The sequence below is a fragment of the Lycium barbarum genome, chromosome 2 (genome assembly GCF_019175385.1).
Source record: "Lycium barbarum isolate Lr01 chromosome 2, ASM1917538v2, whole genome shotgun sequence".
Taxonomy (NCBI): Eukaryota; Viridiplantae; Streptophyta; class Magnoliopsida; order Solanales; family Solanaceae; genus Lycium; species Lycium barbarum.
In genome coordinates, this window is record NC_083338.1 from 19776670 (window position 1) to 19834036 (window position 57367).

Sequence of the window (57367 nt, forward strand, 5' to 3'; positions counted from 1 at the left end):
AACATACTTGAAATAAGAAGAAAGTCTTCTTCTCTTCTCTAAATCTTTGTCTACATTTCTTGTCTTATATTATTCTTATTAGACAACACGTTATCAGCACGAGACTCTACCGTCTAAAGAAATTTTCGAAGGCTAAGGTACTGTTTTTCTTTTCTCTATTTTATGGCTAACCTCACGAAACTTGAGTTTGTTGCCCTTGATATTTCAGGCAAGAACTACCTATCATGTGTGCTAGATGCTGAAATCCATCTGGATGTTATAGGTCTTGGAGACACCATTAAAAAAAATAAAGCATCCAACCAAGAAAATGCCAAGGCTATGATATTCTTGGGTCATCACCTTGATAAGGCCCTGAAGATTGAATATCTTACTATTAAGGATCCACTCGTTTTATGGAAAAACAAAAAAGAAAGGTATGACCACCTGAAGCTGGTCTTCCTCCTGTCGTACCCCATTTTAACCGGGTTATAATTAGAGTACAACATATTGGTGATTCCTATTTGTTTTATTTTTAAGGAGTCGCCACCTAATTAATTTAACGGTGAATTAGGACACCTCGATGTTAACTAAGGTAAAGTTAAAACTAAACCTCCGTTAATAGTCTGCTTAACCAATGTGATTCTAGGTAAGGGCTCTATATTATCCTAAAGGGAAAGGGTTAGGCATCATTTAGAATCCGCTAACTACGGTTATCCGACCAAACTTAGGTTAATTAATTTAGATTAAATATAATGCTTAAATCTTAAGAAAAATAGGTTGTAAATGTTATTGAGGTTTTAAAAGGAAAACATAATGATGCTATTTAAACTAACTTGAAGAAATACATAGTAGTCCACTTAAAAAGAAAACTTATAAATGTTGTTAAGCTTAAAATAATAATTTTATTTTAAAAATGAGACTTGCAAAATATAATGTTTTGTATATAAATAGAAGCTTTTAAAAGAAAGCCTAGCCAATTTGACTTGGAATAAAAATGACATTATATGAGTATAGTGATGTAGGAAATCTAGACTTGTTATGAATAGAATACAAAAGGTTTAAAATAATGTAAATGAGGCTTTAAAATTCAATTAGTTAGATATGCTTACTTAATCTAAACTATTTTATAAATAGAATGCAAAAGGTGATGGGTTTTCTTTCTCTTTCTTATTAACTTTATTTAACTATGTTCGACTCAAAATATGTATAATCAAATTAATCTAAACTGTTTATAAAATATACTCGGATTAATATTTGTATATTAGTGACGTTTAATTTTCTAATATAGTAATAAATAAAACATAACTCCTTTGATTCAAAATATTCTATTTTAAAAATCAATTGTTCTGAAAGTAAATATTAAGATACTATAAATAACTTTAATGTAAAGAGAAGAAAACGAAACTTATGGTATTAATTGAGTTTCTCTCTTAAATTTACTACCCATTATACTAAAGCCAGCCCACTAAATTTGCTAAGGTTCGCCTAAATTAAGAAAATAAAAACAAAATAAAAAGTTAGTCACATAATACAAGTTAAAGGCACAAAAAAAAAAAAGAGGCCAACTAATATCAAATGGGCCTGCCCGTTTTGGGCCACTGTGATCCGTAGCTGCAGTTGGGGAGAATGGGCTCAACCCATTTGTAAACTGCTGCGCACTGTTCATGCCTATTGAGCATTAGCCCAGAATTTCCGTTTCTTTTTGTTTTGCTGCAGACTGGGCTGATTTGGGGATGACTCGAGAATATTATGTTGGGCTTTTGGCCCAACACCGAATGCGGGAGAGGAATGAGTCCCTCGGATTCGTATGCGAGGTTCATGCAAGAAAATGAAAAGAAAAGGATTAATACATGATCAATAAGTAAGCTTAAAACATATAAAATGCAAACTTGAAACAAATCGGTAAATTATGCATACATACTATGTATGTCTATGATGTGAAAGCATACGAAATTTCGAACAAGTATAGAAAACACAACGTACTTCCGTTATATCTAACGATGAAATAAGAATCACGATTATTGCTAATCGGAGAAACTTGTACTCTTTGTTAAAAGATCATATGATAAAAATCTGTTTTAAACTTGGAGGTACATTTTAAAACCTTTTATGTAAGAGGGATGTTCTTTTAATTTAGATAATACACTGCTAAAGAATATCAAAATGGGTCAGCAACTTTGTCTTTTAATAACACCCAACTGGCATGTAATTTCCTCACCAATGCTTACAAAATAGATTCGGAAAACACAAAAATACCAACAAACAGATTCAGAAAAAAAACCATAAGCATGCTTATTTAGAGTCGCTGTCCAGTTCGAGCTAATTAGGAACCACATCCAACAACAGTCTAAATTAAATGATGTGTCCAGATGACAATAAAAGAGAAATTAGGACTAAGTAGACCAAATCATACCGAGAAAATCAAACAACAAAACATTTTTGAACTTAACCCTTTTCCTAGTCTCATCCTTTACTTTGAAACTCGTTTTTTACAGGAAAACAATCAAGTGTAATGCAAGCAAGTTAACTGAACATAAGGTAATCCAAACAGTTTCCAAGAACCATGTTGACCCTTTTTTGAAAAGAAGAGAATCCATTACTTAGCCATCTACTAGTGAAATCTTATTCAATAAACTATCACAAAGTGATTCGAAGTCCTAGTTCAGACAGGTCCCAAACAAACCTGTATACATTTTTAACTTTAAAGTCTACCAATGGTGAGATGCAAGCAGTTTTAATTCATGTAAAGCAGTAGACATGTGTCATGCTCAATAAACAAATACTGTTAATCGCATACAAGGTACATGGATTAATGAGTTCCCCTTTGTAATGCTACTGTACCAAACAGGGTATACAAAACTATCAGCTAATGAACATACTAACAAACATGTAGTATAACAAATGACAACAGTTAAATGTACAGGCAAAACTTAGGCTCAAAACTAATAGGCATGTGAGGAAATTATCATTTAAGCATGACCTGATCGCATGAGAATACATGACTAAGATGGATTAAACATGAGCATCATCCAAATAAGGTACTAGACAGCATCCATAAACACATGGTTTAGTGATATCCAAACTCACATAAGAACTAACAACATACTTAAAGACTAATCATAACGACAAAAACTAACACCAAACTGAAAACTGGACTACATTAAAGTAATAATTCAATAGCAGCTAAACTAACATATAAGCAAACGACGCTATATTAAACTAAAACGGAACAAACTTATAATGCTAAAGCTGCTAACAAATGCTAAACTAACCATTAATTTTAACAATCAATCACAAATGTTAACCAACACATAATAAACAGGAAATAAAATCCGCACACAAACAAACTAAAACGAGCTCGTCTAAACACCAAACAGAATAGACATACAGATAGACCCGACTATAAGTAAAATGGCTTAAAGGAGGAGAAATTACCTTCTTCGGGTGCAGCGAAGTGAGGTGAAGGTTTCGATATCTACCTCGAAGACTACTAAATCAGGGCTTGCGATGCTCGAATTCACAGCAACAAACAAGGCAGACGAAAAACAGGAAACAAATATTCTAATATTTTGACTCGACATTTTGAATTATCATAACCACTCAGAGTAAGCTTAGATTAAAATCCAGTTATAAAGACATCTATTTGATTGATTCTGCTACTACACACACGATATTCAAAGACAAGAAATATTGTTCTCATTTACTTATGGGTAAGGCAAATGTTAATATCATTTCTGGTAGTACTAATTTGATTGAAGGCTCCGGAAGAGCCATCATAATTTTGCCTAAGGGAACAAAACTTATTATAAACGATGCTATGTTCTCTCCTAAGTCCCGAAGGAACTTATTAAGTTTTAAAGATATCCGTCAAAATGGACACCACATTAAAACAATGGATGAGATGAATCTTGAATATATTGGTATCACCAAGGATGTCTTTGGCTAGAAAGTTGTTACATAAAAGTTTCCTGCTTTTTCTTCTGACTTATATTGGAAAAATATTGATGTGATTGAGGCACGCTCTGTCGTAAACCAAAAGTTTACTGACTCCAATAAATATGTTTGTACTTTGGCATGATCGACTGGGACACCCTGGATCTATAATGATGAGACGAAATAGAAAATTCAAATGGGCATCCATTAAAGAACCTGAAGATTCTTTTAAATAATGAATTTTCTTGTCCTTCTTGTTATCAAGGCAAGTTAATTATAAGGCCATCACCTATAAAGGTTGGGTTTGAATCCCCTGAATTTTTGGAACATATACATGGGGATATTTGAGGACCTATTCGCCCACCTAGTGGATCATTTAGATATTTTATGGTCCTAATAGATGCTTCTTCTAGATGGTCTCATGTGTGCTTGTTGTCATCTCACAACCTGGCGTTTGCGAAATTATTGGCACAAATAATTTGATTATGGGCATAGTTTCCTGATAATCCGATAAAGTCTATTCGCCTTGATAATGCTGCAGGGTTTTCATCCCAAGCATTTAATGATTATTGTTTATCAACTGGGATAAGAGTTGAACATCTTCTGGCTCATGTTCACACTCAAAATGGCCTTGCAGAGTCATTAATTAAATGTCTGCAGTTGATTGCAAGACGATTACTTATGAAAATGAGGTTGCCCACGTCCGTTTGGGGTCACGCTATTTTGCATGCAGCAACACTTGTTCGTCTAAGACCGACAAATTATCATAAATTTTCTCCGTTGCAATTGGTTTTGGGTCAAGAATCTAATATATCCCATCTAAGAATTTTTGGATGTGCTGTATATGTGCCTGTAGCACCACCACATCGAACCAAGATGGGTCCCCAAAGAAGATTAGGAATATATGTTGGGTTTGAATCACCCTCCATTATTCGCTACCTTGAACCATTAACAGGAGATTTGTTCACTGCTTGATTTGCAGATTGTCGATTTGATGAGACAATTTTCCCAAAATTAGGGGGAGAGAATAATGAAATAAAAAGGGAAATTTTGTGGAATAATCCATCATTGTCTCATCTTTCTATTTGTGAGCAAGAGGTCCAAAAGATTATTCACTTGTAGAAAATAGCAAATCAAATGCTAGACGCATTTACATATTTGAAAAGGATTACCAAATCACATATCCCTGCAGAGAATGTCCCAATTTGCATTGATATCCCTATAGGACCATATACTAGTGTCATAGCAAGTGAGTCCAAAGAATGCCTGAAGCGTGGTAGACCATTGGGTTCTAAGGATCGAAATCCTAGAAAAAGAAAAATAAATGGTCAAGATGACACTACTAAAGAACCTCATAAAGAAATTTAAGATTTGAACAATACTGATATTCTTGAAGAAATCAATGAGCCTGAGACTCCAGAAAATGAGGAAATATTAATTAATCCAATTGATGTTGGGACTAATTTGAATCGATTGGAAATAAATGTGGATTATGTCTTTGCTTATAGTGTTGCAACAAGAATTATTCAAGATAGTGAGGATCTTGAACCCTAATTTGTTAAAGAATGTCGAGAAAGATGTGATTGGCCAAAGTGGCAAGAGGCAATTCAATCAACGTTAAACTCGCTTACCAAACGGGAAGTTTTTGGACCTGTAGTCCAAACATCTAAGGGTATTAAACTTGTTGGTTATAAATGTGTTTTTGTGCGAAAAAGAAATGAGAAAAATTAGATACAAAGATATAAGGCACGCCTTCTTGCACAAGGATTTTCACAAAGGCCTGGTGTCGATTATGAAGAGACGTACTCACCCGCTATGGATGCAATAACATTATGTTATCTCGTTAGTTTCGCTGTCCATGAGAGACTTGAGATGCATTTGATGGATGTGGTTACAGCCTATCTCTATGGATCACTTGAAAATGAAATATACATGAAAATCCCTAAAGGATTTAAGATGCCTGAAGCATGTAGTTCAAAGACTCGAGAAATGTATTCAATCAGATTGCAAAGATCATTGTATGACCTGAAGCAATCCGGACGTATGTGGTATAACCGTCTTAGTGAGTATTTGTTGAATGAAGACTATACAAATGATGCCATGCCCATGTGTTTTTATAAAGAAAACAATATCGGAGTTTGTTGTACTTGTTGTATATGTTGACGACATAAACCTTATTGGAACTCCTGCAGAGCTCAAAAAGGCAATTGATTATTTAAAGAAGGAATTTGAGATGAAAGATCTTGGAAAGACAAAATTATGCCTTAGTTTGCATATTGAACATTTGACAAATGGTATCTTTGTCCATCAATCTGCCTATACAGAGAAAGTGTTGAAACAGTTTTATATGGATGAAGCATATCCACTAAGTAATCCCATGGTTGTTCGATCACTTGATGTGAATAAAGATCCGTTTCGACTTCAAGAAAAGAATGAGGAAATTCTTGGTCCTGAAGTACCATATCTTAGTGCAATTGGTGCGTTAATGTATCTTGTCAATACAACAAGGCCTGACATATAATTTTTAGTTAATGTGTTAGCAAGATATAGTTGTGCCTTTACAAGGAGACACTGGAACAGAATTAAACACATATTGAGGTATCTAAAAGGGACTATCGATTTGGGCTTATTTTATTCTAACAATTGCAGTCCCGATCTTGTTGGTTATGCCGATGCAGGGTATTTATCTGACCCACACAAAGCTAGATCTCAAACAGGCTATGTATTTATATGTGGGGGTGCTGCCATATCTTGCCGATCTACAATGCAGTCTATCGTAGCTACCTCATCAAATCATGCTGAGATAATAACAATTCATGAAGCAAGCCGAGAGGTTGTGTGGCTGAGGTCAATGATACATCTCATTCGAGAAAAGTGTGGTTTGAAATGTGACAAAATACCCACAATCTTATATGAAGATAATGCAGCATGCATTGCTCAATTGAAGTGTCACGACCCGACTAGGGGCTGCGACGGGTACCCGGGGCTAACCACCGAGCACCGCTCATTCTGCTACTCATCATATTCACTTAACGGTCTTTTATCAAATTTATACTCATATCATGAGAAAGTCATATTTCACTTGAAAACATAAATACTTTTATATACATAAGCCTTTAGGCCATCAAAATAATATATATACATAGTAGCATCCTCGTGAGACCATATAACCCACACTGCGTATCTACGAGCCTCTACTGGAGTGCTAGACATAAGGACGGGACAAGACCTCGTTTTGCCCAAAAATATACATGTACATGAATATACACAAAAGAATAATCATAAGCACCTCCGGACAATGGATTTCCCCCAATCAGCTGCTAACTCCTATGAGTTTGGATCATGATCACCTCCCTGTCTACCCGTAGGCATGAACACAACGTCCAAAGAAAACGGACATCAGTACGAACATTGTACTGAGTATGAGAGGCATAAATAATAATGAGACATCAATGAAATGAAGAGGCATCAAATGAAGGGCAATCTGTAACTGACTGTGACTCATAAAAGCAATAACACATACTGACTTACTCATACTCATCATCATATCATATGTGCATAAATGTATAAGTATAAGCATAAGCTGCCCGTCTATGTAGGTACGGTGTGATAATGTATAAGTTGCCCGTCCATATAGGTATGATGTGATAATAATTAACCTGCGTCCAGGCCTCCCGAGTCTAGGGTATAAGCTGCCCACTATAGTGGTGTGTATATTTGCCCGACCATATAGGTACGGTGTAATATCATCATCATATGCTCATCATAATATGCTCATCGTAGTATGCTCATTATAATATGCTCATCATAATACATGCATGAAGACTCAAGGACAACTATACTTTATCGGGGTGACGTAAGGTCGTGATCTCCCGATTTCATTATGGAACATTCGCAAGCATTCTACCTCACCTTGAAAGAAGTAGTATATAAGGTGAGGGTGTACAATACATAACATCATCGACTTTATGGTACTCTGCCTCACCTTGAAGGAACAATACATAAGGTGAGTGTACACAATACATGACATACTTAACTTAATGGTATTCTGCCTCACCTTAAAGGGAAAAATGTATGAGGTGAATGTATACAACATACGTCATCATTAGCGTTATAGGGACGTCATATCATGAACTCTAGAATCTTTAGACTTAATCCCCTCATCATCATCATTGGACTCATAACATATCTCTTATCTCATATAGCTATTCATGATCATAGACTCTTGACTTTCCGGTATACATAGAGAATTCATGGAGAGAAGGGAGAATCATACCATCGGAATCATGCCATAGAAAGAAAGGACTAGCCTCACATACCTTTGTCTCTTAACTATTTTATTGCTTGCTCGTTCTCCTTTAATGCACTCGTTCTACCTTCAAGAGAATTCGTATCGACATTAGCTAAAAGGTTACAAGAACGTGCTTGCTAAAGCAATAGAAAATTGGACGACATTTCCTTCGTTTATACAACTTTTCCCGTATTCTATATCAACTCCCAAGCATTCATAACAACGTTCACAATATCATAAACGACAAGTATCATTCATTTATATTATCCACATTTCACAATTTCACTTTAATTCATCCATAATCATGACCATAGTTCACTATCGTGTTCTTTCACATATAATACTTATTCCATGTTCTACATGTCATTCATAACCTATTTACAATATCAACATATCCATTTTCATGATTCATTCCAACTACTACTCAACAATGTCACTATTCACACTTTCATGACCTATTTTCTATATCTTTCTACAATCCAAGTGTCTCCACTTCTCCATACTTTAAATAACATGCAAATACCATAAAACCTACCTTAGGTAGTGTAGGGACAAGTCTTGAGTGGTATTACTCTTCTTGCACCAAAACCCTAGTTCACCTCTCTTGAAATTTCTTGACTTGGATGAACTTTGATGTGTTTCTCACCCTTAGTTTTGTTGATTTGAAGAAGTTGACCATAAATTTTTCATGAGTTCTTGTATATGAAATGGGTGGAAGCTTCTAGAGAAGTCTTGAGTTGTGGAGAATGAAAAATGGAAATGAAATAAATGAACTTGGGTCTCTTATTTAAAACTTGAAATCTGTCCCGACGTCATTATACGGTCCGTATAATTGACCGTAAAACTGCTCCAGTGAGCGTCTCATTCTGTATCACTTTGACGGCACATTATACGGGCCGTATAATTTGACCGTGAAATTGACCCTTCAGCAACCTCATTCTGTGACAATCCTACGGTCCATTATATGGGCCGTATAGTATTATACGGTCCGTATAATCGACCGTATAACCCATCTTTTCACTGATCTTTTTCTTGTCACTTCGTTTGATCTCCAATCCAAAAGGAACCTTCTTAGCACTTGTTTATCACCTCATTAACAATCTAAGGGACGTTATAACTCTTCTCCAAAGCACCATTTAGTTATCATTAACTCGTTACTCGAAATTCCTTTTTGGTACACATAGTATGCCTTGCCTTCTTTCGGCAAACTTGCTTCTCTTATCTCAGATGCCTTTAAAATCTTAACTAGGTTCATCAAACGTCATTCCTTCCTTATGAAAATATCGTATGCTCGTATTCTTCGTTAGTCTATTCACTGTGCGTAAATGGGGGATTTTCCAAGGTGTAACATGAAGGGAGGATTCATCAAAGGAGATAGGACAAAACACAATTCACCAATATTGTTCTTCACACACGAGCTCCACAACAATGGTGATATCAACGTGCAACAGATTGTTCAAGTGATAATATGGCTGATTTGTTCACTAAGTCTCTACCAACTGCAACTTTCGAGAAGATGGTGCATAAGATTGGAATGCAAAGACTCAAGCATTTGGATTGGAGTTCTCATCAGGGGGAGCAAATACGCGTTGTACTCCTTTTCCCTTAACCAAGGTTTTCTCCCAAATGGGTTTTCCTAGTAAGGTTTTTTTTTTTTTTTAATGAGGCAACTGACACTCAATGCGTACTACAAGATGTGTGTACTCTTTTTCCTTCACTAAGGATTTTTCCCACTGGCTTTCTCCTAGTAAGGTTTTAACGTGACACACCATCAATGAACATCCAAGGGGGAGTGTTATAAATCAACTGAATGTAGATGTCCCTTCCGTAACATCTTAGTTTATTCAGGAATGTATTTAATAAACTAGTTAATAGATTATAACATTCGGATAGAATTCTACCCTATATAAATGGGTATTTCTAGTCCTACAAGAAGATATAAGAAACATACTTGAAGAGACTTGAACATATTTGAAATACGAAGAAAATCTTCTTCTCCTCTCTAAATCTTTATCTACATTTCTTGTGTTATATTATTCTTATTTTACAACAAAACCAATAATTTTATTTATTTATTTTTCAGCTAGTAACAAGTTTCATTTGCATAAAGTCGGGGCAGTGGGATCTGCGTTCCCGCCATTCAATTCTTTCCCAGCCCGTGAGAGGAGACTCGATAAAAGCACCAAACTTGTCATCATCTATTCATCTTAATCGTTCTCTCATCTCATGAATATGTATATTCGCCACTCCCTCAATTCATTGCTAGGGTTCCCCGTAGTGACTAATTCCATATTGCGATGCTTCTTGTTATTTAATTAACGGAAGGTAACTGCATATTGCAGATACATATATAGTGGGCGGTAATGGTTCTGTTACTTCTGTAGATTTAGTTCCTCGATCATGTGTTGTCAGCTGTTACTTTCGCTGGAGTTATTGGTATTGGTAGCCATATTAACTGTTTCTAAATTGTGTGCGGGGACAAAGATGAAAGATCATGCTTACAAATTATTACCTGATCGGAGACAGAGTAAGTTTGTTATGTGACCTTTGTTGGTTAATAGATTACGTTCTTATCTGCATACTGCTGTAGCTTCTCAACTGTTGGGATCGAAATAATCAGTGACCTACATATTGGGAAGACTACTAACAAAAAAGCATAAACCTATAATCTCCCCCTAAACATAACTCCTTTAGAGACTACATTGTGGATGCAGATGTCTTCAATCTATAGATGTTTAAAGTCTTTTTCCCCAAGACAAGGAATAACCAAATATGGAAGAGAATTATATTTTCTTTTCAGGAAAAGTAAAAACAATTATGGTAATACTTTGACTTTCATTCAAGAGAAAAGTAAAACTCACATATGGTAGGAAAATTAAGGCAAAAACCCTAACATCAACCACGCCAACCATAGGTTGTATGAGCATGTTTATTTTAATAAACTTTAAGTGGTTTTTTTTTTCTTTCTAAATTGCTCAGTCAGTTGACTTATTAAAAAAAAAAAAAGAGTTGACCTAGGAAACTTGTTATGGCTTCTTCTGAAGCCTGAAGGGCTGAACCTGTTCTTCCATGGCGAAGAGAATCAGTCGACCTTTAAAATAAAGCTGTCGTTGTGACTTGTGAGGTAAAGTTAGAAATACTCTCAGATGAGGATGTTTATTCTAATAAACTTAACTTTTTTCTTTCTAAATTTGCTCGGTTCAGTTGACTTTGGAAATTTGTTATGGCTTCTTCTGAAGCCTGAAACTGTTCTTCTATGATGAAGAGAATTAATGGACTATTGAAATAACGCTGTCCGTTGTGATTTGTGACTTGTGAGGTAGGTTAACTTAGTACTCTCAGCTGGAAAGGAGTCATTTCGGGTAAAGTATGTTGTACAGTTTTCCTACTTTAGGAAAAAAAAAAAGTGACAGCTCTTGAATTTTTTTAGGGGACAGCTTAAATTGGATGACTTTCGCCACAGCGCTTTGGGCACATGGTGCAAGGGTGCTATTATGTGGTGGCTGGTGGATGGATCTCCCTTATTATCACAATTGTCAAAGGTCAAGCTTCATCTTAGGTGTATATGTGCTTTAGTGATCTTTAACTGCTATAGTCTACCCTTCAATAGATGAACCTGTTGTCTTGGATTTGATCAGTAGATATCTCAAAAACTTCTATCTGGCCCCTCTAATTGAAGGTGTTGTTGGGAAACATTTGCTCTGTCTAGTTCTTGTTTGATGGTAATGTCTAGCCCTCCTTCCAGCATATATATTTTTAAGGTTATGTTTGTTAGTCTGAACGTTAAATCATTCGAGATTTCTGCATTCGAGCCTGTAGTGAAGTTTGAAGCTTCTGAGCAAAGGTGCAGTGCTTGAGTGCTTTGAGTATCTGCCCTGTTACTTATTATCACAGTGTGCATTAAGGGCTTTACCACTGAAATTAAAAGCTTTGTACTGATGCAATTGCATATGCATGCCGGTGTGTATCTCTGCCTTAGACATTTAACCTTATAGGGATGCCCGTGGAGATGGATGATTCGGCCTTGATTTAAATGTAAATTGAAATGATAATTTAACCAATCTATAAATTTTGTATAAATATTGCATGATACCATGACAATACACAAATGTTGAGCTGATATCATTTACGTAAAGGTGATTTACACGTGCTCTATACCTTCCATTGATTTTCTATGTCTAAGTCCATGAAAGGAATCCCTACTTTTCTGCTCTGCATTTAATGAAAGAGGTGATCTAGAGTACGGTGTTCTATGCAATTTTCTGCAGTGGGCTTCTCCAAGCTTTTTGATTTATCTCATCCATACAAGTTTGTCTTTTATACAGAAGGTCAAAGCTTTTTTTCAGCTTTTTGAGGTTTCCTTGATTGTCTTTATAGGACAAGGATTTGTTATGATGAAAACTGTAGGAATTGTGATTAATATTAGCAGAAGAGTTGATTTAGCTACACCAGTATTGACTAGAACAAATACATTTATTATGTTAAATAGAAGAAGCTATAAAGAAATGACATCTATCTATTTAGAACGAAACTGCGCTAAGGAGGCTCAGCGAGTTTGGGGACCAAATCTGTGGAGATATTGCTTATCGAGCTTGTATAAGTGAGGGTGTAGAATTAAAAGTCAGTATATTCTAGATTTGATATAAACACTCATTTGCCGCCTATTTGCTTAGCTCGCTGCATTCATATTTCACTATGGGATCTTATATGTTTGGGCTAATCATTTCTAATAATTTGCTGATCTGCAGGCCCGATGATATGTCCTAGGGACTCTTTCAACCAGATACAGCTATACTTTGTAGCTGCAAGATTAAGGCACACTGCACCTGTGTCTGATGTCATCTTTACAAAGTATAGTGATTTTACAGCCAACTGTCTATTCAAGTCCAAATCCATGAGAGCTTCCTTGCTCAGGGTCATATGCAATATTACTGTTGAGTTTGTACAACAGTATGGCTAAAGCCAATGTATAGCACGTTCATCAAGTGGGCAGCTAAGGAGATGGAACACAGGCAAGGCAAGCCACTAATTGGTCTTTCCACCCGTTCGTGAAAACACTGTTTACAAGAAAGGCAACTTTTGTGCACGTGAGTAATATATTTGCAATCTAAGTTTATCATATATGCGTGTCTACTTTAAAAATAGTTTTGTAAATTTATACATGCTCCAAACTCAAAGCAGTGGGTTTAGTTGAACCCGCCTAACTGAATTTGTCTGAAGTCTGAACAGGACCCGAGGCTTTGTTCCTTAACCTTTAATACGTGGGCCCCCTAGGTTTGAGGTGGCGACAAAATTGAATTACTCAGTTTTTCCCTTCTTGTTCTGTTTATAGAAAAAAAATCTTTAGTTTCAAAAGGAGTCGTTTGGTCCGCGGACTAAATTATCCCGGGATTATAGTCCTGGACTTATAATTTTTGGACTAATTTTTCCCACATGGGAAGTGGGATAAAATAATCCCAAATTTAATGAGATAAGGTGGGATATCTAGAATTAAGTCTGGAATTAAATTTGTACGATGTTGCGTTGACGATCCCGGACTTAATGGGTTCCTGACATGGACATCCAGTGCAAGACCCACTGCAAATGTATTTCTATTTCTGATATCCAGAGATAGATTATAGAAGGATCTTGTATAAGTCCTAAGTTTGATAATTGCTAGCATAAACATTACTCATTCCAGTTTCAAAATACTAGTAAGATATCTGGAAAACCTTAATAAGAAGGTATAAAGTCTCTAGACTGATAGCTTCTTATTGTTATGATAATCTTTATATTAGTACTTCTCTTAATCGTTGGGTGTCTGTTCTTTCGTAGCAGAAGTGCCCAAGAAAAAATAGGGAGGAAAGATGAAGTTAAACAACAAAAGGGGCAGTTGGGAAGTGAATCTGTACAGATTACTGTAATCTAAGCAAAACATTTATTAGCATACCCTTGGGATCAAATTCCCTTACTTGAAACTCAATTTTAAGAGGGCAAATCTGAAAATTTACTCAGTTAGAGTTAAGACAACCTCGGTCATTCCTACTCACTCACGTTGAAATTGTTTTCACAACAGCACAAAAGTCATTTGGTTTTGAAACGTTTGTGGGTTTTGAAAGACTCATTGACAGATGTGCTCTGCCTCTGCTGCATGCGTTCCATCTTTCATATAACCCCTCTTTTTCTCACTCTCTCTCTTACTTGTCCTTTTTGTATACTAGTACTGGCGTCACCTTTTTGGGTCTTTTTGCACTTCCGTTTTTCCCTTTGCTCTCTCTGGTGGTTTCTTTTCTTTTGGTTTTTGAGTATTGGTTTCAAAATTCCGGTGCTGTTCTTGTTCTGTGTGTGCTGTGAGAAAAGAAAATGGCTGCCCTGGCTGGTGCTCCTCTAAATGTGTGGGAGGAACTCAACCAAAGACTAGCATTCATGTGTTATCCAGATAGCATTTCAATGTATTTGACATGGTTCAATCATTTCTTTTTGGTATATGCACTTTTCAGAATTTAGAACATCTTCTGTTAAAGGTGGCACAAGTTCCCGCTGCATCGACTCTAGATGCTATTCGACCTGCAATGGAAGCACTAGTTGCAGATGTCCTTCTACGGCATCCTGACATAGATGTGAAGGTGTCAGTTGCATCTTGCATCAGTGAGATCATGAGAATTACAGCTCCAGAGCAACCATATGATGATAGCAGAATTAAGGCAAGCACAACTCATACAGCTATCTTTGCCCAAATTGGAAGTCAGACTGGTTACTAGTCTCTCTTCTAACTAAGCTGCTTTGCTTTGTAACTGATGGTTCAGAATTTAGATTCTATAGTAGTTATGCGTCTATGATTTTCTTGGGTGCATGAATAGTATTTACACATACTCACAGTTTTGTTTCTTGCTTAATTGGCGGACAGGACTTTTTTGAGCTTGTTGTTGGCGTTTGGGAAATTGTCTTGCTTGGATGGTCACTGTTATTCAAAGGCTGTTTCAATTATTGGAGGTCTTGCGAAGTACCGAACGTGCGTGCTAATGTGGGATCTCGAGTTAGATGCATTGGTTGTTCAGATGTTTCAACATTTTCTGAATACTATAAGGTATATCTCCAATAATGTTATTCATTCATAATTTTTCTAACGGAAAGAGGGATTGAACCCGACACACGGGTGTAATTTTGCTGGCATTTTATTTTTTATTTTTATTTGTTTCTGGTAATATAATGTACGCTCTGTCCTTGCCACAAGTTAAAGTATTGTTTTCCCTTTTTCTCATTTTCATTTATTTATTATTGCACTGGGACAATGAAATACTAAACTGCAAAAAGTCAACCTTATAGAGCAGAACGCTCATGAATGAGCTGAGTAATTGCTTGTAACTACTGCTATCTTGTGGTTCAGTATATTTTTGTTAGCTACTTGGCTTAGAGTTTTGTCTTGGTCAATTTCTGTCTTAGGAGAACTTTTATATGGGTGCCTCAGCATTCGCATGTCCTTGAAAGATTGCTCCTGCTGAGACCAAGTAAATCACTTTTTTGAATATAAATTGTTCTATTTGAACTGCTTTGGGCTTTGAACATGTAAGCTTGTAAAATGGGAGTGGAAACGTGGAAAAGAACAGCGGTGAATTACAGTGTTGCTTTTCTCTTCTCTGTTTAGGCAACACGAATAAAGTTGGGATGTTGGTATTTGTGGATAAAAAAATTGGTACACTTAAGCCCCCAGGGATTAGCTCAATAGGAACCAGTTGAGGGACTTGTTTCTTGGGTCACAAGTTTGAGCCCTGCCCCAAGCGAACTAAATCCAGTATTTAAGTGGAGAAGGGTAGAGGAGTGGGCCCATCATCCTCGAGTTCGAATGTTTGGGTTGTCCCAAAGCGTTGGCTCCAGACTAACTTCTCGATCATAAAGAGAAGGATCGGTAGACTTGAAAAGTAAAAAAGAAAGGAAGTAAAGGCTGAAAGACCAGAAGTGGGAGAAACTGTGTCTCATTGCTGGCACCAATCAACTACTAGATACAATTTCAGCAGCTTTGATCAGTCTCATGATGAAGAGAAGTCACTTCCAAATGACTTTACCCCTCTTCCAGAAAACTAACCACCATACTAATCCATATTTAGTCGATATATAACCTTTCTCCATGAAGCATGAGCATTCTGCTCTGGAGAAAATCTCCACAGCTTACCCTAAAGGCGTATTACAGGTGAATAGTCTCCGAATTCCTGCCCCCTCGCATGTGGGAACCATAATCTTCTTCCACTCTACTAGGTGAAGTTCCTATTGCCCTTCTTTCCCTTCCAATAAAAAAATCTCTAATGATCTTCTCCAAATTGTTGAAGCACTTACATGCATATTAAGTATAGACAAAAGTGTCTAATAGGAACACTTACGTGTTCATGTGCTCAATTGGAACACGTCGTAGTTCGAGTGTCTAAATGAAATTTACTGTCAAGTTTAAGGGGCTATCAATGTATTAAGCCTAAAGTTTGTACCCAATCAAACACTGTTACAGCAAATGGGATGGAGGGAGTATATGACAGTTTTAGCAGAATATTCACCGTTGTACATTCTTATATTGGATGCAGCATAAATGAACTTATATGCTAAGGTACATAGCATGCCAAAGACTACTGGATTCATTTTTTTCCCCATAAAGTTCATAGACTACCACTTTCTCAGGATGCCATTTTTTTTTTCTGGGAAATGGCTGACAACGGTTTTGTTTCTTGCTCCATTTTAAGGCCGGACCACCCTGATCATGTATTCATGAACATCGAGGAAATAATGAGCATGATGATAAAAGAGAGTATTGAAGGAATTCCAATGCAGCTTCTGAACATCCTCATAAGTAGTGTTAACAAGGAAAACCAGGTATTGCTTTTCCTCTACAACTTTATTCATTTATCTTTGATGCATCTTTCTCATTATTTTTAATGACGTCTTCTTTTGTTTCAGAATGTTTCATCTCGTTCCTATCTGCTGGGAGAGAGAGTTCTTCAAGAAAGTGCTGTCTTCATCCATATCTTCCGGCAGTATTGAGGTCCCTCAGCATTTCCACTAACAACTATTCGGAAGTTCTTGAATTAATATTGAGAGAGGTAATTAAAAGTAAAACTTCAGTGGGTCTATCTGATATTCAAACTAATTGCTGAATTTATTTGTAAAGTACATGATTGCTTAGTTGTATAATTCTCCGGTTTTCCTTTCTTTTCTAACTTACAAAGAATGGAGTTCCCAACCCCACAAAAGAAATGGAAGCAGATAAACATGCAATGTTCATTTTGTGGTAGACCATCTCTGCTATGACTTTCAAGTTCTGTATTCTGTCAAACTTATCCTCTTTTCTTGGTTATGCTCTGATTTCTCAGCTTAGGTGTTCTGGAGGAGTAATAGAAAACTGACATATGTTGTGAACCTTGGAAAAGGAATGCTGAAATATGTCTAGATCTGTGCTTAATCAGCCGATAATGAAAAGCAGTCGATCTAATAATCTTAGATAAAGAGGCGGGAAGAGAAAGAAATACGAATTAACTATAAAAAAAATAAGAAGAAAGAAAAATAAAGTCTGAGATGTCAACACTCATATGTTGTGAACCTTTGAAAAGGAACACTGAAATATGTCTAGATCTGTGCTTAATCAGCCGATCATGAAAAACAGTTGATCTAATAATCTTAGATAAAGAGGCGGGAAGAGAAAGAAATATGAATTAACTATCAAAAAATAAGAAGAAAGAAAAATAAAGCCTGAGATGTCAACAGTGACAGTTCTGATAAAGGAAATAATGACATGTTTGACCATTCAAATAAGATGACTTGGATCTTCCTTGTTTATGCCTTGAAGGCAATCTGTAGAATCCGCTGCGAGTATTTATCATGGATCATGCTACTACACAATGTGCTGCAGAGTTTTTATAAGTTTGATCGCATGTTCCCAGTTAAATTAAAAGCACTGACGCTGAGATTAGGTGTTGAAACTCTCCTACATCAATTATCCAGTTGCTGCTGAACTCATCCTACTTATCTTCACAGTTGAATTTTATTAGATAGTTCATGTATATTGTATTCTACTAAGTGTCCCCACTGAACACTGTGCATTATGTACTGCGTAGAATATAGGTATAAATAGGCCTCAGTGTAATACAATAGTTGTACATCTTAATAATATTTTCCCATGCATTTATTTCACAACTTTAAAGGAACGTGGCCTGCTTTGAAATCCTTATCCTTAATATGAAAGTAGACTAGAATATAGTCTAACAAGAAAGGAATATGGTTGTAACATCCTGATCTTGTGTTTTGGCGTATTACTACTATGTAAGAGTTAACTTATCAGGTGATGTTTCTCTTAAGTTTTTTTTTTACTATTATAAACTCAGGAATGTGTATACATGTTGTTTTCCACCAAGGTGTCCTCATTTTTAGACTAGCTTGAGAAAGATAACACTTAAGCTCCTTTATGAGATAGTCAGATGTTCTTCTTATTCTGTTGATAAATTGTTGATCTCAAGGGGATAAGTAAAGGTAACTTCACAGATTATAGGTGATATTTGTTCTGGATTTGTAGTAATGATGTGAATTCTTCCTTTGCTACGCACTTGTCAGAATGCTATAATGTTTCTTCCAAAATCTGGGCAGGAAGAAAGTGATCAATTTGTGAATGGAGCATCAAAATCACAGGTGGAAAATGGTCCTGAAGAGCTTTGTCAAAAAGCTGCTTGCTTTGACGATGTCAGGCCACCCACAGAAGAAACTTCCATGCTTCCAGACACTGGATTTAAAGTTGCTGCATCAAATGGCACTGTTGTAATTTCTGTGCGATCTGTGGACGATTCCTTTAAGATGCTGGTCAATAATGACTCTGAAAAGCTTTCGCACAATGCTAGTTATGGTGGCAAAGTTTGTCCACCATTACCTGGATCTTCCAAGTCGCCCACAAATGATGACCCTAGTGAGCTTGCACCACATGCTGCACCTGAGAGAGGTGCTTTAATCTTAGATCAACCATCTCACTTGCCAGGGAAAGAATCAGAACACAAAAATGCGGCCAAAAAAGAATTAAATCCAGAAGCTGCACAAGCTTCAAAGAAACGAGGTTGGAAACCTAATTTTTTTAATAAACCAGAGGAAGGCTATGAACATGCCTGGTTAAGTGGAGAAAGGAGATCAAAAGGCCGTATTCGCTTGAAGGGTTGTTGGAAAAATACTAAAAAGAGAAGTAGCTGTTCACCTAAATGTGCAATCTCCAAAGGATTGTATTCTTCATCTGGTGAGGAGAAGACTCCAATAATGACTTCTATAAAGAGACGCCAAAAGAAGAAAAATGACAGAATAGGTCAGAATGATGGTGCACAAGAAGAGGTAAACATTTACTATCATTAATTGGAGTTAACTTATAGTTAATGAGATTTAGACAACCTTCATTAAGTGTTCACTTAAGTGAAAGTTCCATAAAATTTGCCAATGAGGTTATTCATGTGCTGAAAACTATTTTTGCTTTTGTCTATTTCGCTTAAGAGAAGAGGATATTTTCTTTTTTCTATCTTCAATGTGACTGTCCTTTATATGTACTACAGTCCTGATGTAATGAAATTTTATAAAGAAGTTACCAGTTGTAACTTAAGAGAAAAGACTTTTCAGCAATAAGGAATCTGATGTGCATACTTGTCGATGCTTCCACCTCGTCTCTGCATGTATCAATGTTTGCTCTCTAGATTTATGAGCATCTCTATCATCTTTTCCTTAGGATTCTGCGGATAAGGTCGTCAGCGAGCATGGCAAGGAGTTAGTTGGCTGCAGAGTAAGGGTTTGGTGGCCACTTGATCAAGCGTATGTGATTTCACTGAATTAATTATTATGCAGTCAAGCTTCTGCTATTCCTGTTAAAAGTTTTAAATGTTGACTTGCTCATTCACTGAGTGAGTAGAAATTTTTTCATCTGAATAACTCTGAATGAATTGCTATGTCATAATTTTCTGAATATGGATAATACATATGCATCAGTGTCAGTTATGATGTCAATTGCAGAAGTAGGTAAACACTTTTAAATTTAAACGATAGGAACTAGATAACTGGAATATAGTATAAAGAAATGCTTAGCTCTGTGTGAATCATGAAGATGATACTGTTAACTGGACAGGGCAAAGAAGAGGGAATAGTATGGTCAACTGTAATCTTAAAGTTTCTTGCTATAAAAATTAAATATAAGTACTTGTTGTAGTCCAGACATAAGGACTCAAGGGCGTCTAAACTCTTGGCAGAAACCCTGGCTTGACGACTTGTCGTAGAGAAGGGGGAGGTGGTATGCCTGCATGTTAACAATGTTTTACTAAACGCTGAAAAAGGTAGATCTGACGAGTCGAACTATGCAAGTAGTGATTCCTGGGTTCCACTTTCAAGCTTAATTCCACTCATTGAAGGCTTACATTCTCAAAAACATAGTATTTTGAGGGCCTAACATTATAGGTTATATTTGAGAATGATAACGGTGCAGCTGATTCTTTATGTTTTAAATAGAAAATTGCGGTTCTTTTTTCTTTTTCCCTCTTCCCCACCTCCCACCCCCCACCCAAATTCAAAAAAAAGGTTTTTAGTATGGGAATATATGTTTCAAATCTGATGTTCAACCAATAGGGGGCTTTCTTAAGGAAAAATATGAAAAGTTAAAGGACATCATTAAGCAGATATATCTTGTTGGTGCTTGGATGAGTCATTGCATGATATTAGAGATGTAGTAGTATCCATGCGCAAAAAGATTTTTGGTGGTAACTTTTTTGATTTTCTTAGGTCCATACAGGCAGACTTTTGAGCACTTAGCTGCTTATTATCCTTTTTGTATATTTTTTGGACACATCATTTGTTTAGTTCTAATGAAGTTTATTTTTTAGTTCAAATGTTATATCATGTCGCATTCACATTCTGTAGGTTCTATGGAGGACATATCACTTTATTTGACCATTCAGAGAAGAAGCACATGGTAAAGATTTAGTATGGCTGTATAAACATTATTTTTCTTGTATATTAGTTGACTTAAACTGCTTTATGTAATCATACTCCCTTAATTGCTGGTTGATGCTCCTCGTATGTTAATAGGCTGGTGTCAGTCTACATTTTCACAGGTTGTCTGAATCTAAATTGGAGTTGATTTGTCAAGCAGTTTTCTATGTCTTGGTAATGTTTTGTCATTTATGGTTTTCATGATATTCTAAGGTGATCTATGAAGATGGTGATCAAGAAATGCTAAATCTTACAAATGAACGCTGGGAACTGGTTGAAGACGACAATGCATCAGTTCCTGTGGGTTCCTGCGAAGCTTATCTTTTCCCTTCTCTACTCTACTTGTCTGTTCTGTACTTGTCTTTATTTGCATGACTTATTGAATGTATGTGTTTCAGAGCCACAAGATTGTTCCTTGTCCAAGTGATTTGTCTGACAGGTAAGCTTCATTCACATCGCTTTTAATTCATGGCAAGTCATTTGATGATTTAGAATGCTGCTTGTAAAGTTGACATGATCAACAATTTTGTTGTTTCTAGATTTCGATTGTGAGAATGAAATGCCAACTGAGGGTGCAGCTTTTATAGTTGGCATCTTATTGGTTACAGTTATGTCTGATTGAGAGTGAAATATTAGCATCAGAATTAAAACTTCGATCGTTGTGACATGCTGGATAGCTATAGATGCTAGAGCAAACCACCTTCATTTAGCTTTTCCCACATGGAGTTACTTTTGCGCCCTTTAATTTTATTTCGGTGCATCAAATCTAAATTCAATAGTCCAATTTCAATTTTGTTCTTTCACATAGACATGCATCTACCTGCAAGTCTCTGACTGAAAATGTCACCCTTTCTTTTTTCCTTTCTTCCCCTGTTTTTTCCTTTGGTAAAACTTCTCAATAGATTAGGTGACCAAACTTTATACATTTGCGTTTCCTATTCACTAGTTTGCTTCTCTTGCTGTGTTATTGGGTGTCCTCATTTTCAGATAAGCTTCCCTTACACATCTGTCTTCACCTTTAGTTGGAAGTTTATGTTATAAGCATTTAATATTACATTTTAAATGCATGCATCAGGATAGTGATACTTGTATCCAATCAGTTATATTAGAGCCTTCAGTCAGTTACTTTATAGAATCATATTAAAAGCTTTCTTTTCGACTCCTCCCTTTCAATAGAAAGAGATCTTTCCTTTTTTGTTCCTCTTAAAAATGAAACCTTGCTTTTCATATTTTGCAAAAATTATTCCATTCATAGACCGTCTAGAGGATGCAAATGAGTTACAAAAATAAGATTAGCTCCTCTACAGAATCACAGTTCCCGCACAAATTTATGGAGCAAGTCCAAAAAACTTCGTAGTTATTTACATATGTCACGTTACACCATGCGAAAAGTTTCGTCAAGCAGATTGCTTTCATAATGTAGTAGGGAGTTAAAACCTTCCTTTTCATCTCCTGCCTTCTTTAATTTGTTTACAAAATTACTGACGAACACGCCATCTCATTTTCTTTGTAAAGAAAACAAAAAGCACGAGTGCAGATTTTCAGTAAATCTTTTCAACACATCAACAGGACTAAACCAACTACTTGGACACTTTTAGTAATGCAAAAACTAAGTCACAAGGACTACTATGTTTTCTTATGGTCTTTAGGATAAGATACTATGTCACATTTTAGAGTTTATAAATTTTTTGTTATACTTCAAAGATATTGCTTCCTCAGATATCTGTGTGAAACAATTTTAGTGGTTGATAAGTATTACATAGTTGTTAATGTGCAGGCGCCTTGGTTGCATTGTTGATTCATATCGCCAGATAAGGAAAAAGAAGAAGGTGAGAGTACTTGTGGGAGCTTTCTGCCTATGAGATACACATCTTTGTTCGGATCTCTTTCTAAGATCACATGGAAAGAATTAGAAATGAAACAGGCAACACTATGTTTATTCTGCAAAGTTACCACGTTTCCTTTCAGGAAATTCACATGATAAAGATCAAAGAATATTCCATTGATGTTCCGTTTTGTTTCTTTCTGGTGGTATAAGCCTAAGCCCATAACTGAATTTGTGATGTGCTGTTGATGGTGTGGAATGCTCTTTGTGTAAGGATTTTTTCTGTTTTCTTTGTTGAAGGTCAGCAAAGGCCTGCTAGGATTCTGATATAACTTCTGTCTTGAGTTACATTGATCATAGCAATTTAAATCTCCAAATCTGGGAAAAGCTGAAAGGGCCTCATTCTAATTCTCTTAAGCTAGTTGGTCTTGGAAAACATTATTCATGGTTCTGCCCGTTTTCTTTAGCTTTGGGTGATAAATAGGTCAATTTCTCTATAAGGAAACTGTCCTCATCCTTGTTAATTACTGCTTGTTAAGTCAAATTACAGCATTAAAAGGTGCAAGCTAATTAGCCTTTCATTAGTGCATATATAGTAAAACAAAAAAAACATGCATATATAGAAAACTCAATACCAGATAGGCTGAAGGTCCTCTATGTACTACAAATCACACTATTGATCAAAATCTTAGATCCTGGGGAGGAAAGATTGTAATTACACTCATCTCTTTCTGTTTCTCCGTTGGTACATTCTGCTTCGAACGCGTGTTTCTGCTTCTTTTCAGTCTCCCATGTTTTCTCTACAACGCTGCACTTCAAATTTAAGTTAGTTGGAGTTAGTTATATGGATCCTCACTAGCCATTTCGTCCCATTTGGACGCATTTTAATCCAATATCCAATTTGGGGTTTGCTCTAGTTTGCTGGTCACAAATGTTCAATAATCGTGGTCCATTAGAGCCAGAGGTTCTTTACAATTTCTGCAGATATCAAACAGACCAAAAAGACGAGCAAACATTATACTGCATACTTTCATGATCAAGGCATGTTTGCTCTTATAATTTTTTTTTGACGAAGTCTACTATACTTATAGCCTTTACTCATCTGATCCCAAGAGACTACCGTTGTCCATATTTCCTCAATTTCTCCCTCTCCAATATTCATTAAAGTAGATTGTTGAGAATATAATTAAATATTAAAAGTGTGCTCTCTCTAACAGCTTAAAGCTTCACACACTTCAATACAAATAATGGTCCATTTGTGAATAACGGTTAAATGATGATCCAAGGAGCACTGAATGCTTGTCAATATGCTTGATTGGCTAAGATGCTATATAGTGCTGCCCTTATATGGCAGCCAAGAGATATAAAAGAATGCCGAAATTTTCACACTTCCTCACACCTTGGCTACTTGATCCTCAAATAACATTCCATTTGTAAGTGATTCCTGGTTCTTTATCCATGAAATACCTTGTGTTATGGTTTGTTGATAGTGCTATTAGTGTGGTCTACTGCATTTTTCCATGTTGAGTCTATGTGCCTCTTCATTCCTAATCAGGTTGACGGCATGTCATGTTTGTTGAGCGGTACAATTGGACAAATCTTTATTTTCATCGAAATTAATTGACTTCCTTGGGGAAGTTGTCATACCTTTCAAATGCATTAACATTTTTCCATAACAATGCTGCCTTTCATCGTGCAAATCCAACAAGATTTACCCGCTATTACTTCAACCTTCTATTTTGGAATAGCATCCAACTTTTCACCTTACCTCCTGATGAGCTCTAGCATCTCATAGTTTTGATAATTGACAAACGATCCAAGGACCAGGTCCTCCATCAGGTCCTATAAGAGTATTTGCACGGTACTTAACAGCTGTAAAGCTACTACGCTGTTCAGGCAGAACTGCAGCAGCACAACTGTATGTATGATGGAAACTAAGGGCCCTTGAGAAGTCAATATTCATGGTCACATGTTTCTCATATGCTCTCTACATTGGTCTCATATATATACAACATGTGGGGATTAGTTTGACCTAGCACTTGCAAATCAAAAAGACATATTTTCTCAAGTGCAACCGCCACCCCTATCAAGGTGCTCTCTAGAACAAGCCTGAACAAGCCAGAGGACCATATCCCTGAATTGAAGATGCTTTAAGTCCTTAGGTTGTTGAGTCTTTGTTTTTTTTTTTCTATAAATTGTAAACCTACATTCCTTTGAGGAGGTTTGTTTGTAGGTATTTTCTTGATTCTTGTTTTTCAAACAATGTGTTAACACTTTGGCTAGAGTTAGTCGTTGTGGTTTGAATTCTCAAGGGGTGCCCTTGAGTGATACACTAGGATTGTACTATATTCTAGGTGTATTACTTTCTCAGCCTAGAGGAGTAAAAGGGGTGAAGGCTGCGAAGTTGTTTGTGAGGGGAGATTAGTTGTCTAGATTCACCTACAATAGAGGTGTTGTGAGGGGTAGAATTAGGAACTAATTCCGAGGACAAAAAACTTGTAATCTTACACCTTGCTCAGTCTAGTGAAGTTGGAAACCCTACTGAGGTAGGTCGTGGTTTTTAATCCCTTGAGAAAGGAGTTTTTCACGTAAATATCTTGCCTCATTTACCTTTCATAATTATGTGTGAGAACAGTTTAGGGACCAGGTCCCCTAGACTGTTTTGAGTAAAACTCTCAGGTTGTGATCTAGGCAACGGTGAACCCGTACGTTCTTTCACCTCCCTAGGTAGGGGTAAAGTCTGCATACACTCTACCCTCCCAAGACCCGACTTGTGGGATTACACTGGGTATGGTGGTGTTGTTATCCAACGTTTTCACCTTTACCAAAATCAGTGAAATCATGGGAAGAATGCATGAGGCTGTCAAATGCATTTGCATTTTCCTATCTGACATAGAATGAGATTGAAATTGAAATTATTGTCCCTCCTTTTGGAGTTATCTCTTCTTTTCTTTTTTTTTTTTGTGGAGGGGGGGGGGGGGGGGGGGGGGGACGGGGTTGGTTGTGTAAACCAAGGCCCCCATTTTGTAGCTACCGGATTAGTAAAGTGGTTTATCTTTAATCTTTGAGTTCAAGTAAGAGTGCAGACCCTAAGTAAACCAGGGAGAGAGTTCACATTGCTACTGAATAATGTCGATTGTTCTTGTGGCAAATTTTCTGGAAAAGCAGCAGAAAAGTTGTCTCTATGTAATGTCGAGGTAGAGGTAGAAAAAGTGTCTTTATATAATGCTGACAGAGGCAGAAACAAGTGTTTTCATATAATGTTGAGGAGAGGCAGAAAAAGCTGTCGTTATCTCACTGTTGCAATAGACGGTCTGCTCATGAGATTCTTAGAGTTATGGAATAAGCAATTCAGTAGCAGTTTTTAATTGGAAACTTCTTCTACCACTGCGCTTGGCAATTAAACTGTGGAAGCTCAATTTGTAAGTATAAATAAGCTTACTTTCCAATTCATTTCCAACTCATCTAATGAGAAGGTCTTGTATGTTCGTCTTAAACTACTAGGGTTAAGACAATCTAGTTGTGCGTGTCTTTAATGCTTCAGCAAATAGTCTTTGAGGTTCTCTAAGGATAATAAATGAGGAAAGTAAACCGTGGAAGTTCAGTTTATAGGTGTCAACAAGCTTACTTTCCTATTCAGTTCAAGCATCTAGTTGATGGGGGTCTAGTTATGAGTATCTTTTGGCTTTAACTTGAGTTAAGACAATGTAGTCATTCGAGTCTTTACTATGAACAATAGAACACTTCAACAAACAATCTTTGAGGCCTCTAACGATAAAGAAAGAATAAATTCAAGTCAGGGTAGAGCATGCTAGTCCACATATGTTTACCTTGTCCTATACTCCTGCGTAAATTAGAGTTTGAGCCAACCTGTGAGATTTGTGGTGATATGATTCTTATTTCAAATATATAGCTTAACTATTATTTTTCATCCTTTTGTCAAAACAATTACTCCCTCCGGTTCAATTAAGTGTTTACTTAGCTTTTTTCACACCCTTTAAGAAAAATTAACTCCTGGAAAAAAATAGATATTTTGACTAGATTACCCTTGATTAATAAGACCCTTGCTTATTTATTGCCTTGAGTACATAGGGGGGAAATCTGGAAAAATGAAGTTAATTCCTTCTTGATTTTGAAAAGGCTAAGTGCACACTTATTTTGAACCTGAGGGTGTGTTTTTAGTTAGATGTTCTTGCATGCCGGAAACAGCCTCTCTACCTCCCAAGGTAGAGGTAAGGTCTGCGTACACTCTACCCTCCCCAGACCCCACTTTGTGGGATTTCATCGGGTATGTTGTTGTTTGTTAGTTAGATGTTCTTGCAGTACATGTATATTTTTCTTTGTTTTTGTAGCGCTCTTCTTTCTAAGGCTTGCACTTTAATTGTGCTTTGCACTGAAAGCCCTACCAGAGTTTGGCGCTTTTCTGCGCTTTTCATTTTTCACTTCTCTGTTGGATACCTTAATAGATATCATCCTTCTCCTTGCTTCTGCTGAGCATCTTCAGTTGATGAAAGTGTATCTCTCCTATTTTATGAAATCCTGGTTTAAGATTTGCTAAAGAACTTCCTCTGCTGGTATATCATATTTCACCTATTTTATGGAGTTGATAATAGTTTTGGGTAGAACTTGCATGAGTTAATACCATTCTTCATGGTCTGAAATGTGTTTCACTTTGTGCGACCTATTTTCTCTGCATTCTCAGTGTCAATTTCTTGAGCAGGCTTTGAATGTCGATGACAATGTGCCGGTCCTAACTCCTGGTACTGAAAGCAAGAAGATCATTTTCAGCAAAGCAAAGTTATATTGGGTAAGTTGGTCCTTTTATTGAAGTCCAGTACATTAATGCTTGGCTCTTTCTCCTCTTCTGTAGCCATGTTATCTTCTTAGGGTTTGTCACTTTGCCATCAAACTGCTGCTACATTGTACGTTGCCATCTCCTTCTAACTAAACGTAACATTTCGCAATCTCTAAGCATTAATATCCAATCACTAAGCATTAATATCCAATCACCTTATCTGAAAGAAAATAATGATTTCTGATAGAACGGAATAGCCCTTCTTTGTAATTAAGACTTTCAAAAGAAGTTATTAGCGGAGACATACACGTTCACCTGAATTTATTTTTCCTCAGCCTTCCTTGAAGCTCAAACTGATTCCATATGTAAGTTCTCCTAGGCATTAATTTATGGTAATTGATTCCTGGTAGATCCTCTACTTTTGCCTTGCTAAATTAGTCCTTTCACCCTGCACGACAGCCTTTTTGGTCTCTGAAAGTGTTCAGTGTGTATCGTGAATGGAAAACTGCAGCAGAAATTTAGATGACAAAGTGCATCCTAGAATGCTTGCATGGCAAAGTGATAGAAATTTCAAAAACCTAATCTTAGTATTTATTTCATAACACCTTTCTATGCTTGAAAATTTGGCAGGGTAAAGCAACTGATGATCCGACTCCACCTTCAACAATGTAAGTTATTTATATTGCATTTAGACCCCTTTGCATATAAATGGAATTCGAGCTGAACGAAGTTTTTTTTTTTTTCGAAGGACTATGCAGCAAAATTTAACTCCAAAAGGAGTGCACCAAAATAAAAGGATCAAGGTTGCAGTTTCAGAATCTGGGGTAGAGGGAAATCCAATGAGTTGGACAACACCTACAAAGGTGTCCCCCGAAGATGGTGATGTATGCAGTGAACTGGTGGATGTGCATGGCTATAAAGTAAAAGTGAGCAATGCTCCTATACTTTCTGCCATTTTTGCCGAGTATGGTGACATTACTGTCAACTGTCACTATAAGTCACCTACTGTCAGAGCTTCCTTTCTTGATGTGGTTAGTGATGTTGTCAGGCGGCTGAAAACTAGTGATATTAATTCTTCTTCCATTAAAGCTATGAAATCTGTAGTCTCTGATGCTTTGGATGCCAAGCTTGATGTAACTTGGCTGCAGCAGTATCTGGATGAGATCACCGAAGAGGAAGATATGGAGGAAAAGTTTTCCTATCTAATAGCGTTACACGAGACTACCATGCTTGTCTCTAAAGCAGCTAAAAAGGATGTGGTAGAAAGGAACATGGAGGTCTTAGCAGCAGAGAAACGGCTCAAAAAGGCTGAAAAGCGCTTGCAAGAGGCCCAAAGCCGGGCAGGAGAGGCAAAAAGGTCTGTCAAAGTATTTGACGTACTGGGTAAAAAAGTTAAGCAGGACATCAACGGGGTTAAGGATCAAGCACAATATTGGCTGAGTAGGTTGAATGAGCTTCTGTAGCCGGCAGCTGTTTTATCTTGACATAGCTTGTTTATGTCAAGACATTTTGTAAATTGTGAATGGTCATCATGGAGCTGGCAAGATGTGACATGGTTGAATCTTATTTTGTACATGATGGTAACATTTATCTCTTTTTGCAAATATTCGCATTTTGTGCAGTATCAAGTGTGTCATATAACAAAAACTATGGGGTCTTTGTATGTAATGCTATAAACACCTTGAACAATTGCAGTGAGGTGCTCTGTCCAGTGTTTTCTGCCTTTTTCTGGTTAAGGTACGCTTGGACTAATCCATTTCAAATTTGATAACCTTTTGCTCAGAAGCTGATCCCCTCCTTCGACACCACCCCCAAAAAGAAAAGAATGATGAAATTAGACCCCCCCCCCCCAACTACCCCACCCCAGGGGCAGTTTCAGTTTTCACAGAGTGGGCTTATCTAAACCCAGTACTTTTCATGTGGTGTATCAATGTATATGTAAAAATCTATTAAAATTGTAATAAATAGTATTATATATAACTTTAGAAATATAATATGTTTAATGCTAAGAATCTCAAAAGTTAAACGTATAGAGATAAAATCTTGGATTGACTCTGCCCACCCCTGCCCCCAGCACATCTTCTGTGCTTTTCTTTGTCTTGTTTGGTGATGCTTGAGACCGAACTGAATATTTGAATCAAATTAGTGCTACTGTGAAAATAATTAGATTTTAATTTTCATGTCGGTAGAATATCAGTCATATAAGAAAAAAATAGGTCACGTTTTTCAGACGTTCGTCATCAGGATTGTTTCAATAGTACAGATACTCTCTCCGTCTCAAAAAGATTGTCTTAATTTGACTTGGCACGGTCTTTAAAAAATAAAGTAAGACTTTTGTAATGTGTGTCCAAAACAAGGCTTAAATATTTGTGTGGTTTAAATCATCTCATAAAGTTAAATGGTTTCTAAATATAGAAATGTGTCAGTCTTTTCGGGACAAATTAACAACGAAAGTAAGACAATCTTTTTTGTGGACAGTGGGAGTATTATTTTTTGACCAACAATTGTTTACATCTAAGCTTGGACAAAATGATATTTAGTAAATACAAGAACATAAATAACCTCCTTTTAGATTATGACATAACTATATTGTCTATCTTCTAACTAATATTGTCTCTTCTAACTGAAGTGCAAAAGTTTGGACATTACGATCACAAGCAGAGCATTCATTATAAGTGAATCTTGATTTTGGTGATATAATGTGTTAGATAGCTTTGTTCTTTATTTCTAGAATGGGGTTTCAATGCTCAGATAATTCAAAAACACAACAAAGTATTTATGTAAGTAAATCACAATACCGTGTCCATATCACTATCCTCCTTTATTGAACTGTTTGGCAACCAGGCAGTGATTTTTCCCTCAAAATTGTAGAGCAAGACATAGATTTCTCGGTAAAATCATGAATTTATTAACGTTCTTTTTGCTCTAACAGTATTTAAGGTTCTTCGAACTATCCAATATCTCACAAGTATCTGGGTGAATTGACATACAGTCAAACCTCTCTATAACAACATTATTGGGTCCGAAAGTTTTTTGTTGTTATAGAGAATAGTTGTTATACACCTATAACAACAATGACATTAAATAATATTTCGCTGTTACAGGAAAAAAGATGCATAAAATCTATTTTTTTATTTTTAATTGCCAATTTTTAAGCTTAATCACACTTAGTATAACGAAAGAAGATCTTTAATGATGAATGTATATATATATATACACATACTGTTATGGTTTACTTTTATGCGAGTGTATAAAAGCTACTAAAAGGTTATTGGTGTTCTAATTAGATTTTGTGTTTTTAGAGTCGCCACGTAATTTTATAATGGAAATTAGGAAAATATGGTAAAAAGGGTTTATCAAAATAAGAGAAAAAACCTTTTAAGCCAGAGTTCGAGCTAAGGGTTCTGGTGATCTCCTAGGGAAGTTTTTAAACACCCTAGTATTAAGGATCCGTAAAATACGGTTGACCTACGAGCTTCAATGTGTAATTATTGTAATTATTTGCTAAAAACGTTCCTTTCTTGCAAAAAGTGTCATGCTTATCATAAATCCTATTTTTTGGCAAAATGCCCCCGTTTGGAAAAAAGGGGTTTCGATTTAAAATGCGTATAAGGGTTCAACTCACTTTATTTCCGAACTAAGACACTCGAGATTTCTGTCGAGTAGAGTCACTACTAGTTTGGTCCTAATAATACAAGTTTAGTTCTTATAAGTTTTATGTGTTTAAGAAAATAAATGGAGTATACCTCCTCTATAAAAATAGTATAGGTTTTTGTACAAGTATTAACATATAGTGAGTTTATTCATTTTATTACTTCATTGAAGCTCAATTAGGTCAAGTAATATACTACTTCAAAGCCATCTTTCTTCATTTTTTTGCGCGGATTGCCCTTCTTTTAGGGTGACCTTTAAATTTTGCCCCTCATATTTGTGGTCTTTAAATTATGCCCCTCATGTTGCTGGTCTTTAATTTTTGCCCTTCGCATTGTAACCTTGAGCATTCACGCAGAAATCATGAGGTTCTGGGTTCGAACCTCCGCTCAAGCATAAATTAAAAAAAAAAATCAAGGAAAAGTTTTGGATCGCGTGTATGCCGGACCCGGCATACTTGTTAAGGAATTACCAAAGTTATGCCGAACCTGACATACTCATGCCTTATGGGCAGACTTAGCATAAGGCCGGGTCCGACATAACTTTGATAATTCCTTAACAAGTTTATGCCGGTGGAGGCATACTTATGGGCAAACTTTTAGTTAAGCCTTAACTAAAAGTCTTTTCTTAAGTATGCCTTATGGGGCAGACTTTTAGTTAAGGCACAACTAAATGTATGCCCCATAAAGCATAACTAAAAGTATGCCCCATAAGGCGAAACTTTTCCTTAAGGCATAACTAAAAATTTGTCTTATAAGATAAAGTCTATGTCTTAAAGAAAAGTTATGCCTTATGGGGCATACTTTTAATTATACCCATAAGGCATAACTAAGAAAAAAACTTTTAGTTAAGACTTAACTAAAAGTTTGCCCATAAGTATGCCGGACCCAGCATAAACTTGTGAAGGAATTATGGAAGTTATGCCGAACCCGGCATACTTATGTCAAGTCTGCCCATAAGACATAAGTATGTCGGGTCCGACATAACTTTGATAATTCCTTCACAAGTATATGCTGATGGAGGGATAGCGAAATTTAAACTCTGTCTTGCGAATTTGTTTTAAAATTTTGACGGAAATCGAACCTGAAACTCATAGGTTTTAACCGAAAGGTAAAATTTAATGATTTCAAATACGAGGGCCAAAATTTAAAGACCACCCCAAAAGAAGGGCAATTCGCATCTTTCTTCAAACCATGGTTTAAATGTTTTTCCCCTTGTTTGTTTGCCTTAAGGTTTGGGCCTTGGCCCCAAAAATATTCGAAATGCCTTAAGTCCATATAAGTCTATAAAGAATCCCATTTTTGCCTCTTTCAAAATCTGTTTTGTTTCAATTTTGTTCAAAAGATTCAGCCCAAGTTTCTGGTTTTGTAAATGAAGCCCAAAAATGTGTTTAAGCCCAGATTTGTCTAAGTGCAAAACAATCCTCTTTTTCTTGTTCTTTCCTTAAGAGCTTACGACTCAAAACAGGTAGTATTAGTCCAAATTCATCCACAACTTATGCATTTTGTCAAATTCCAGTTATTGACTAAAAAAATATTTTTTGCAAGAATTCAAAGTTTTACCAATTACATGCAATTGTAGTAGACCGTGATATCTCTTGAAAACCTTTTTTTTTTTTTTTTTGTTGAGAAATTGTTTAGCAACTACGCGAATTTCCTAAACTTCTAACTCATTTGGGTTTCAGTATTCTACAGATTTGTTCACATATACAACATACATATACATGGTATACGAATATGGAATCAAAGGAGAAAAGTTAGGCTGGTGGGCCTACCTAAGCCCAACAGTTAACTATTTTCACCCATGGTTGGGCCTACCTAAGCCCACCATTAACCATTTTCAATCATGGTTGGGCCTTCAAATATATTCACCTTCACGGACTTGATCAAGAAAGATAGTCGGGCCTCAGGCCCAATAGGTTTGAACCGAAAACCTGCCCAAATGGCCATGTCAGGGATTTCATACAAAGAGGAAGAGGGGGGAAAAATTGCAGTTAGAAAGCATCTACACTCATTCATTACTTAAAATAGAACCTAAGTATAAAACACGCATGAATTACGTATACAACTGCACAAGGGCTATATTTATTTGTATAGTGATAAAGGAAAACTTAAAGAAAAGAGAAAGAAAGCCCAAACAGTTGAGGGGTAAATTCAGATAGGCCCAATTAAATGGCAAAAGTAACAAGGACAAAAGCAGGCCCAAAACGTGTCAAAGCAATAAAAGGAAATAAAGTAGGCCCAAACATTTTCACTAGGCATACTAACACATAATCATGAGTTTTCTTTGGTGATATACAAAGTACACTATCCTATATACACCTAAGTGTATACAGGCTGTGTATATCTTATATATTTCATGCATACATGAGAATATCGATTCGGTGCAAGTCTAACAATGATAAACAAACATGAGACAGTGCAGACTAGGCATATATTAGGCTGTATATAACTCGTAATTTGCATTTTTTTCGATTCCCAGTTTAGGCAAAAATAGACATAGGACCAATTTATCTCTATCACTCCTAAGATAATCCCTACATCAATTTTTCAAGATAAGTTAAAGTATTAAAAGCATGGAAGGACATAAGATACCGAGCAGATGAGACCATTATACACTTAAGGTCATGCCATCTTAAAGCTAGAATAAGCATACTCAGAACTGGGCTATACACATGATTTCAAGTTCAAAGAAAGAGTTCATGTTCATTTCCATGGCAATCTTTCATGATAAGTTTGTCACCTTTTCAGCACAATCAAAGGGAAAAGGGTAAGGGATTTTACAAATTTCAGACCTTGTTGATATACTATGGACAATAAGATTGCAAACCAAATATAAAAAAATAATTTGAACAAGTTCTTTAGAGGATTAGAGGCTTGTCTGCCTAACCAGAAATTACTTAAGGTTATTTCGGTGCTAAACTATGTGAAACCAGCTGGAAAAAAATATCCTGTCCAAGTTTTTAAAATAGTAGTTCAAATCCTTTCTATGTGGAAAAAACTTCATTTAACCAATTTAAACCTATTTCTAGCACATTATTGGAGCCTAAATCTCATACATATCATCAAGGGATGAAAGTACTTCAAAGTTGAGTAAAGCAGGCATTGAATATGCCCTAAGCATGCTGAAGATAACACTAAACAAGTAGAAACACATGGACTCTTAGAAAACTGTCATGTTTAAACATTTAAAGGTCAAACAGATTTCTTTTGATCCAAAATCCTATATGTGTATCTAATCCTCAATTTGAATTTCAACTATAACCATATTGCACTGTCAATACATAATAAAGACCGCTAGAAAGCAATATGGATACCACCAAATCCAGGATAAAACAAGACAAGGCACTGATATGAAACATGGACATGTATTTTTTTATAGTCAAGCAACAGGTTTGAAGACTGACCTATAATCATTTTTCTAACACAAGGGACTGATTGCAACTAGCATTACTAATATTAAAGGAGAAATTACACCATACCTCACATGTTCATAGATGCACACACTAACAAATACTAGCTTAAGTAAGCAACCAACATAATATTCATACTAGTAACTTTCTGGGCTCTAAACAAATAGTAGTAGTAGTTTATAGGATGGTTATTTATCTTAACACATTTATATTTAGACTATCATTCATGCTCAAAATAGACAGGAATCTGACCTATCATGCTTATAAATCAAACAATATCATATAACTAAGTGAGACAGGCCTTTATTTTTTTGGTAAAGTAATAAAATTTCATTAGTAAAGCATCAAGAAGATGCAAGGTTACAGATAGGTGAGAAGCTGCTTCAAAGCATCAAGAGACAGGCCTTTATTATAAGCATACTAATGGATTAAAGCCAAAACATTATTAACATAGTCATCCAAACATGAGCATACAAATACTGCTAGAACTAAGACATGAATATACAAATACTATTGACTACTAAACTGCAATTAACTAAACACAAACATACACAAATGCTATTAAGCTACTAACTAAAACAACAAAGCATACATGAACAAACTAAACTGACTGAAACAACAAAGAAACATACATCAACACATAAATGATATGATATTCGGTGTATCTAATTTGTGAATTGGGGGTTCTTTATATAGAACCCCAAATTCAAGACAAACCCCCTAAAACCCTCGATGTGGGACTAAACTCCAATCTGGGAGTAGTCCTCACCCCTTCAACATTCAAGGGCTAAGATTAAAGCAAACAAAAGCATAAACGGTCAGATTTAGGCAACCTCCAACGGAACCTTTTGGTTCCAATCGAACCAATAGGATTCGAGGATTCAAACTTGCCTTAGGACAAAATCCATTAAGGATTTGTACTAGTTGACCCAGAAATTACAGAAAAAGCAAAGAGTAAGAGTGTAATACCGCGTTTAGGCATGTTCCTTGGTGGAAATAGGTGAGTATTAATGCTCTTGCTATTCTTGGCCATATAACCCCCTTAGACATGCATTTGGGTCGGATCAGGTCCTTAACGGACTGGGCCTGGCCATAAAATAAAGGTAAAATTACTCAAATGACTACCTTTCCTATCATTTATAGCTATTCTTTTAAATATTATCATTTGTAGCTATGTTTTCTCAAATTAAGGTATTTTTTCGGATGTATTTGATGCGTGTAAATTCATAGAAACACAGTAAAAAAGAATACATATCCCTTGATTTTAGGTCATAACGGTGGGATCATTTAATTAGTTATTAATTGGTATTTTTTATCATACTCTTCCACAAAATCAGATTTTAGATTTCTTTTCCATAACCGTTTTCTATTCCTTCATCCAATCTTCAACATTCAAACATAAAAAATCAAAAATTCAGAATTTCAAAACATTCACAGCCAATGTATTTGAAGTTTTCAATATTGATTTCGTTTTTTATTTACCCATGTATTTGATAGCATAACTAGTGTATTTGAAGTTTCCAATCAAACTCCATGTATTTTATATTAAATATCATGTATTTGTGTGAGTAACAATTTACATCACCATGTATTTAGTGCTAATGTATTTGAAGTTTTCAATATTGATTTCGTTTTTTATTTACCCATGTATTTGATAGCATAACTAATGTATTTGAAGTTTCCAATCAAACCCCATGTATTTTATATTAAATGTCATGTATTTGCGTGAGTAACAATTTGCATCACCCATATATTTGATGGGATTAATTTGAACAAAATACATAAATATATAGAAAAATTACCATGTATTTGCGTCACCCGTGTATGTGAAACTAGATGAACTGACGGAATTAATTTGAAAAAAAATACACAAATATATCGAAAAACTTACAAAAATACACCACCAACCACAACAATTGGTAGTTATATCATAGAACATACACAAATACATATATTTTTCATCTTCTCAAAACCCTAAAAAACTTTCTCTCTCCTCTTCTCTCGTGTGCGCCGCCATAACCACCACCACGGCCTGGAGCAAAAACGATCACTTCCACCAAGTTGATTTTGTGGAAGAATAATAACACATAGCGAAAATTTCACGAAACAAAGGAGATGGGATAGAACGTGAAAAGGCCCACTTTGACCACATATGCCTTGAATTGAAATAACCGTACTGAAAATACCGTTTCGGATTGCAATATCCCAAAATGGAAAATCGAATTTTGCAGAAGGGTGAAGAAAGGAAGAAGACGACTATTTCACTGGGCATTCACATATTCTTCCCTTTTTAAAAAGGTAAGAATTTATGAAAAAGGAGAGAGAATGGTAATGTATATTGTGGGATTAATATTGTTACCATTAAAAGGGGATATGGGATTGGGGGTGCTAATTTTTAGGTGTATTTGTGAAATGGTAATTGAAAGTTACTGTGTAGCTATAATAGTTAAATTAGAAAAATATTTAGTTATTATTAGTAATTAAAATAAAAGGTAGTTATTACCACTAATTATGTATTAGAAGTAGCTATAAGGCGTAAAAATTCCTAAAATAAAAGGAAGGGGGGGGGGGGGGGGGGGTTTCCTGAATATACATGTATATATGTGTATACATGTGGATACACATAGGGGCAAAGATGAAATTCTTGATAAATGGCCGCAATTGGAAATGTCTATTAATTAGACACTTCAATTATGACCAAAATCTAACTAATTAACCAGTTAATTAAATTAAAGGCATGATTAATGTAACACCTCGTGCATTCGGGCTAAGATTTGACTCGTAAGACGGGGGTATAATGAACCCAATATGAGTAGTGTAGAAATGGTGTTTGAAACCCAATCAAGACATAAGAAGAGTCCTTGGGAAAAGTAAAGTCGGAAGCTACCCTACGGAGCGTGTTTTCAAGTGAGTTTGCACCAGGTCTCACTTAAAATGAGTATACGGAAACATCTATACGGAATTTGGAAAACTTCCTCTTGAAAGTTGAAGATCTTTGAAATAACTTTCCAATGGTATATTATGGAGGTTAAACGGATATTTGTACAAAAAGTTATGTCTGTTTTACTAAAACAGTGTTCACCCGATTTACGACAGAATTTACGGGCCGTAAATTTAGGCCGTAAAATTGTCCAAAAAATCCAGCAAACTGTCACGGATTTACGGTCCGTAAATCTGATTTACAGGGCGTAAAATGGGCCTAAAGTGAGCGTAAAACAGGTTCGGTCCGACATCAACTTTAAAACTTCGTTTTAAGTCTTTTTCACTTCATTCTTCACATCCCCAAGCCCTAGAACGACCATTCTCTCTTCTCCTCATCCTCATACATCAAGGTAAGTCCCTCCCATGTATTTCCAAGTGAATTTTAATGATTATACATGAATTCTAAGCGAAATCCTATGTTAACAACCTAAGGTTTTCAAGAAAACCCATCTCAAGGTTCAAGATTCAAGATTTTGGAATTCTTCTTCAGAGATTCAAACTTTTCTCAAGTTTTTGGAGCTATTAAGGTATGTAGGGCTTCTATCCACGTATGGGAACATCTTTGTTCTTCCGTATGCCACGTTTATCCATGATTATACAAAAGTTCACCAAAACTAGGGTTTTAGACATGTTCATGATAACCCTAAGTCTATATACCATGATGTACCATGTTTCTATATGTAGTTCGTTATTGTGTTCTTGATATTCCATTTTGGTTGTTGAGAATCTGTCTGTAATCCATGAAAACCCTATCCTTTGCATTCCATGGGTTCTTACATGCAAGTTATTCATTACTATGTTTATTTTCATGAAACACTCTACATGTTTACACGTTTTCATGCAAGTATATTATGTAACTACATCCATGTATAATGCAAGTCACGTTTTATGAGAAACCATGGGCTCAGATGCCACCTATATTATGTTCATGCTTTTAGGAGTTGCACAGATTACCGAGAAGGCTTTAATAGCCTGAAACTCCACTAGCCACCGTAGGACAAGGATCGCTCCGCCCATGTTTAGGACGATTCCTTCATGCTTTATTGATTGGATCCTTTCATGCTATATTTATATCTTATACCCCTAGCAAGGTATGAGAGCTCTGCTAGTCGGATCAGGTACCAGACTCCACGTAGCCACGTGGTGATTCATGTTGTCAGTTATACTTATGCGCTTCTCACTTAAAATGTTTTTACTCATGATCATATATATATATATAGTGGTGATTCATGTTGTCGGTTATACTTATGCGCTTCTCACTTAAAATGTTTTTACTCATGATTATATATATATGTACGTATGTATGTATTCATGTTGATGACCAGGTATCAGTTTCAGTTTCAGTTTCAGCTCTCATCATGTTATTTCATGTGTCATGTTTATTTCATTCAGTTGCTTTACATACCAATACATTCAATGTGCTGATGTCCCCTTTTTATTGCCCGAGGGCCTGCATCTCACGATGCAAGTACGGATTTACAGGACAACGCATCTGCTCAGTAGGATCATCCATTTATCAGCTTTTGGTGAGCCCCATCTTCTTCGGGGTTTAGTCATTTATCTATTGTCCTATAAGTTATGCATTAAAGGTATGTTGGGGACCTTGTCCCAGCAGTTATGTTTAGCAGACTCATGTTCATATTAGAGGTTTCATAGACTAGTCAGTTAAGTTATGTCAGATATTCGGAGTCGTCTAGCCATTTTGGCTCGTTATTATTATGTTTATTCAGACTATTCCGCATTATGATATTATGATATTTTCACACTTATGATTTATGGTCCCACACTTTACTTAAATTATGCATGTTCATCGGTTATTCCGCATCAGTTTATGCCCATGTTGAGTCAGCAAGCTATGTGGTTTGCTCGGTCACATGCAGTCAGGCATCGAGTGTCGTGTTACACCCAGGCCGTGGTTCGGGGCACGACAATTAATTATATTAAAGACTCAAATTGCAATTATGACTTTAATTGTCTTAAAACATGAAACTGATTATTTCCATTATGGCCTCATTTAATCTAATCAACCAATTAAAGACTTGCAAAAATGACCTCAATTGATTTAAGCCATGAAGTTGGCTATTTCAACTAAGGCCATAATTAACCAACAATTGATTATTCAATTGTAGCCGCAATTAATCCCATAGTAAACAAATTTTCAAATATAACCATAATTAAGCATTTAATTAATTATGATTAATCTAAAATTTTCACAAATGCAAATTGATTATGCAGGGTTAAAATTTGAGAGTTAAAATTATTATTTGTTTAATTAATCAAATTTCTTGAATTAAACGGAGTAAAATACTTGTTAATTAGACCTTCAATTAATTAATTAATTGTTTAAAATCAGTTTTTGATTAAACTTGTCAAATGCTTCATGTTAATTATAAAAATATATAAATTATTTTCTAAATGATTTACAATACATATTTGAAGTTATTTTGCCAAATGAAATGGTAAAATATTATCGAAACAATTTTGTAAAATTGTTCTTACTTATAAAAAAAAATACATATTTCACTCCGTTTGGTATCCAAGAACTGTGGGCGATTAAAATAAATTATTGGAGCTCAAAAATTAGGTGTCAACAATATATATATATATATATATATATATATATATATATATATATATATATATATATATATATATATATATATATATTTGAAGTTATTTTTCCAAATGAAATGGTAAAATATTATCGAAACAATTTTGTAAAATTGTTCTGACTTATAAAAAAAATACATATTTCACTCCGTTTGGTATCCAAGAACTGTGGGCGATTAAAATAAATTATTGGAGCTCAAAAATTAGGTGTCAACAATATATATATATATATATATATTGTCATAAATATTGTATTAAAGGATCAAATATTTGGTCAAAATCTCTATACGTATTATTGGTAATTATACCTATTCAATTTTATAAGGATATTTAAGTATTATATTACAAAAAAAAAAAGGATAGCTATTATATGGGGTAATTTTACAAAGAATGTAATGTTAAAGTTGGTTGTTGTTGTTATAGGTAAAATGTTGTTATAGGGAACTAAAGTATAACATAAAAAATCGATTCTGAAAAAACTTTGACCGTTATAAAAAGGTGTTTTTATATGCGAATGTTGTTCAGAGACAGATTTAGGATTTGAATTTATGAGTTTCCAACAATCTCAAATTAATATATAATAATAACCGATTTTTTTTAGAGAAATTGTATTTCAAAATAAGAAGAAAACAAAGAGAGGAAAAAGAATGAAGGAGAAATTTTATTACAGGGGAACTCTTTTTAGTTTGACTTTTGGGTTTTTTTAGAAGAAATAAGTAGAAACTGTTACGAAGAAATGGTGTATAGCTTGTATGGATGCCATGTGGCCATGAGTACTGTAGCAAACTCTTTGGCCCAAGTTTTAATTTACTTATAAATAGCCATATTTGGTGTAGATGAAAGATCATCCAAAGAAATATAGAAAAGTACTACTCTCTCTCTCTCACACTCACTTTCTCTCTCTTTGTGCCTTTTGTTGCTCTTTAATTTTAATATACAGTTTTATTTTACAACATGTTATTAGTACGAGGCTCTATAAATTGTGTTTTCCCTTTGGAACAAGTTGAACGCCATTTCTCGTTTATGTCTCGATGATCCAGTGTTAAGATTATTAGGCCTAATTGTCAATTCTCACTGCACATTAATATATTCTGCCAAATAAATATTGATTTTATTATCTGTGTTTTTGAAAATTGTTCTTCCATCATAATATAAAACTTGAACTATATGCTTTATCACTATGCTTATTATTATTATTATTATTATTTTTACCTGATTCCACAGTTGGTTATTTTAGTATACATAGTATAATAATTATTTTACAAACATAACTATTTGTCTTAACAAGAAAGAATATAGTACAAGATTATGTACTGCCTATAACTGTAGAAGTTTTTTTTTACAATACTTCTTATTATGTCTAACTTTGGATATTTTCTTTGATAGTTTTCACCATGTCAAATTTATCAAAGCTTGAATTTGTGGCACTTCATATCACCGGAAATAATTATTTATCATGAGTCCTTGATGATAAAATTCACCTTGAGGCTAAAGGTCTTGGGGATACTATTAAACAGGGAAATAAATCATCAAGTCAAGATAAAGCCAAGGCTATGATTTTCCTTCGTCATCATCTTGATGAAGGATTGAAAATTGAATATTTAATTGTGAAAGATCCACTTGAATTGTGGAATAATTTGAAGGATCGATATGAACACCTAAAGCTGACGGTATTACCGAAAGCTCGATATGACTGGATGCATCTCCGGCTCCAAGATTTTAAAACTGTAACTGATTATAATTCTGCTATCCATCAAGTTAGTTCTGTATTAAAATTGTGTGGAGAAACTATCACTGATGAACACTTATTGGAGAAGACTTTTACCACTTTTCATGCGTCAAATGTGTTGCTACAGCAACAATACCGTGAAAAGGGGTTCAAAAAGTATGATGATTTAATTTCATGCCTACTTGTGGTTGAGCATAATAATACTCTATTAATGAAAAATCATGAGTCTCGCCCCACTGGTTCTGCTCCACTCCCTGAAGTGAATGCAACAACAGGTTATGATAAGCCTGAAAGAAGGCAAAATAATTACCGTGGTCGTGGCCGTGGCCGTGGTCGTGGACGTGGACGTGAAAGGGGACGTCATAATTATCGTCAGCATGGTAAGAATAAACAAGATACCAATAAGGGTTCTCAAAATAATCCTTCAACAGGTAAAGTTAATATGTGCCACCGATGTGGTATGAAAGGTCATTGGGCACGTATTTGTCGTACGCCCGATCATTTTGTCAAGCTTTATCAGGCCTCTCTCAAAGGGAGAGAAAATAATGTGGAGGCACACTTGACCTTTCATAATAATGATGATGAAGCAGCTCCCTCAAACAAGCATGATGATATTAAGGCAAATCTTGCTTATAAAGATGATGATTTTAAAAGCCTCTCAAATATTACTCATTTAGAAGCTGGAGACTTCTATGATGATATTAACTGAAGAACTGATCATGTCACTGGGGAATAGTACTATGAGGAAAAATTGTTGTTTACTTTTATATTTATCACTAGTTTGTTTTTCTTAAGTGTATTTCCTAAAATATCATGTCTTACTAGTTTCTATATTTCTAGTACAGTTTCCTAAAGTTGTTTGTTCTCACATTTCTTATAATGTACCTTTTATTTTTATGAAGAATATGAAAATTCCACAGTCATCAGTTGGACCCAAGATCAATTACGATAATATATGTCTTGTAGATAGTGCTACAACACACACTATTTTAAGAAATAAGAAATACTTTTCTTATTTGGTGATGAAAGAAGCCAATATTAATAAAATATCTGGAAGTACATGATTAATTGAAGGCTCCGGAAAAACTAATTTATTATTATCCGGAGGAGCAAATTTGGCAATTAATGAAGCATTATATTGTAGTAAGTCTCAAAGAAACCTACTGAGTTTCAAAGACATTCGCCAAAATGGCTATCATATTGAGACTACAAATGCTGAAAAGATTGAATATCTTTATATTACTACAATAATGTCGGGTAAGAAATATGTGCTCGAAAAATTACCCGCTCTTTCTTCTGGCTTATACTACACAAGTATTAGCATGGTTGAAACACATGCCATAGTAAACCAGAAGTTTACTAATTCAAATGATTTTATTATTTGGCATGACCGATTGGGTTATCCCGGTTCTAATATGATGCGCAAAATAATTGAGAAGTCACACGGGCACTCTTTGAAGAACCAAAAGATTCTTCAATTCAAGGAATTCTCTTGTGCTGCATGTTCTCAAGGCAAATTAATTGCTAGACCATCATCAATTAAAGTTGGGGTTGAATCCCCTGCATTTCTGGAACGTATACAAGGTGATATATGTGGGCCCATTCACCCACCATGTGGACCATTTAAATATTATATGGTTTTAATAGATGCATCTACAAAATGGTCACATGTGTGTTTGTTATCAACTCGCAATTTGGCATTTGCGAGATTACTTGCTCAAATAATAAGATTAAGAGCACAATTTCCATATTATGCAATTAAGACAATTCGCCTCGATAATGCTGGTGAGTTTACATCCCAAGCTTTTAATGATTATTGTATATCAACTGGGATAACAGTTGAGCATCCGGTTGCTCATGTTCATACTCAAAATGGTCTAGCAGAATCATTAATCAAATGCCTCCAATTAATTGCTAGACCAATGCTTATGAGAACAAAACTTCCCATTTCGGTATGGGGTCATGCTATTTTGCATACAGCAACTCTTGTGCGGATTCGGCCCACAAGTTATCATAAAGTCTCCCCATTAAAATTGGCTTTTGGTCAGGAGCCGAATATTTCCCATCTCAGAATATTTGGATGTGCGGTATATGTTCCAATAGCTCCACCAAAACGCACAAAGATGGGTCCCCAAAGAAGGTTGGGGATATATGTTGGGTATGAATCTTCTTTTATTATAAAATATTTGGAACCTATGACTGGTGATTTATTTACAGCAAGATTTGCTGATTGTCATTTTGATGAATCAATATACCCAGCATTAGGGAGAGAAAATAAGCAACTGAAAAAGGATATAGATTGGAATGCAATATCATTATCTCATTTAGATCCTCGTACAAATCAATGTGAACTTGAATTTCAAAAGATAATCTATTTGCAAAATATTGCAAATCAACTGCCAGATGCATTCACTGACCTATCAAGGATTACTAAATCTCATATTCCAACTGCTAATGTTCCAATTCGAGTTGATGTCCCGGTAGGACAATCAATTAAGGCAAATGAGTCTAAACCACATTTAAAGCGTGGTAGACCGATCAGTTCCAAAGATAAAAATCCTCGAAAAAGAAAAGGAGCAAATAATCAAAATGATAATAATATGGAGGCGGTTGCTTAAGAAGAGCAACGAGACATAACAATTGATAAAATCTCGGAAGAGGTTCAGGTACCTGAAAATAATGAAAATGAAGAGATCTCAATAAGTTATGTCTCCTCAGGAAAAATATGGAACCGAAATGATATAATTGTCGACAATGTTTTTGCCTATAATGTTGCTGTTGAAATTATGCAACAAAGCGAGGATCTTGAACCAAAATCTGTCGAGGAATGTAGATAGAGAAATGATTGGCCAAAATGGAAAGATGCAAGTCAAGTTGAATTAGCTTCGCTTGAAAAACGCAAAGTTTCGGACCTATAGTTCGAACACCTGAAGGTGTAAAAGCCAGTGGGGTACAAATGGGTTTTGTGCGAAAACAAAATGAGAAAAATGAAGTCGTAAGATATAAAGCACGACTTGTCGCACAAGGGTTTTCGCAAAGACCTGACATTGATTATACGGAGACATATTCTCCTGTGGTGGATGCAATCACCTTCAGATATCTTATAAATTTGGCAGTTTATGAAAAAATTGATATGCATTTGATGGATGTTGTCACAGCCTATTTATATGGTTCACTGGACAATGATTTTTTTCATGAAAATCCCTGAAGGATTCAAAATGCCTGAAGCATATAAAGATTCCCGAGAAAATTATTCAATAAAGCTTCAGAAATATTTATACGGATTAAAACAATCAGGGCACATGTGGTATAATCGCCTTAGCGAATACCTATTGAAAGAAGGGTATAAAAATGACCCAATTTGTCATTGTGTCTTTATGAAAAGGTCTGGATCAGAATTTGTCATAATAGCTGTATATGTTGATGACTTGAATATTATTGGAATTCCTGAAGAGCTTCCAAAGGTAGTAGAATGTTTGAAAAGGGAATTTGAAATGCAAGACCTGGGAAAAATGAAATTCTGTCTTGGTCTACAAATTGAGCATTTTACAAATGAAATATTTTTCCATCAATCAACATATACTGAAAATATTTTAAAAATATTTTACATGGATAAAGCACATCCATTGAGTACCCCAATAGTTGTGAGATCACTTGATATTAATAAAGATCCATTTCGACCTTATGAAAATGATGAAGAACTTGTTGGTGCTGAAGTACCATATCTCAGTGCAATTGGGGCATTAATGTATCTTGCCAATAATTCTCGGCCAGATATAGCTTTCTCTGTAAGCTTATTGGCAAGATTTAGTTCTTCCCCAACAAGAAGACACTGGAACGGTATTAAACATATATTCAGATACCTCAGAGGGACCATTGATATGGGACTGTTTTATTCAAATGAATCGAATTCACAACTAATTGATTATGCAGATGCAGGATATTTATCCGATCCACATAAAGGTCGATCCCAGATAGGTTATTTATTTACATGTGGAGATACAGCTATATCATGGCGTTCAACAAAACAAACTATGGTTGCTACTTCTTCGAATCATGCAGAGATAATAGCCATTCATGAAGCAAGTCGAGAATGCGTTTAGCTGAGATCAATAACTCAACATATTCAGGAAACATGTGGCCTTCCTTTGGAGAGGAATATTCCAACAACATTATACGAAGATAATGCTGCATGCATAGCTTAACTAAGAGGAGGTTTGTAACACCCCGTATCTTGGAACTAAGTTTAGACTCATACCATTAGAGTTTTAGTGGAAAAACTTAAGGTTTGAACGTTTTGCGAAAATGGTTAATAGGCCTACTTCGGGCAGCGATAACTCCTTGATTAGTTGGGAATTTGGGAAAGTACCCTTAATGAAAGTTGTAGTATGTAGAAATACCTTTCTAACGATAGAAGGACCAATCCAACCAGAGATCGGAGCAAGGAGAAATGATCGTCTCAATATGGCTAATAGTAAGGCACTTAAAATTCGATAGAATCGGCTAAATTTTCGATACGTCTGTCTTCCAGTCACATTTCATGAAATCCGTTAGGAATTTGAGGAAACGTAAAGCATGAAAGTTGTAGACCTGTGAAATAGTTTTCCAACGGTATATTGTGGAGCCCAAACAGAGCTGTGTACAAGAAGTTAGGTCCATTTTACCGAACACTGTGCAGAACCGACACCCGTCGCTCTTTAAGGCGCGTGGGGGCGCGTGCAATGGCCTCGCATCGCGATCTGATCGTGAAAGTCTGCGTATTGAGCTGCAGAACATTGCGCGATGGTCCCGCATCGCGGAACCATCGAGAATCGGGTCAGATTCGGGTCAAAAAGTCGGGTTACGCCTTTTTAGTTATATCTAAGGTTTGGGGTTTATTTCCCCAGCACATCATTCACGAAAAATTACCCTAAAGTCAATAATAACAAGTCCCAAGCCTCAAGAACCATACAAGGTAAGTGTTATCATGATTCTAGGATGAATTCAAGTCCCTAATCTCTTTTTAACTTGAGTAAACCCTTCTAATCAATAGAGTTGTGAGTGGAACATTATTGTTGGGCGTGGAAACCCTAGACCTCATATTCAAGAGGATTGGACGTCAAAAAGGTAATGCTTCTACACTCTAATCATTCATAATAGTGAATTGATGAGTTCTTGGGAGAATAGTAAATGGGTTTAGTAAAGAGAATTACACGAACTATAGTAGGGTTTTGGATTGTTGACTTGAGATTGTTATAATGATATGGGTGATGGAGAATGATGTTAATTACACCTAATTAAGATTGTAGAATCACCTAGAAGTAATAGAATGGGAATTGGGTGAAGAAATCACCATTAATGGAGACTGTGGAGCTTCATGCCCACTAAGTGTTTGATAAAATGCTTAGATGACCAAAGCATGAATATTATTGCTAATATAGAATCCCTTTGGCTTGTATTGATATAGATCAAAGTTGAAAGGGGTGACGAACATTGTATTACGCTCAAAGGCTGGAATTAAGGTATGTGAGGCTAACTATCTACGTTAGGGAATATTCATGATTCTCCCTACGCCTCATTCTTCATACTTGTCAGCAATTTGACTCAGAGTTTAGTTAGCCCTAGTTTCATGATATGATATAGAACTTTTATCTTCTAGGGTTGCAGTTACAGAATTCGTTCATGGTTATCACTTTGAACATCATGAACTCAACACGTATTCTTTATAGACTTATGCATTGTTATCACATGAGTCAGTCAGTGTATAACCAGTTATTTGCATGAGTCCCATAATCAGAAACAGTTATCATGCTATCAGCTATAGCCAGTCTCAATTTTGTAAATTGTTAATGTTGAACACATGTATCTGTATTTTTGGGCCCTAGGCCACAGTTTATGCATACGTATTGCTTGGGCCAGAGGCCACAGTTTTTGTGCACATTATTTGGGCCCCAGGCCACAGTTATATTTACAGTTTTACAGGTGATTCTTCATCCAGAACAGGGAGTACTTCAGCTTCTTGCTTTCCTGTTTAGTTTAGTTTCAGTTTCAGTATTTTATTGCTTAAGTTGCTTTACATACCAGTACAATTCAAATGTGCTGATGTCCCTTTTTATTGCTTGGGGGCCTGCAACGATATACAGGTTGACGACTCAGCTATTTAGGAGTGCACGTATCAGCTACTGGTGAGCCCCAAATTCCTTCGGGGCGTTGTCAGCTATCCAGTTATTTCAGTTTATAGACAGCTCTATTATTCAGTACTCTTAGAGGCTTCATAGACACAGTTCAGACAATCAGATATTTGTTATGTTAGCCTTGTTGGCAGTCGTTCAGTTGTTTGGTTTATCCATGTTGGCTACTTTCAGATATGTTCAGATTGTCTAAGTATTTCCGCATTATAATATTTCAGTGAGACTTTTAGTTAATCAGCATGTGTTAGTTTTATTTTATAAATTAGTTATGTTTTGGTATCACATGTTGATTCAGCAGCCAGTTGGTTCGCTCGGTCACATGCGACTAGGCACCGGGTGCCGTGTTACGTCCAGGCCCAGGTTCGGGGCGTGACAAGGTTACATTAAAGGAGACAGAACAAAACATATTTCACCAAAATTCTTTTTTACTCATGATCTTCAAAAGAAAGGTGAAATAGATGTTCAACAAGTTCGCTCAAGTGATAACTTAGCAGATTTGTTCACTAAGGCATTACCAACCTCAACATTTGAGAAGCTAATATACAAGATTGTTGCACTCTTTTTCTCTTAACCAAGGTTTTGTCCCACTGGATTTTCCTGGTAAGGTTTTTAATGAGGCAGCAAGCAAAACGTATTACAAATAACTATGTATAGTACTTTTCTTTCACTAATTTTTTTTTGTTTACATGAACATCCAAGGGGGAGTGTTATGAAGAAATGGTGTATAGCTTGTATGGATGCCATATGGCCATGAGTACTGTAGCAAACTCTTTGGCCCAAGTTTTAATTTGCTTATAAATAGCCATATTTGGTGTAGATGAAAGACCATCCAAGAAATATAGAAAATTACTACTCTCTCTCTCTCTCTCTCTCACTCACTTTCTCTCTCTCTTTGTGCCTTTTGTTGCTCTTTAATTTTAATACACAGTTTTATTTTACAACAGAAACAAATTTATAATAAAATGTGAAAATCCCTAGTGAATGCGGTAGCTCAGATTTCACTGCTTAGTAGGGATCTTAGTAGTTCAGTTGGTTGGCTACCTGAACTTTTACCTTATTGGTGAGGGCTCAAATCCCCACTTTGTAATCCCCTTTCCCCCTCCCCTACCCCCTATGTAATAAAAACAAATTGTTTTTAAAAAATCCGATTTCACTGCTTACTTTCTTATCGCAGAACCAATATCAAGTCTTGATACAGGGTTCCCAGTTCAAACATTTTATATCTTCGATGGGTTTGACAGTGTAAATACGAGGTCCGAGCAAAAGATATGAGTTCTCGAGAACCCACAAATAATATTGTGGATCCGCCATAAAGAGGTCTGACGAGACACGCAAATTGCATATTTCTATTTCTACTATATAGAAGAGCCATCCTAAGGACGACCACTGCTGTGAAAGTTGTACAATGAGCTATTGTAATTGCACTTTTTCCAACTGTATACTTTTTATTAGGTGTCAGCTACAAACCACTCCAAGTGGATTTTTATTGCACCGCACAAAATCATACTGTCTGGAAATATCCGTTCAACCTTCACAAAATCGTCTACTCAATTCTACAAACTTCCAGAAGAAACTCTTTCACTTCTCTTCATCTTATCAATTGGTTGTTACAAGTTCAGGTATTCCTCTCTTTAGTTTTTGCGTAATCTTCAGTTTCTTTTTTTCCATCATCTTCTGAACTTTCTTTACCTTTTTAAGATTTCTTCAAAATTTCCATTTTCTTAGCTGAATTACGTGGTTGTTGAAGGAAAGATGAAAGTTTTAGTTTATAATTTTCTTCAAAATCCCCAACTTCTTTCTGATTTTACCAATGCCAGGGGAAAGATTGAAACTTTCAGTTGAAAACTGGAAAACAAATACAGAGGAGAAGGATTTTTTTACAGTTTTTGCTTTCAGTTATGACCATTATGTGTTCGTGAGCTTGAGCAGCATCAAGTGTGGTAACTGGTAAGTTACCCTTACCTGGTTTTTCTATTCTCCTCTTATTTAGGTATACATATTGTACGCTTACCTGAGCTGTTTTTGTTTCTGATCTCCACCGGTAGAAATCAACTTACGTGCTATATATGCATATTGACCAATGTTAACATGTATTCGTATTCGTTAATGTTAAACATGTAATTAGTAATGCTTAACATAAAACATGAAACTCAAATTTTACTTTAGTGTTTTCCAGTCCTTATCCTTTAAATAAATAATCGGAGAATAGTTGTAGAACTGTCGAACATGAATCATAAAAATGATCAAAGTCTTGAAAAAAAAAAGGCTGACAAAAGGGCTACGAGATGTGGATCACATAGACCGGATGACCTGACAAAAAAAGATACATTTTTAACATGATAACAGGCAAGCAGAGTCGAATCGGGAACGCAGCGTCTTTGGATAGTTCAGTTAACGTTGAATCATCTAATGCTTCGTCCTATGATTCTGCCAATGTTTCTATCAAGAAAAGTTCTCTCTGCTTCTCACAAACAGATTCAACATCGGGTACAAAGCATGAGTTGTATAGTAGGGAGCCAGAAGTGATTATAAAATCAAGATTTGCTCAAAAATATTCTATTAGGAACTGTATTAGTTGCCTCTTTTTCAAGTTAACATCTTCTTATATTGAAGTACTAATATGCAGGGTACAGTTTCAGAGAATTTTGTTGCTTGAGTAATACACACAACTAACTTCTGCTACGAGCTGAATTTAGGTAGATGAATCTCTTTGTTCACATTTGTGGTAGATTTAATGTTCTTCCCTGGTACATTGCCTTCATTATATTTACCTCGATAAATTGTTTCTCTTTACATGTTGGAAATTAGTAGCTGATTGTTCTTCTTACTTCCCATTAATAGGTTCTATATGGAATGGTTTTGGCTTTATTACTCAGTCTTTGAATACTATGAGAGTTTTGAAGTTGTCATTTTAATGAATATGTAAGGTTATATTTGTCTCTAGAAATTCTCTTGAATTGTTTGTGCTTGAACACAATAAGGAGCCACAAGATGATGAGGGGAAAGAAGATGATAAAGTTATACTCTCTCGGTCCCTCTGTATGTGAGACGATCCGCAGCACGAGGGTCAAAGTATCTAATTTTCAGTGTGAATTTGAACATAGAATCTTGAATTTTTTTAATTTTTTTTACATATTTAAAAGATACTTAGAAAAGAAAAAAGTGTCACGATAATTAACAATTCAAAATATATATAGGGCATATAGAAACGTCATGGTAAAAAAAATATGAAGCTCATTAATTGTTGTCTTTCATTAACTAACTTCATGACAAGAAGGGTAAAGATCCCCTCCGGTACCAAATCCTGCAGTACGTGTCAATGGTATTAGATTTCAGCCACGTGTCACGTTAGCTTTTAAAGGTTTGGGATAGGCTAGCAACAACTTATTTTCTCCTCTGTACTTGTTTTTTCACTGTTAAAGCTAAGCTTTCAACAAAGGAAGCACTAAATTCTCCCATGTCTTCCATGTGCTTTTTAAAATTACACTAATTCTATTTATTCCATCAAACCAGCACCACTAAACTCATTATTTGATTTATCCAACAACAAATTGTCAAGATAAGAAAATAGATTATTTTTAGTTTCTCTGAAGAAAATAAGTTGGGTCTTTGCGTTGAATTGGGTACAAGAAAATGATTGTGCATAATTTAGAAAAGTTCCCCTCTAGAAAAAAGTGACAATTTGCGTATTCTGAGATAGAGTGAGTTTTACGAGATGGGTAAAGTGAAAAAGATAGGGCAATTCGCGGGAATGCCCCTTATTCGGTGTGGTCTTTAATTTTTGTCCCTCAAATTACTGGTCTTTAATTCTTACCCTTCGCTTAGAATATCATGAGGTTGTGGGTTTGAATTCCGGCTCAGGCATAAAAATTTTTAAAAAAATCGCAAGGCAAGACTAATGGAAAAGTATGCCTTATGCGGCATAGGTTGTCTTAAGGCATAATTAAAGTTCGGCCGGATCCGGCAGAGGTTGCCTTATAAGGCAAACTTTTAGTTATGCCTTAAGGCAATCTCTGCTGGATACAACATAGGTTGTCTTAAGGCATAACTAAAGTTATGCCAGATCCAGCATATGTTGTCTTATAAGGTAAACTTTTAGTTATGCCCTAAGGTAACCTATGTCGGATCCGGTATAACTTTAGTTATGTTTTTGCCTTATAAACAACCTATGCTGGATCCGGCATAACTTTAGTTATGCCTTAAGGCAACCTATGCCGCATAAAGTAGAGTTTTCTCAAAGTCTTACCTTGCAAAATTATTTTTATGCCTGAGCGGAGGTTCGAACCCACAACCTCAATATTTTCGGCCTCCTTTTCAAGCGAAGGAAGAAACTTAAAGACCACAAATTTGAGGGGCAAAATTTAAAGACCACCCCAAAAGACGGGCAATCCGCGCAAAAAAATGAAAAAGATAGTAATCCCTCCGTCCCATATAACTTGTTTGCATGACTAAATATATGGCCCAAATTATTTGTCCAATTGAAATGTCCCATCGATATCTTGGTGTTTTAAAGTTTTAGTGACACATGGCAGCATCCTACAGTACTATTGAGAAATACTGGAGGAAAAAATACTGAGTGGATCCCATCCCTCCTGCCCTGTCCCGTTTAGTAATTTTTCAAAATTTTGCCTTACCCCGACTCGTTTAGACTTTTTTTTTAATTTGTTTCTCTATTTTTCAATTCTATTTAATTTATCTAACTATTTCAACTTTTTTATTGAGTTGTTCTTTATCGTTTTTGCCTCCACGTAAGTGATAAAAACTAAACAATTAAACTATATAACATAGGGGTGATAGATTGGGGTCTATTTGGTTGGATTATCTGTACCTGATTTATTTAGTTTTTCTAATCAAAATCAATTTTCTTATTCAAAAACAAAGTATTAGTGATATATCAGTATGATCATCAAGGTGAATTTAACACCATTACGATGAACAGTATAAAACGCCACTGTCCATTAACCATTTCAATATCAAAAATAAATTACCTAAAATAGATCACATTTTTAAATATTTTTTCAGAAAAATGAGTCATCAGATAGGAGCTAATGACTAATAGAATTATCACGAAGATTTCATTTAAACAATGCTTCTAATCATCATATGGCCCTAGTGATTTAGTATACCATCCACGCACTGGATGAGAAAAAAGAAGAGTAAGCAATGGGTAACAATCAAGCATGAGAAAATGGGTCAGTCTTTTTTACCCGACCCAAATATAACCTGAATCCTTGCCCTATCCTATTAAAAAATTTCACAAATTAAATTTTTCCCTACCCGGCCCCGCCCCACTTACTTGTTGCCCTACCCTATTATGCATTTTCCCTGCCCCCCTTCCCCAAGTGCCATCCCTAAATGTACTGGAGCATTTGGTACTGGAGGTGATCCAGTCCCTACACTAAAATCATTTACACAAATTCATCACATAAAAATTCTCCTACATTTAATGCGAGTTATTATGGTGAATCTTTCTTATGTGTATATATAAAGACAATTAATAGATGAGTAAAAAGTAAATATAAATGGGTAAAATATGGGATGACTTACAAATTCCAAAAAGATATAGTCGATTGATCCTCTAAATCCATGATTGCGTGTATGGCGACGATTTCCACCATGAGCAAGTGAGGTTTCCATTTTTGAGATACTTGTGCAAATTCACTTTGGAGATTTGAGAATGAGTAACTTGTGAAAAATGAACAATACATACAAAACGTAACATGTAATTATTGATTCAAGTAAAGAGTATTTTAGTCTTTTTATCTTGCATTGAATAATCCCTCAAGGATACATTGGTCAGTTTATCTTGACGGATTGTTCGATGGATGGTTCAAGAGTATATTGGTCCTTTTATCTTGACAGATTGTGATGGATAGTTCAAGGCTATACTGGTCCTTTGTCTTGATAGATTGTGATGGATAGTTCAAGGGTATATTGGTCTTTTTATTTGATGGATTGTTCGATGTGTCGAAATAAGTAAGTCAATTAAGTATTTAAAGAACACCAATTAATTTTCTTCCAAACCAGTAACTATCTATTTTCTCACCTCCTTTTTAACAACTTATTTTTCTAGCGTTACTCAACATATTTTCCTTTTTCGGACTTCTCATGCTAGATTTTATGCAAGTCAAAGTCATCAATAATTGATTGTTTGCGATGAATTTGATACGTATCTTTCAGATTTGCTTCGTCAAAGGAGAATTTCAATTGGTTTGAACTAAATCGATGTAATGTACATCTCGTCTCCAATCAAATATTTTACAGATTATTTGAGGTTATTCATTACATTTTTCAATAAAATGAATTCACTAATGTTCTTTTTATCTACACATAACACTTTTGTTGATGATCCTTTACTCTAACAACATTTGGGGTTCCTCAAATAATTCGATATCATAGAAGTGTCTCGGTAAACTTAAATACATGTAAATTACATAGCGTTACACATAAAATCATTTACAGACATTCATCACATAAAAATGCCCCTACATTTAATGCGAGTTAATGAGGTGAATCTTTCTTATGTTTACATATAAAAACAGATAATAGATGATTACAAAGTAAACATTATAGGGTAAAACATGAGATGACTTTACAAATACCAAGAAGATATAGTCAATTGATCCTCTAAGTCCATGATTGTGTGTGTAAGCGGGAGATTATGGCGATGAATTCCACCATGAGCAAGTGAGGATGTTCAATTTTCATTTTTGAGATACTTGTGCAAATTCACTTTGGATATTTGAGAATGAGTAACTTGTAAAAAAGCAACAATATATAAAAAAAACGTAACGGGTAGTTATTGATTCAAGTAAAAAATATTTTTGTCTTTTATCTTGCATTGAATAATCCGTCAAGGATACATTGGTCATTTTATCTCGACGGATTATTCGATGGATGGTTCAAGGGTATATTAGCCCTTTTATCTTGATGGATTGTGTTGGATAGTTCAAGGGTACATTGGTCCTTTTATATTGACGGATTGTTCGATGTGTTGAAATAACTAAGTCAATCAAGCATTTAAAGAACACTACTAGGTTTCGTTCAAACCATTAACTATATGTTTCCTTGCCTCCTTTTTAACAACTTATTTTTCTAGTTTTATTCAACGTATTTTCCTTGCTCGTGCTTCTCATGCTAGATTTTATGCAAGTTAATGTCATAAGTAATAAATTGTTTGTGATGAATTTGATATGTATCTTTCAGATTTGCTTTGTCAAAGGAGAATTTCAATTGATTTGACCTAAATCGATGTAAGTATATCTCTGTACATTTCGTCTCCAATCAATTATTTTACAAATTCTTTGAGGTTATTCATGATATCGAGTTTTCAATAAAATGAATTCATTAATATTCTTTTTATCTACACGTAACACTTTTATTGATGATCCTTTACTCCAACAACATTTAGGAATATTCCTTGAACAATTCGATATCATCGAAGTGTCTGGGTGAATTGATATATATACTCTTTTCCTACTTTCAGAATTTAGAATTCCTTAAACACTTTCTCTCTTTTCATTTTCTTGGAGAACATCTGACTCGACCTTCTTCTCCGACAAAGCAACGTCGGAGCTCCGGCGAACTAGGGCAACCAACGGCGACGCACAAACCACTGCTCGTCCCCTCTCCTCTACCTCTTTCTTTTTTCGTTTTCTCGAATCTCTGATGTTACCCATGTAAATTCTAGATCTGTTCGAAATCGGGTCACACACCACCACTGCTCTGCATTTCATCATTGTTTTTCCCTTTGCTCAGTGTTTTTGGCAGGAGTTTTCGCTGGTATTTCATCGGCCGTATCGTTCTGTGTCTGTTGGCCATAGTTGTTTTTCAGATCTGGAAACGATCCCTTCACCGCCACCATTTTCTAGCGAAGAGAGCTGCGAGGGAGATGGATCTGGTAGCAGGGCTTTAAAGTTCGCTGCTGAAGAACGTCGGTTTAAAAACGCAAAACAGATCGGAATGTGTACTTACATCCTCTTTTCTTTATTTCCTCCGTCCCTCATATCTTCCTCTTTTTTTTCATTTGCTTGAATATCCGATGATAGCAGGAGAAATTTCCAAATCTGGCTGGTATTCGCAGGAATTAGGTAACACACCCACTACTCTGCATTTCATCACTGTTTTTTCCTTTACTTTGTGTTTTTGGCCGGAGTTTTTTGCTGGAATTTCATCGGCCGTATCCTTCGTGTTTGTTGTCCAAATTCATTTTTCAGATCCGGAAACGTCCCCCGCCACCCTTTTCAGGCCAAGAGAGCTACGAGGGAGATGGATCTGGCAACGGAGCTTTAAAGCTAGTTGCCGAAGACCGCTGGTTTAAAAAAGCAAAAAAGATCGGAATCTCTACTCACATCATCTTTACTTTATCTCTTCCATCCCTCACATCATCACACCACCGTGAATCTCACTGGAAACACACTTAAAACTTTCAGATCTAACTGAAAATTAACCGGATCTGAAAGTCACGTCGAAGAATATATTTTTCTGGCCAGGTTTATCGTCATTTATACATTGTGTAAATAGTGTATAATATGTGTATATACATTATACACTAAGTATACATCAATTATACATTTACTTAATTATACATTTACTATACACAAGCTATATATATATATATATATATATATATAGGTTTTCCTAACCTATAAAATGAAGGTTGTAGGATAGCAATATACCACTTTTTGATTCACCAAATTACCCCTACCAGCCAATTAAAACATAGGAAGTTTGAGGGATATTCTGTCTTTAACAAAAACTGAACCCACTTTCTTTTTCCCTTTTTCATTTTCCTTCTCTCCTCGTCAATGCAGAAACTGAAGCAATTGGACTGTACATCAATTCTTATGAAATTTCAATAGGATTGTTTTTGCTGAGCATCTTGTCAACTTCGGAAAACGAACAACTGCAGGGATCCAGACAACCTATTTGATTCCATGAAATCATACCCCAATATATGAATAAACTGCAACTTTAAAAACTCATTCGTTGTTGCCCATTTCCCTTCATTGCATCTCCGTGTTCTGACTCTTT

The 57367-nt window shown here is 35.6% G+C and overlaps 3 protein-coding genes and 1 non-coding gene across 8 annotated transcripts; 3 read left to right on the plus strand and 1 right to left on the minus strand.

Moving 5' to 3' along the window:
* Window positions 1-10240: 10240 nt before the first annotated feature.
* LOC132626299 (uncharacterized) lies at window positions 10241-14881 on the plus strand. Of its 5 annotated transcripts, none has more exons than XR_009577229.1 (5): window positions 11169-11522; window positions 11634-11745; window positions 11845-11925; window positions 12952-13290; window positions 14683-14881. XR_009577229.1 is itself a non-coding variant. In XM_060341121.1 (4 exons), the coding sequence occupies exons 1-3, from the start codon at window positions 10604-10606 to the stop codon at window positions 13161-13163; spliced, it is 468 nt and encodes a 155-aa protein (XP_060197104.1). In that variant the 5' UTR covers window positions 10241-10603; the 3' UTR covers window positions 13164-13290; window positions 14707-14881. The 5 variants fall into 5 exon arrangements, 2 of the variants coding, with proteins under 2 accessions (XP_060197104.1, XP_060197103.1); XR_009577230.1 differs by having other exon boundaries at window positions 11171-11327; XR_009577228.1 differs by lacking the exon at window positions 11845-11925 and having other exon boundaries at window positions 11174-11327; window positions 11408-11522.
* Window positions 14882-15089: 208 nt separating this feature from the next.
* LOC132626298 (uncharacterized) lies at window positions 15090-29551 on the plus strand. Its single transcript, XM_060341119.1, has 12 exons — window positions 15090-15269; window positions 16909-17038; window positions 17123-17265; window positions 18803-19525; window positions 19911-19993; window positions 21089-21140; window positions 21374-21460; window positions 21559-21599; window positions 22938-22989; window positions 27706-27792; window positions 28411-28448; window positions 28529-29551. The coding sequence occupies exons 4-12, from the start codon at window positions 18923-18925 to the stop codon at window positions 29241-29243; spliced, it is 1758 nt and encodes a 585-aa protein (XP_060197102.1). The 5' UTR covers window positions 15090-15269; window positions 16909-17038; window positions 17123-17265; window positions 18803-18922; the 3' UTR covers window positions 29244-29551.
* A 12437-nt stretch (window positions 29552-41988) lies between these two features.
* On the plus strand, window positions 41989-42873 carry LOC132628440 (uncharacterized). Its single transcript, XM_060344219.1, has one exon. It carries the CDS (start codon window positions 41989-41991, stop codon window positions 42871-42873), a length of 885 nt encoding a protein of 294 aa, XP_060200202.1.
* A 10487-nt stretch (window positions 42874-53360) lies between these two features.
* LOC132629654 (small nucleolar RNA snR60/Z15/Z230/Z193/J17) lies at window positions 53361-53446 on the minus strand. The gene has a single exon (XR_009578414.1). It is a non-coding gene; the product is annotated as a small nucleolar RNA snR60/Z15/Z230/Z193/J17 (small nucleolar RNA).
* Between the last annotated feature and the right edge of the window lie 3921 nt (window positions 53447-57367).

Excerpts from the sequence above, each read along its gene's own strand:
- LOC132626299 (XM_060341121.1), top strand. The coding sequence starts at position 10,604 with ATGTGTTGTCAGCTGTTACTTTCGCTGGAGTTATTGGTATTGGTAGCC. Across the intron at positions 10,731-11,633 it reads ATTACCTGATCGGAGACAGA|GGGACAGCTTAAATTGGATG; the intron begins GTAAGTTTGTTA and ends GAATTTTTTTAG. Across the intron at positions 11,763-12,951 it reads AAGGTCAAGCTTCATCTTAG|GCCCGATGATATGTCCTAGG; the intron begins GTGTATATGTGC and ends GCTGATCTGCAG.
- LOC132626298 (XM_060341119.1), top strand. The coding sequence starts at position 18,923 with ATGCTTCCAGACACTGGATTTAAAGTTGCTGCATCAAATGGCACTGTT. Across the intron at positions 21,461-21,558 it reads ACGACAATGCATCAGTTCCT|AGCCACAAGATTGTTCCTTG; the intron begins GTGGGTTCCTGC and ends TATGTGTTTCAG. Across the intron at positions 21,600-22,937 it reads CCAAGTGATTTGTCTGACAG|GCGCCTTGGTTGCATTGTTG; the intron begins GTAAGCTTCATT and ends GTTAATGTGCAG.
- LOC132628440 (XM_060344219.1), top strand. The coding sequence starts at position 41,989 with ATGATTTTCCTTCGTCATCATCTTGATGAAGGATTGAAAATTGAATAT.